The sequence below is a fragment of the Pan paniscus genome, chromosome X, assembly GCF_029289425.2.
Source record: "Pan paniscus chromosome X, NHGRI_mPanPan1-v2.0_pri, whole genome shotgun sequence".
Classification (NCBI taxonomy): Eukaryota; Metazoa; Chordata; class Mammalia; order Primates; family Hominidae; genus Pan; species Pan paniscus.
In genome coordinates, this window is record NC_073272.2 from 73460001 (window position 1) to 73530000 (window position 70000).

At 40.9% G+C, this 70000-nt stretch overlaps 1 long non-coding RNA gene across 2 annotated transcripts; it reads right to left on the minus strand.

The window, feature by feature from the left end:
• Positions 1–28193: 28193 nt before the first annotated feature.
• LOC100976290 (uncharacterized) lies at positions 28194–60261 on the minus strand. Of its 2 annotated transcripts, XR_008622897.2 has the most exons (7): positions 48904–58208; positions 44962–45025; positions 40763–40899; positions 38583–38791; positions 36586–36749; positions 33633–35446; positions 28194–29750 (listed from the first exon to the last, which is right to left on the minus strand). It is a non-coding gene; the product is annotated as an uncharacterized LOC100976290 (long non-coding RNA). The 2 variants fall into 2 exon arrangements; XR_008955234.1 differs by having other exon boundaries at positions 28194–35502; positions 48904–60261.
• Between the last annotated feature and the right edge of the window lie 9739 nt (positions 60262–70000).

Genomic DNA, 70000 nt, shown 5'->3' on the forward strand with positions numbered 1-70000 from the left:
CACCTCCTGGGTTCACACCATTCTCCTGCCTCAGCCTCCCGAATAGCTGGAACTACAGGTGCATGCCACCACGCTTGGCTAATTTTTTATATTTTTAGTAGAGACGGGGTTTCACTGTGTTAGTTAGCCAGGATGGTCTCGATCTCCTGACCTCATGATCTGCCCATCTCGGCCTCCCAAAGTGCTGGGATTACAGGTGTGAGCCACCGTGCCCGGCTGGCTGGCTTCTTTTTACCCTTCACATCTGGCTTTAAATACTACCTTTTCACAGATTTCTTCTCTAATCACTCTTTCTAAAGTAAATATGCCGTTTTTCATTATTAGTCATTGCATCCTATTTCTTTCCCTTTAATTTTCTTATCACAATGTATAATTATATGTTTTTTGTTTTTTTTTTTTGGTTATTGCCTGTCTCCCTCAATAGATCATAAGTTCCATTTGATAAGGTACAATGTCTGTTGGTTTATTAGCCAGTGCCTAACACTACCATTTAATATGTATTCAATGAATCTTTGTTAAATGTCTTGATTGAATTTAAAGTGACTACTCAGCCTACTTCTGCCCCTTGGAGCTTGGATTGTTTCTTCAAAGGTATTGATCCTTTTGACTATTTTAATTATGAATTCACTAAAGACATCTGGAAGGCTTATTGTGTCAAGCAGTGCCAAATCCATGGCTTGATGAACCTAGATCCATCCCCTTCCCCTTTCCATATCACAGATGACAACTTGATGGTTGGCCTATGACTTGTAAAAGTTGTCATATTTGAATTCCGAAATTTCTCTAATTTTCTTGGGAAGCAGAAAGGAAAAATTAGTAGTTGGCCTCAAAGGGACAGTTGAATTTCACATATAATGAACAAAGTAGTTCGAGGAAGAGAGGAGGGCCTTTTCTTTTGAGGTCATAACTAAAAGTTAGGTGAGCAAATGCCATAAGCATGAAAATAGCAAACCAAGCTTCTTGGTTTCTATCCAAAGGCTTTGTTGGGAAAAGTATCAAAGTGTGTTCATTTGTTATGTAAGATATAAGGTAGAGAACCCAATTTGAAGGAGGTGGAATAACTTTCCAAAATACTTATGGCTAAATTCTCAGTTGATCTTGGAATAAGATTCAAGAATCCAAATGCACCCTTCTTTGTTATCTTGCTAGAAAACAGGCTGGGCATGGTGGCTCATGCCTGTAATCCCAACACGTTGAGAGGCCGAGGTGGGCAGATCACGAGATCAGGAGTTGGAGACCAGCCTGATCAACATGGTGAAGCCCCGTCTCTACTAAAAATACAAAAATTAGCCAGACATAGTGGCACGCACCTATAATCCCAGCTACTCAGGAGGTAGGCAGGAGAATTGCTGGAACCCGGGAGGTGGAGTTTGCAGTGAGCCAAGATCACGCCACTGCAATCCAGCCTGGGTGACAGAGCGAGACTCTGTCTCAAAAAAAAAGAAAAGAAAAAAGAAAAGAAAGAAAAAAGGGAAGGGAAGGGAAGGAAAGGGGGGAGGGGAGGGAAGGGAAGGGAAGGGAAGGGAAGGGAAGGGAAGGGAAGGGAAGGGAAGGGAAGGGAAGGGAAAAGGGAAAACAATGTGCTTTTACCCACAGCTGATAAGCTTTTCTAATTGTCTACCTTTGGGTTAAACTTTATCATTGAGTGTTTTTATCCCATTATGAAAGAATTAAGGTTTGAAGGACTGAGGTAAGGGTGGATATTTACTCTTAATTGAGTAGCTTAACCAAGTCAAGCCACAGATTAGCTGAAGCCAAAAAGCACTGGCAGCATTTGAAATAACTGAGAACATATTATACTTAACACTTTATTATCTAAGAGAGGCACTTGAAGTTGAGACCTAGAAATTTGATTCTGGGTTCTTTGTTTCTAAGGGGCAGGGTGAACCCAGCTATAGCATTCACAGATGCTATAGAATTATATATATTCTATATATAATTATATATATTACATTCATATTAATATATGTTAATATATTCTATATTATTCATATAGAATTCACAGATAATCCAAGTGCTTTTTTAATTCATTGATACCAAATCTCTCCTGCTCTCAAAAAAAAAGCCCAAGGCAAAAATTTTTGATTAGCCTGTATCTGCAAATTCATAGTGCATGGCATGATGGGTACTCTACATTCCTCCTCCTATTGCACTCACTGTGCCCAGATGAACCTAAAGTCACCAGTAATAGTGCTAATGTAGTAATGGGCCCAAGCTTCAAAAGAAGGAAAATTAGTATTCAGTATTTAAATGTGGGAAAGAGGAAGAATATGGAAATTATCAATTTTATAATACCTATACACATTCTTACCTGCATTAATGTGAATAGACATCAATGATAAACAGAATAATGCCCCATAAAGATGTCTACACTGTAATCTCCAAAACTTATAACTATACTATATCACATGGCAAGAGGGAATTAAGGTTACTAATCAGCTGACCTTGAGATGGGAGATTCTCCTGGATTGTATGGGTGGGCCCAATGTAATCACAGGGTCCTTATAAATGGAAAAGGCAGACAGGAGATTCAGTGTCAGACTGATACAATGAGGGAAAGACTACCAGCAGTTGATGGCTTTGAAGATAGAAGAAGTGGGCCATGAGCCAAGAAATGTGAGTAGCCTCTAGAAGCTGAAAAAGGCAAGAAAACGGATTCTTCCCTAGAATCTCCAGAAATGCAGCCCTGCCAACATTGTGATTTTAACTCAATGAGATGCATTTTAGACTTCTGACATCTAGAATTGTGTTATTTTCAGCCCTCAAGTTTGTGGTAATTTGTTACAGCAGCATTAAGAAAATGTACAATGACCATGGGCAGTGCCTCATGCTTGTAATCCCAGCACTTTGGGAGGCCAAGGTGGGTGGATCGCTTGAGTCCAAGAGTTCGAGACCAGCCTGGGAAACATGGTGAAACCTTGTCTCTACAAAAACACAAAAATTAGCCTGGTGTGGTTGTGTGGACCTGTAGTCCCAGCTACTCTGGAGGCTGTGGTGGGAGGATGGCTTAAACCCATAAGGTGGAGATTACAATGAGCCAAGATCATGCCACTGCACTCCAGCCTGGACAGTAGAGCCAGAACTTCTCTCAAAAAAAAAAAAAAAGGAAAAAAACTATACAATGCTCCTGTGATTCTAGTGCTATGTACATATATCCTTTATAGGGAATTAAGGAGGTTATAGACACAACCAGAAGAGGAGGCATGGAATAGACTAATGTATAATGGATAGGAAAGTGTATCTTTTACAACTTCTCTGTAAAAACACCTTCACCTACTTTATGAGTTTGCCTCAGCTGCCATAACAAAATATCAGACCAAGTGGCTTAAATAACAATTTATTTTCTCACAGTTCTGGAGGCTAGAAGTCTAAGATGAAAGTGCCAGCAAGTTTGATTTCTGGTGAAGTCTCTCTTCCTTGCTTGCCAATGGCCGCTTTCTCACTGTGTCTTCAAATGTCCTTCCTCCGAGTATGTGAGGAGAGAGAAGCTTGATGCCTCTTCACCTTCTTGTAAGGACACCAGTCCTACTGGATTAGGGCTCCACCCTTATGACCTCATTTAACCTTAATTACCTCCTTAAAGGTTCTATCTCCAAATACAGTCACATTTGGAGTCAGACCTACAACATATGAATTTTGAGAGGACACAATTCAGTCTATAACACCTAGATGGAAGGCAATTTCATATAAAGATGATATGCAGTCTATGACAGCAAAGTAGCTAGTGGAAATCACAACCCCTAATTCTATTTTTATGTCATTCCCTAAGTCCAGGTCCCATGTGGATATAGCATTGTTCAGGGCTATCTCTTTGCTGTTCTTTTTTTTTTTTAGACTCACACAAGCAATGTGGAGAAGGAACATGAAAACATCTTTGAGATAGAGCTTAATACAGATGTCAATCTCTTTGTAAATAAGCAATTAAAAGTGGAACCACTGTCCAACATGTGAGAAGAGTGACTGGCTATGGCTGGATATTTTTAAATACACATAAAATGTGGTATAAATGGTAGAATGCCAGGGATAGAAGGAGTATCTTATAAGTTACCTAGTCAAGGTTCTGGCTTCTGGGCGGAAAACTATCTAAACTCAGCCAGATAATCAGTTTCAACTAAATCAGGAAAACATGGAATCATCTTTATCTAGGTAGTGTTATAGTTGCATTGCCTCATTTATCTACACATCAGGAAATTCTTTCTCATTGCTAATATTTATCATTCTTATCATAGTATAAGCAGATGTTTTAATTCTATTATGGTAAAGATAAAGCTTCTGTAATTAAAACACTTTAATCTGGGAAGACAGCAGTAAACCCTTCAAGCAAAAGCCCAAGTAGTTTCAAAAATAATAGCCAGAGAGGTTAAAGGTAAACCAATAGAGTGATATGTTACAGCAACTAAGGGAGAGAGGCAGGAGTTTTTTAAAAGAGAGAAGAGGAATTATAACAACAGAAACAGGTTAGCCAGCTGCCAGTTTAGATGAGCATAATGAGTCCCTTAGATAGATCATTGGTGATTTTTATCAAAACACTATCGGTGGAGTTGTGGGAGTGGTAGGCTGACTATAGTGGATTGGGGAATTAAATAGTGATGAACCCAAAACAGAAAGTCTGAAGAAATTCCCTTTGAGCCAAAAAAAAAAAAAAAAGGCCGGGTGCAGTGGCTCACACCCATAATCCCAGCACTTTGGGAGGCCGAGGTGGGAGGATCACCTGAGGTCAGGAGTTCAAGACAAGCCTGGCCAACATGGTGACTCTACTAAACATTGTCTCTACTAAAAGATACAAAAATTAGCCGGGAGTGGTGGCAGGCAACTTAATCCCAGCTACTTGGGAGGCAGAGGCAGGAGAATTGTTTGAACCCGGGAGGTGGAGGTTGCACTGAGCTGAGATCGAGCCATTGCACTCAAACCTGGGGGACAAGAGGGAGACTTCTCTAAAAAAAAAAAAATTCCCTTTGAGCATCTCTACTGTAGAGATGAAATAAGAGAGAAGTGGATTCTTTAGTATAGAGATGGAAAGGTATGGAGCTAGAACATGTAGGTTGTGAACAGTGGCTAACTAAACCAGGACCAGTAACCTAGATATCACATTGGGCTTAATTGCTTGGTTATTCATTCATTCAGGCAACATGTATTTGTTGAGAGCCTGAATGTGCCAGGTAATAGAGACACAAAGGTGGTTAAAATAGACCTTGGCCTCTGTCTTCAGGAAGCTTCCAGTCTGAAGAGGGATGAAGACACATATTAATCAAACAATCCCACAAATGCAGGTATAATCTGCATAAACTGACAAATATATCTACTTTGGAGTCAAGAAATTAAGAGAAATCACTGATGTGATCAGTGAACAAGTAAGATTTATTAGGAAGATGGAAGGATGACGTTACTTCAAATATATTACAGGAAACCCCAACCATGGTAACAACATCAGGCCTATCTTTACATATGTTTAATAATGCTTAACTTCACTTTTGCTCCTATCCTCCCCAAAGCAATCTTCAAGTTCTTCTGTATCTTTGTTTTATTTTCTTTGTTCTTTTTTGTCTCATTTCCTATACTGTTTTTATTCCATACTTTGACAGTTCAGTGAAGTCCTTTGATAGATCCCAAGTCCTCCTTTTTCAATATTTACACTTATAATCATTTTTGATCACTCCAAAACTGAGAACTTTGAGTGTAGATTTTCTAGGCTTCTTATTTTATTTTTAGACATTATATAGAAAAATTAGAGGGAAGGGAAAAGAAGGATGGCAACATGGTAACTGGGACAGTGTTCAAAAGGTCTAAGTCCTACTTCTCACTCCATACAAATTATCTGCAATTTTTTTATTTTTGAGACAGGCTCTTAACTCTCACCTGGGCTAGAGTGCAGTGGCACAATCATAGCTCACTATAACCTTGAACTCCAGGGCTCAAGGGATCCTTCCATTTCGGCCTCCTGAGTAGTTAGGACTACAGGTGTGTGCCACTACACACAGCTAGTTTTTAATTTTTTTTTATTTTCATAGACACAGGGTCTCACTATGTTGCTCAAACTGGTCTTGAACTCCTGGCCCCAAGCAATCCTCCTGCCTTGGCCTCCCAAAGTTCTAGAATTGTTACAGGAAAGAGGTCCCAATCCAGGCCCAAAGAGATTTTATTTATGTACTAGTGTGGAGCCTAGCCTAGGACACATCAAGCAGAAGTGCAGATAAGGTCTGACTCTTTCCAGTACAGCTAGGGTGCCTGGCTCTCCACATGTCCCCAGGCCTTATCTAGAATCTAATGTCTCCAAGGTAGGTACATTGAACAATTTTCAAAAGTCAAGGAAGCAGTTTATGACCTTAAAGTAGTTAGCAAACTTAATATCTGACCTGCCTAATTTAGACCAAATGTTTACATTTTTGAAGATATTTTTATTTTATCAGTAATCTTTAAAACTATTTTTTATTTTCCAAAGATTACTTAAGTCAAATGAACTAAAAGGCATTATACATTTTACTTTTCTGATGAAATATCTGATTTAAGCACTTATTATTTTTGAACCAATTAAAGCTTTTTTATATCACACACACAACACATATAAATACACAGACAGGCTGGGTGCAGTGGCTCACACTTGTAATCCCAGCACTTTGGGTGGCCAAGGCAGGCGGATCACGTGAGGTCAGGAGTTTGAGAGCAGCCTGGTCAATGTGGTAAAACCCCATCTCTACTAAAAATACAAAAATTAGCTGGGCATGGTGGAGGATGCCTATAATCCCAGCTACTCAGGAGGCTGAGGCGGGAGGATAGCTTGAACCCAGGAGGTAGAGGTTGCAGTGAGCCAAGATTGTGCCACTGCACTCCAGGCTGGGTGACAGAGGGAGACCCTGTCTCAAAAAATTAATAAATAAATACACAGAAGAAGATAAAGGACTTATCCCCTAAGGCAGGAATCAAACCCTGAACACAGGCCACCGTTGTGAAAAGAAAAAGCACAGCCACATGGTTACAAGGTCAAGCTCCCAAGGACATACAAAACAAGAAGGAAACCTCATCCAGTTTTTTCAGGGACCTGCAGCAAAGTTTGTACCTGATAAATTTACTGGGCCATCTTGAACAGCAGGTTTACAGGTGTCCTAAGCTCATGTTCTATCCTAAGATACCCCTCTTTATGACAGAACAATACAGAAAGACACACAACAGATTTGCTACAACTTAAGACTAGCCTCATAAATCCATTTTTTCACTAATCAAAACTTTACAGAGGAAATGAACAGTGATTTTTGCCATCCATTCAACCAGTTTTATAGAGAGAGAGAGAGGAAAGCATTGCCTGAGGCAGGGTGGGGAAGGCCCGGCACTCCGAGTGCCAGAGAAAGCCCCACCCATTGCAGCAACACTGAAAAGTTCATGCAGCTGCTTGTCAGTCATGAACGGATTTTTTCCAGCAGTCCCATCAGCTCTCGTTTCCCTTTTTAGGAGGGAAAAGCTCCCCATGTTCTACAATCCTGTACATGCCTAATTCTGTCAACCATAGCCATCAGCAAAGAGTGCAAGGCAGATCAATCCAAAGAGAATAGCGGTTAACATCCTATAATGCCAAACCTGTTCTTAGCCGAAAGGGACTTTAAGGAGAGGGACTTTACTGAGAGGGGCCTCTAACCCCCTAAATCTTAAAAGGGACTCTAATCCTCCTAAGTTGGGCCTCTAACCCAGTGTCAGTCAAGCATCCTTGCCTTTTATTGAGAGGAAGCTTTAACCCTCTCTTACGAGAGACTCTAACTCCCCTAAGTTGAGCTATAACCAATCCCATCCTTTGCCTGAGTACCCCACCACTTACCCAAAGTTGTCCAATTAGTAATGCTGCAGTCTATTTCCTTTGTGCTGGGGGGTCTCCTCAGTATCATCCCTTCGAGTTTCACCAGAAAGATGTTATCAGGCCCCACCACTTACCCAAAGTTAGCCTTTGGATCGGGGGTTTCTGCATTATAGTCACTTCAGTGGTTGCCAAAAAGATGTTATAGGACCCCCAACACTTACCCAAAATTAACCTTTGGGTCAGGTATTTCTGCACTATAGTCCCTTCTGTGATAATCAGAAAGATGTTATAGGAAAAGGATCCTGATCCAGGCCCCCAGGAGAGGGTTCTTGGATCTTGTGCAAGAAAGAATTCAGGGCGAGTCCGCAGTGCAAAGCAAAACCAAGTTTATTAGGAAAGTAAAGGAGTAACAGAATGGCTACTCCATAGACAGAGTAACCCCAAAGGCTGCTGGTTGCCCATTTTTGTGTTTTTTTCTTGATGATATACTAAACAAGGGGTGGATTGTTCATGCCTTCCCATTTTAGACCATATAGGGTAACTTCCTGACATTGCCATGGCATTTGTAAACTGTCATGGTGCTGATGGGAATGTAGCAGTGAGGATGGCCACACTAATGTGTTTTAAGCCTTTTCCTCAGCCAAACTACATAAAAGCAAAAATTACTTTGTTTCAATATTACTCCTACTGGCTAACACACTAGCAGGTCATCAGAATATTTGCCATTCCTACAAAATTCCAAGATTCTGTGATGATCCTTTGAGTATAAGAATCACAGAGATACACACAATTGTTACATGCTCTATTTAAGTTTTCTATGTTATATTTTCTCTTTATACCCCCCACCCCATTTCCTGACTCTTTCTTTTTAAAGGGTCTTTGGGATCATGAAAGCAAAATGCAGCATCCTCAGTGTCACACGCATCCATGTGAAGAGACCACCAAACAGGCTTTGTGTGAGCAATAAAGCTTTTTAATAACCTGGGTGTGGGCAGGCTGAGTCTGAAAAGAGAGTCAGCAAAGGGAGATAGGGGTGGGGCAGTTTTATAGGATTTGGGTAGGTAGTGGAAAATTACTGTCAAAGGGGGTTGTTCTCTGGCGGGCAGGGGTGGAGGACACAAGGTGCTCAGTGGGGGAGCTTCTGAGCCAGGAGAATGAATTTCACAAATGTCATCAGCTAAGGCAGGAACCAGCCATTTTCACTTATTTTGTGATTCTTCAGTTGCTTCAGGCCATCTGGATGTATACATGCAGGCTTGGGCTCAGAGGCCTGACATTCCTGTCTTTTTATATTAATAAGAAAAATAAAACAAAATAGTGTTGGGGCGGTGAAAAATTTTTTGGGGAGTGGTATGGAGAGTTACTGGGTGATGTTTCTTAGGGTTGCTTTGAGTGGGATTAGGGGTGGCGTGGGAACCTAGAGTGGGAGAGATAAAGCTGAAGGAAGATTTTGTGGTAAGGGGTGATATTGTGGATTTGATAGAAGGAATATTTGTCACATAGAATGATTGGTGATGGCCTGGATACAGTTTTGTATGAATTGAGAAACTAAACAGAAGACACAAGGTCCCAATAACAGAAGGAGAAAAACAGGTATTAAAGCACTAAGAATTGGGAGGACTCAGGACATCCAATCAGAGTGCCTAAGGGGGTTCAGCGTGATTATTTTCTTGGTTGATGAGTTTTTGGGCTCTATCCTTGAGTTTTTTTATGTTGTCATATACCAAGCCAGATTGATTTAGGTAAAAACAACACTCTTCATTTAAAAATATACACAGTCCCCTTTTTTTGAGCAGTAAGTCGAGGCCTCAGCGATTTTGGAGGAAAGAGAAATGCAAAGCCAGCAATCATTTTTTAAAGAAGGATTAGAAACAGCTAGGAGAGAGTGAATGAGATTGATAGTGTGGTGGAGATAGCTGGGGAGAGGTAGAGGGTCACATAAGAACAGGAATGAGAATAAGAGTGAATATAAAGGTAAAGAATAGGACTTTATTAGGGTGAAAGTATTGGAGTGTACCTTGTCACTGAAGATCTTCTATCCACTTCAAGAGAGACTTAAGGAAGGTGGTTTGAGGTAAAACCAGGAGATATGAGTTATGATGGTTTGGAGGAAAAGTGTAAACTGGCAGTGTAAACAAGGGCAGGGCATTTACGAGTAGTTGAGAATGGTGAATAGGAGTATGACTAGACAGAAGATAGTAGGGATGACAAGTTTTGGGGGTGCAGTCCAAGTAGTGGGGGTGACTGCATAAAGCCTTGTTGCAAAAAGTAGGGTAATAATAGAATGAAAGGATGTTTTAGGCTCATAAGGGTTACTACTGTTCTTCAGAAATGTGAGTGAGTTTAAGGGAAGTAGGGTTGAGTACTTGCAACTTCTAGGAGGAAGAGGAGAGATTAGGCTGGCTGTCCAATGGACACAGCTTTATTCTGGAATGGTGAGCCTAATAGGGAGGGTCTTACAGGCGGATGGCAGTTGGGGTATTATAGATGACTAAGTAGGGTCCGGTCTATCAAGGTTATAGAGTTTGAGGGGTCAGATTCTTAACAAGAACTGATCGTCCATCTAGGGTGTCTTTATATGGCTGGGAATATGGAGTAGGCAAGAGAAGATTAGCAGATTGGCAAATTTCCTGTCTTGCCTGCTGGAGGACCAGCAGATAGATTCCTAGAGGGCTGGTGTCTGAGACGAGGTTGGGGCCAAGCAAGAAAGTGTGTCTATATAAAAGTTTAAATGGACTGTACCCTCTAGCATCTCAAGGACAGGCTCTAATTCTGAGAAAGGCAAGAGGTAAAAGTACTGTCCAATCTTTTTTAAGTTGGAGGCTGAGCTTGGTGAGATGTGTCTTTAAAAGACCATTAGTCCATTCTACCTCTCCTGAAGATTGAGAACGGTAAGGGGTATGAAGGTTCCACTGAATACCAAGAGCCTGAGAAACTGCTTGGGTGATTTGACTAATAAAGGCCGGTCCATTATCAGACTGTATAGAGGTGGGAAGGCCAAGCCTAGGAATTATGTCTGAAAGAAGGGAAGAAATGACTATGGTGGCCTTCTCAGACCCTGTGGGAAAGGCCTCTACCCATCCAATGAAAGTGTCTACCCAGACCAAGAGGTATTTTAGTTTCCTGACTCGGGGCATGTGAGTAAAGTCAATTTGCCAGTCCTGGGCAGGGCAAATTCTCGAGCTTGATGTGTAGGGAAGGGAGGGGGCCTGAGGAATTCCTGAGTAGTAGTAGTATAGCAGATGGGACACTGAGAAGTGATTTTTTTAGGATAGATTTTTACAAAGGAAAGGAAATGAGAGGTTTTAAGAGGCAGGATAGCAGCTTTCAACTTACATGGAAGGGGTTACAAAATGACAACAGAATAGAATAGGCCTGTGTGGCTGGAAGGAGATATTTTCCTTGTTCCAAGAACCACTTGCCTTGTGTGGAAAGAGATTGATAGGTGGAAGTTTCAGTGGGAGAGTAGGTGGGAGTGACAGATGAGAAGGAGAAAAACTGGCCATGAGGGACAGAAGTTGGGATGCTAGCTGATTCTTTAGCTACCTTATCAGCATAAGCACTGCCCTGAGTGATGGGATCTGATGCCTTTTGATGGCCCTTGGAGTGAATGACTCCAGCTTCCTTTGGAAGTAAAGTGGCCTTGAGAAGAGTTTTTATTAAAGAGGCATTAATGATGGAGGACACTTGCATAGTGAGGAAACTTCTTTTAGCCTACATAACAGCATGGTGGTGCAGGATATGGAAGGCATATTTAGAGTCAGTATAAATATTGATGTGTAGTCCCTTTGCAAGAGTGAGAGCCTGAGTTAAGGCAATGAGTTTGGCTTGCTGACAGGTAGTGGAGGTGGACAGAGTGGTAACATCAAGGATAGATGTGGAAGATACTATAGCATAGCCTGCCTTTGCTAATGAGTGACAATTAGGCCTGATGGAACTGCCATCAATAAACCAAGTGTGATCAGGGTGAGGAACAGGAAAGAAGGAAATATGGGTAAATGGAGTGAATGTCAGGTAGATCAGAAAGATACAGTCATGGGGGTCAGGTGTGGTATCAGGAATAATGTGGGAGCCAGCCTAAAACAGTAAGATCAAGTTGCTTGGACAGAAAGGCTACAGGTCATGGTCCTGGCTCTTGTGTAAGAATTCTGACTGCACAGCCCTGCACTTCAGCTGTGTGTAATGAAAAAGGGTTCGGATGAGTTAGGGAGAGCTAGTGTGGGAGCAGCTTCCAGGGCTGTTTTAAGAAATGGAAAAAGGAGTGGGGAAAGGATTTAGGATCTATGGGGTCAGCTAGGTTTTCTTTTGTGAGTTTATATAATGGTTTAGTCAGGACAGTAAAACTAGGTATTTAAAGGCAAAAGTACTGAACCATGCTCAGGAAAGAAAGGAGTTGTTGCTTTGTCAAGGGGGTTGGGGCTTGGGAGATTAGCCAGACACGATCAGCAGGGAGAGCATGTGTGTTTTTATGAAGAATTATGTCAAGATATATAACGGATGAGGAAGAAATTTGGGCTTTGGAGGCAGATGTGCAATGTCCTTTTGAGAATAGATTGTTGGAGCAGCAGGAGGGTGTCCTGTTGGGAAGATTTGTAGGAGGGGCTATAAAGTAGAAGGTCATCAAAATATTTAATAAGGTGAGATGTAGATGGATGGAAAGAGAGTAAATCATGAGAAAGGGCCTGACTGAAGTAATAGGAGCTGTCCCTGAAGCCTTGCAGCAGTACAGCCCAGGTAAGTTGCTGAGATTGATGGGTGTCAGGGTCAGTCCAGGTAAAAGTAAAGAGGGCCTTGGAGGAAGGGTGCAAAGGAATAGTAAAGAAAGCATATTTGAGATCCAGAACATAATAATGGGTTGTGGAGGGGTTGTGAAGGGAGGTATTAAGAATAAGAGAGTATATGGGTTTGGCACCATGGGGTGGATAGGCAAACAATTTGGTTGATAAGGTGCAGATCCTGAACTAACCTGTAAGACTTGTCCGGTTTTTGGACAGGTAAAATGGGAGAATTGTAAGGAGAGTTTATAGGCTTTAGAAGCTCATGCTGTAGCAGGCGAGTGATAACAGGCTTTAACCTTTTTTTTTTTTTTTTTTTGAGACGGAGTCTCGCTCTGTCGCCCAGGCTGGAGTGCAGTGGCACGATCTCGGCTCACTGCAAGCTCCGCCTCCCGGGTTCACGCCATTCTCCTGCCTCAGCCTCCCGAGTAGCTGGGACTACAGGCGCCCGCTACCACGCCCGGCTAATTTTTTGTATTTTTAGTAGAGACGGGGTTTCACCGTGTTAGCCAGGATGGTCTCGATCTCCTGACCTCGTGATCCGCCCGCCTCGGCCTCCCAAAGTGCTGGGATTACAGGCGTGAGCCACCGCGCCCGGCCGGCTTTAACCTTTTTAAAGCATGCTGTGAGATGGGATATTGGCATTGAGCGGGGTAAGGGTGATTGTGTTTTAATGGGATGCTAAGGGGTGCATGATCGGTCCCCAAGGAGGGAGTAGAGGTGTCCTATACTTGTGGATTAAGGTGGGGAGATACAAGGGGAGGATGCGAAGGAGGCTTTGAACTGGGGAAAAGGCGGCAATGAGGTGTGGCTGTAGTCCAGGAATAGCCAGGGAAGTAGATAATTTGGTTAAAATGTCTTGGCCTAATAAGAGAACTGGGCAGGTGGGAATAACTGAAAAAGAGTGCATAAAAGAATGTTGTCCAAGTTGGCACCAGAGTGGGGGAGTTTTAAGGGGTTTTGAAGCTTGGCCGTCAATACCCACAACCGTTATGGGGGCAAGGGAAACAGGCCCTTAAAAGGAAGGTAATGTGGAGTGGGTAGCCTCCATATTGATTAAGAAGGGGACGGACTTACCTTCCACTGTAAGAGTTACCTAAAGTGTCTGTGATGGTCCAGGAGGCTTCTGAGGTGATCAGGCAGCGTCAGTCTCCAGCTGCTAAGCCAAGCAGATCTGGGAAGGTGTCAGTCAGAGAGCCTTGGACCAGAGCTTTAGGGGCTGTAGGAGTAGCTGCCAGGTGAGTTGGACAATCCTATTTCCAGTGGGGTCCTGCATAGATGGGACATGGCTTACGAAGAATCCCAGGCTGCAGGCATTCCTTGGCCCAGTGGCCAGATTTCCAGCGTGTGAAGCAAGATCCTGGGGAAGGAGGTCTGGAAGGAATGCCTGACTGCTGTGGCTTAGGTGCTATGAAGTTCTTGTGTGCTGGAGATGTGGCTGGGGTTTCTCTCACAGTGGAGGCAAGTAATTGCAACTCTTCTCTATTATTGTACACCTTGCAGGTGAGGTTGATTAATTCCTGTTGTGGGGTTTGAGGGCTGGAGTCTAATTTTTGGAGCTTTTTCTAATGTCAGGAGCTGACTGGGTGATAAAATGCATATTGAGAATGAGACGGCCTTCTGACCCTTCTGGGTCTAGCTAGGGTGGTAAAGTGTCTAACGGTTGTTGCCAAATGGGCCATGAACTGGGCTGGGTTTTTATATATGATGAAAAAGAGCCTAAACACTAACTGATTTGGGAGAGGTCAGCTAAAGAAAAAGGAGCATTAACCTTGAATATGCCTTCAGCTTCAGCCACCTCTGTAAGAGGAAACTGTTGGGTAGATGGGGGAGGGCTAGCCACAGAACGCAACTGTAAGCTGGACCAGGTGTGAGGAGGGGAGGAGATAGAAGGATTTTAGGGTGGGAGAGCAGAGGCTGAGGAAAAATTGGGACCTGGCTCAGCCTGGTGAGGAGCAGCCTGGGGAGGAGGGGAGAGGTCAGATGGGTCTGTAGAAAAGGAGGATTCAAAGGACTCAGAGCTTGGGGTGGAGACTGAAGGAAGAGACAGGAGAGAAAGAAGAAAGATTTGGGACGAGTCACATTGGGAGCAGAGATTAGGAAAGGACTTGTTGCAGGAAGTCAGGGACCCCAAACGGAGGGACCGGCTGAAGCCATGGCAGAAGAATGTGGATTGTGAAGATTTTATGGACATTTGTTAGTTCCTCAAATTAATACTTTTGTAATTTCTTATGCCTGTCTTTATTGCAATCTCTAAACATAAATTGTAAAGATTTCATGGACACTTATCACTTCCCCAATCAATACCCTTGTGATTTCCTATGCCTGTCTTTAATTTAATCTCAATCTTGTCAGTTGAGGAGGATGTATATTGTCTCAGGACCCTGTAATAATTGCATTAACTACACAAATTGTACAGCATGTGTGTTTGAGCAATATGAAATGTGGGCACCCTGAAAAATGAACAGGATAACAGCAATTGTTCAGGGAATAAGAGAGATAACCTTAAACTCTGACCGCCGGTGAGCTGGGCAGAACAGAGCCATATTTCTCTTCTTTCAAAAGCAAATGGGAGAAATATCGCTGAATTCTTTTTCTCAGCATGGGATATCCCTGAGAAAGAGAATGCGCACCTAGGGGTAGGTCTCTGAACTGGCCCCCCTGGGGCGTACCTGTCTCTTATGGTTGAGACTGCAGGGGTGAAATAAACTCCAGTCTCCCATAGCGCTCCCAGGCTTATTAGAAAAAGGAAATTCCCACCTAATAAATTTTGGTCAGACCGGTTGATCTCAAAACCCTGTCTCCTGATAAGATATTATCAATGACAGTGGTGCCCTAAACTTCGTTAGCAATTTTAATTTCACCTCGGTCCTGTGGTCCTGTGATCTCACCCTGCCTCCACTTGCCTTGTGATATTCTATTACCCTGTTAAGTACTTGATGTCTGTCACCCACACCCATTCGCACACTCCCTCCCCTTCTGAAAATCCCTAATAAAAACTTGCTGGTTTTTGTGGCTTGTGGGGCATCACGGATCCTACCGATGTGTGATGTCTCCCCCAGATGCCCAGCTTTAAAATTTATCTCTTTTGTACTCTGTCCTTTTATTTCTCAAGCCAGTCAATGCTTAGGGAAATAGAAAAGAACCTACGTGATTATCAGGGCAGGTCCCCCGATAGGGACTGATGTGCAAAAGAATTCCTGGATATCAGGCACCTCAGACCATTTGCCCATTTTACGACAAGAATTATCTAGATCTTGTAGGATGGAGAAATTGAAAGTGCTGTTTTCTGGCTATTTGGAACCATTGTCAAGTTTGTATTGGGGTCAAGTGGTATTGCAGAAGAAAATAAGATGTTTAGGTTTTAGGTCAGGTGTGAGTTGAAGAGGTTTTAAGTTATTGAGAACACAGTCTAAGGGTGAAGATGGAGGAATGGAGGGTGGAAGTTTGCCTATAGTGAAGGAGGCAAGCCCTGAGAAAAGAGAGGGTAGAGACACGGAGAGAAGGGGTGGGGGGTACTTGCCTCCCGGGGAGGTGGTGCTTGCCACCAAGGTGAAGGATCAAGGCAGGCATCCCCATGGTGATCAGACACCTCTGAAATGTGGGTGAATAATCAGGCAGGCATCCCCGCAGTGATTAAACACTGAGGGAAGACTGTCTTCCCAAGACCATGACCATCGCCAGAGTTTTGGGTTCACACATAAAACATGTCTCCTCTGTCTCTACCAGAAAAGGAAAGGCACTGAAATTAAGGGAAGGGAGAGATTGAAGGGTAGCACAGAAATTGAAAGGAGAAAGAGGTTGAGGGATAGTGAAAGAAGTTGGAGAAGAGAGCAAAAAGAGGCCGCTTACCAGATTTAAAATTGGTGAGATATTCCTTGGGCTGGTTGGTCTAAGGACCAGAGGTCGTAGGTGGATCTTTCTCATGGAGCAAAGAACAGGAGGACAGGGGATTGATCTCCCAAGGGAAGTCCCCTGATCTGAGTTATGGCACCAAATGTCACGTGCATCCGTGTGAAGAGACCACCAAACAGGCTTTGTGTGAGCAATAAAGCTTTTTAATCACCTGGGTGCAGGCGGGCTGAGTCTGAAAAGAAAGTCAGCAAAGGGAGATAGGGGTGGGGCAGTTTTATAGGATTTGGGTAGGTAGTGGAAAATTACAATCAAAGGGAGTTGTTCTCTGGCAGGCAGGGGTGGTGGTCACAAGGTGCTCAGTGGGGGAGCTTCTGAGCCAGGAGAAGGAATTTCACAAGGTAATGTCATCAGTTAAGGCAGGAATCGGCCATTTTCACTTCTTTTGTGATTCTTCAGTTGCTTTAGGCCATCTGGATGTATATGTGCAGGCTTGGGCTCAGAGGCCTGACACTCAGCAGCTACTACCACCATTGGCACCACTGGCACCACTGCCACCACCCCACTGCACCCCAGTTGCTTCACTCTCCATCACAGAAGCCTTTTCAGCAACAGCCAACATTTGTACCCTCACCAAGCCCTCTGATTTTCCCAATCACAAGGCCTTCACTACAATATTTTCTTCATTCACAAGTGTCACCTATTCTCCATCCCCAAGGTAAGTCAATTCTAATTTTTTTGCAAGGGTTGACAGAGGTAAAACCTGTCCAGATACCCCAAAGGTGTTTCATCTTGGCAATTCTTGACTCTTTCAAGGAAATAAGAATAGTCAAATATAACTAAGTAAAATAAATAAGAATATATAAGGTCTGTAAACCAAAAATGAAATTCTAAGCCCCCCAACCAACTGAATGGACCCCTCCTCTCAGCCAAGGGCATTCTAAAGTTAACCTGAAAGACTAGTTCAGGCCATGATGGAAATGGGTGGTCAGGCATGCCTCATTATATCCTCCTCCCTTTGGAATTTAGACACAAATGACCAACATTAACATTAAAACAGAGACCTTAAGATTGACAAAGCAGACTCTTTGTAGCAATAAGATATGAACACAACAGATAGCAGGCCCCAAAATATATTTATTCAACATATTTTTAAATGGCCCTGCAAAGCTGTCTCTTGTGGGGAAACCTACATTCTGTAGAGAATGCCCTTCCCTTTCCAGATCTTTTCGCTTATCCAGGAGAGAATTAACTAAGAGTCTGGTACCTTTTTAAGTCTGATAAGAAACATTTACAATCTATTCTCTCTGAAGCCTCCTACATGGAGGCTTCATCTGCATAAGAGCCTTAGTCTCAGAGGCCCCTTATGTTAATGCAGATACTCCCTTCTATTGATTTCAAGACTTTAATCAGAAAACCTCTGAGTCTTCCTATGACCTGGAAGCCCCCACTTAGAGTTGTCCCACATTTTCAGACCCAACCAATGTACATCTTACATGCATTGATTGATGTCTTATGTTTCCCTAAAATGTATAAAACCAAGCTGTAGCCTGACTACTTTGGGTACATGTTCTCAGGTCTCTTGGAGCTGTGTCATGAGCTATTGGTCACTCATATTTACTTGGCTCAGAATAAATCTCTTCAAATATTTTATAGAGTTTGACTCTCTGTTGACAAGTCCTAGTTTTAAAACAGTTTTTATTTCATTTATTTATTTTGAGATGGGGTCTTCCCTCTGTCACCCATGTTGGAGTGCAGTGGCACAATCTCAGCTCACTGTAACCTCTGCCTCCCAGGCTCAGGTCATCCTGCCACCTCAGTCTCCCAAGTAGTTAGAACCACATACGTGTGCCACCATGCCCAGCTAATTTTTTGTATTTTTGATAGAGATGGGGTTTCTCCATTTTGCCCAGGCTGGTCTCAAACTCTCTAAGCTCAGGCAATCCACCTGCCTCAGCCTCCCAAAATGCTGGGACTACAGGCATGACCCACAGCGCCCAACCAAAATGACTTGTTTTTAGACAAGAGGTTAGAAATTTTTTTTCCTCAAAGGGCCAGACAATAAGTAGATTAGGCCAGGGTTTCTCAACCTCAACAGTATTCACATTTTGGGCCAGATAATTCTTTGTTGTGGAGTGCTTTCCTTTTCACTGTAGGGTATTTAACAGCATCCCTGACTTCTACTCCCTAGGTGCCAATAACATCTTATTCTCAGTTGTGACAATAAAAACATTTTCCAGACATTTCTAGATGTCCCATAGGAGGTAAAATTGCCCCGAGGTGAGAATAACTGGTATAGACTTTGCATTCCATATGCTATCTGTCACAACTACTCAGCAGTGCCATTATAGCACAAAAGCAGCCATAGACAATATGAAAATGAATGGACATGGTACTTTCCCAATAAGTACTATAGAAACTGAAATTTAAATTTCATATAATTTTCACATGTAATAAAATATTCCTTTAAAAATTTAAGCATTTAGAGATGGAAAACCCATTGTTAGCTTGTGGGACAAACAAAAACAGGTGGTAAGCCATAGCTTTCCAACTCCTATTTGTTTTATTTTTGAAAGTTTAATAATATATGTAATTTAAACTACTGTATCCAAATAATATTATTTTAACATGTGGTAATTATAAAAATCAATTCATAAATTCAGTATGTATTTTACATTTATAATACATCTCAATTTGGACTAACCACATTTTAAGTACTCAATAGTCATATATGGCTAGTAGCTACCATATTGGGCCATGATGCCCTAGAGTATTTGCTTTTAATTATTAGGCATACTTCCTCTCAAGAGGCCCTAGTCATTGGGAACATGAGGTCACTTTCTCTTTGAAGGTAAAAGCCTCTAAGTCCTGTTATTGATCTAAACTCACAAAAAAAAAAACAAAAAACTGGAAGTAAGGTTTAAAAGACCACCATGACAATATTTATCCAATTTGTGACTGTATTTCTGATTGGCAATTCAAAATTTTGTTTGGCTTAGTAATTTTTCTTGCTATCTTGAATAGAATTAATCCCAGAAGGTCTGGTAGACAATGAGTGTTTTGGTGTAACTGGGTTTCTTTATGTACAAAGCTACAGAATTCCCCTTGAAGACACTGGCCTTGACATCCCTGAAATAGCAAAATAGACTTTTTTGTTTACTCCACGTGTAGTATATGACAGTGAGTGCATTGTAGATAGGGCCATCTATTGAAATCTACATGTGATTATACTCTATCGAACATCTACTTTAAAACAGCAAACATGAGAGCCTACAATTGACATCTCACTGTTTAAAAAAAACAATTTCACATATATATTCACAAACATACTAAAGTGGTCAATATTCAAAGTAAAGACTCAGATATTCCTCACTTTGCACCATGGTTTAGTTAAATAATACAAGTACCCCAACAACACAGTTTAAATTTCAGTTACCATGGTATATTGACTGTGATATTAAATAAAGTACAAATTTCACTGCTAGGTTTTCAGTATGTAAATTACTATATAACTAACAGATGTGCATCATGATCAATTATGAATCACATCACTTCTTTCACAGTCGTTGGTGACTGGTCACTTATCAGCTATTCAGCACATGTGCAGAGAACAAACCATGTGTTTGTGTTGCCTCTTTGTCTGCCAGTGATAAACCCAAGTGACATTTAACAAAAACATATAATGAAAGAGGGAATTGGCCAATAAAAATGAAAGCTCAAGAAAGAAACTAAAGTCACAATGCTGGAAATGAAATTCAAATCAAAGGTAAATGAAGTTATAGAGGAAACAGCTGACTGTGGGAATGTTGACACTTTCACTGGTTGGAAAGGCTATATAGATATGAAGCCAGAGGAACTTAGTTAAAGCAGACATTGACATAAATGAGGAATTTGGTTGTGACAAGCAATGCCTATTTTAGACTGATGGCTTGTATCCTCATTAGGGACTGTCAGTATACCAAAAGAATGGGTGTTAAGTCTAGGAAAATTATAATCATCATTAAGTTGACTTTTAGTTCCCAAGATTTCCTATAATTACTGTTTTCAGTATTTAGATATAACTGCTAATGGTAAAATGGCCTATGAGTAGAAAATATGAAATTTACATTTCTCTTTATCCAAATTTCCTAGTGGATCCCTGCCCCTAACAATGTTTACCACTTCTTACTGTCCATTTTCACAGATATGGGAGACATGATTACATGCCCTCAACTCATATGTTTTCTAGGTAAGTCTACCACAGAATAAAGCGGTACTCAAATTACTCTCAGCTTGCTTAATATCCACTTTAGGACACTGAAAAACAAACACAAAGGGACTAAACAAGATGAACAGTACGTATCCCATTTCTTTTAAGTCCACTATCTTGATATCATGAGGCCCCCTCACTGGTTTTATGTAGATGGGCTACTGGAATGCATAAGCTAGTGCCAATTCTTATTTTCCAAAGATGTGAAAAGATTAACATAGGATGGGAGGAGAGTGAGGATCAAAAAATCTACCTATCAGGTTCTATGCTCACTACCAGTGTAATGAAATCATTTGTACATCAAAGCCCATGACACACAATTTACCCATGGAAATTTACCCATTGGCTTTTGCTGCAAAAGTACCCCTTGAACCTAAAATAAAAGTTGGAAGAAAAAAACTTAACATAGCAAATTCTTAGACATCGTTCTGACTTGTTTGCAAGACCTATGCTTTCTTCCTAAGCTGGTGCTGGATAGTTCTTTTGACTTTTTTCATTATCGATCTTCTCTCTCCCTAGCATTGCCACCAAGGGAAACTATTTCATGTAAGACATTCTTTTCCATCCAGCCATCTGGTTGGCCCTAATTTCTCTGAGCACATCTTTCCCACCTGTATTGTGAACCATAGAGCAGGCCTAAGGGAAGGTTATAAAGAAGGTAAGGTTGGTCTGTATTGTCTCAGTCTCTTTTAATATCTATTCCCTTCTGTATGATACTCCTTCTTCTCAGAGACTCCTGTTCTCTAGCTTCTTCATAATCGGCTTTCAAAATAGGATCTGCTGTCAGCGATTTATCCCTTTAGTGCTAGGATGGTAAATAAATTTTATCTTGCATGCCAACTCTAAATTATTAGTAGCAGCCACCTGAAATGCTACGTGAAGGATTCTGGGGATGCATCCAGTTGAATTAGTTATGAGAAGAAAAATTGGCTACTATAGGAAAGAGAATCAACAATTCAATGGATTAAACAAAAAGAGTGTTAATTATTTCTTACATGACAGTATCAATGTAAAAAGTTCAAATCAGAGAGGGAATTCTGTTTCTTAGTCATTCAGGGACTTGATTTCCTTCCAAGTCATTGTACTTTCATCTCATAGGGAATCACTCCCATCTGTATACTGAAACTGGGTAGCCATTACATCTGAGTTGCAGCTGGTGGGAGAAAGTATGGAAAGGAGAGCATACCCTATGTCTTAGGACCCAGGCATGGAAATGGCACACATCACTTCTACTCACATTTTATTGATCATAACAATCATTTGGCTACACAGAACTGCAAAAGAAGCTGAGAAATGTAGTCTAGCTGGGCAGCCACACATCAAGCAAGAATGGGAGAATGTATTTTGGTGGGCAACGAGCATTTTTGTTCCTTACTAGGCTTAACAGGAATCAATGCTGTGATTAATTAATGAAATTTTCCACGAGTTGGAAAAAAACTGTGGCATCCACCCATATTATGGTATTAGCTGATCTTGCCTTAAGTGTGAAATAGAAGTCTTGTTTTCTTTCCTAGAGGGTTCTGAAGTTTAAATATAATTCCAAAAAATTTGACAGGCATTTTCCACTATGAGAAAGGTACTTTTGTTAGGTACAAAAATAAACTTGTCCCTGCTTTATCACTTAATGTAGAATCAAAGATTCGTCTCCAGATAACAGAATTTCAGACATCAGCTACCAAGGAGGGAAAATATAGGCTTGGGAAAGAAGGCCTTCTTGTATGAAATCACACCACACAGGCACTAGACAGCTCTACTTATATAAAGTTTAGCTCTATAAAAATGAGATTGGGGTGTTTCAGAGATTTTATTAGGAAATGTACAGAGAAAACAGTTGATGGGGCAAAAGCTATAAACACTAAGGTGAGAAGGAATCAGAATATAGGCAAGAGTTATAGAAGCATCTAAATGGCATTTGTATCTGTTTAATCAGCCTATCAGGTAAATCTGCCCACTTTTCTCCCTACCAGTGAACATCTGTTTTGAACCTCTAGGATATGGGACCTCTTGCTTGATACCAGTCTTTCTGTGCCTACCTATTCTAAAGCCTGATGTCATCTTCTGTGCCTTCCCTTATAGGCTTACTTCCTTCAACGCTGACCATTCCTCCAGCATTTTTTATTCTAAAGATGAACAGGTAAGAAACTTCGTTGGAGGGAAAATTAAGCAGGGATTAGCATTAGAGAGGGAGCTGTGCACAGTCCCTGTCTCAACAAAAATAGCTTAAGATGAGACAAGTACTTTACTTAGCATAATCTTGCTACTGAAGGGGCTATTCTAAATGTCCCCCCGCCCAACACCATTATGTAAACATTCTCTAATATTCGGTACTTAATTTAGATAATCCACCCTTCCTTCTGGCCATTGCATTCCTTATCTAGCAATGCAGGAAAAGGGCAAGAAATCAAAGGGAAGGAATAAAGGGACTTCTGATTCCAGACTGTATTTTGAAGGGAAGTCATGGTTGGTTAGCGATTTTCTTTAGCTTTTGCTTTGCGTTTGCAGAATAGCTAATATTATTGTTTTACCTATGGGAACTGGTATCCAATCTAGTGCCTAATGGGGCTGTTGTTACTAGAGCTATTTTCTGTGAACCTCATAGCAGACTCTCTTCTGCTGAAAATGAGATTTACTATTCATTCTGGGTTCTCTCAAAAGCCAGCCTGCCATCTACAATTAGCGGTCACATCCATTTGGCTATAGTTCAGGTAAGTCCAATTCTTCATGTCCTGCTTCTCAGCTCTCTGCTGCTCAGAGCCAAAAACCTTATCTTAGAACCCCAAAATACATGTCTAGTTGCTGTATCAAAGACCAGGTAGCAGCCTTTACAGAAAGTCCCTTTTCTCAGAATCTAGTTGAGCCAATACTATGCAGTGTCCACTATATTCTTCTTGGTTCATTCTCTTTCTTTTGGAGGCAACAGCTTACTACGGTGAGGACAACTGGAATCCATCTCTACCTATTCACCACTTTTTAAGTAGTAAAAGTGGTAGCTCAAAAGTAACTTTATTCCCTGCTAAGTCTCGCTCTTTCCAATTATTATTCAAACATGAGAGGTGACAGTGAGAAGATTGGTTTGGCATTATAGGATGGTACCATGCAAGGTACTCTAACAACCGGCCTTCTCTCTCATGGTCTATCTCCCTGCAGATTCAGGTTGCATCAGCTGTCCTCCTATGTCCACAATCCAAATGCTATGGGATACTATGGCAGACAAGTTTTCCAGTTCTTCAGGAAGTAGCAACTGTGAGTATTCTAGCTCACAATGGGAGGAGCACAATGACTGGACTCCAGCCATGAGCAAATACAAGTAAAGATTTAACTGAGACTGTCTGCTCCCCAGTTCTCCAACCCCTGCCTACCCCAAGCCCCTTTTTGTCTTGATTTATAGTAGAAAAGTAATAGTCGGTCGGGTGCGGGGGCTCACACCTGTAATCCCACCACTTTGGAAGGCCGAGGCAGGTGGATCACCCGAGGTCAGGAATTCTAGACCAGCCTGGCCAACATGGTGAAACCCCATCTCTACTAAAAATACAAGAAAAAAATTAGCTGGGTGTGGTGGCAGGCTCCTGTATTCCCAGCTACTCAGGGGGCCAAGGCAGGAGAATCATTTGAACCCAGGAGGCAGAGGTTGCAGTGAGCTGAGATTGCGCCATCACACTCCAGCCTGGGCAACAAGGGCGAGACGTCATTTCAAAAAAAAAAGAAAAAGAAAAGTAATAGTCACAAAATGGATATAAAAAGAGAGGTAACAATGGGAAACTACAGGGGGGCAAATTAATACTTTTATAGTTTCAGCAGACCTGTAGTAATAGAAGAAAAACTGATTTTCACTTGGTTCAGACTATCTCCCTGGGCTAGAAAGTATAGGGCCAAGGTAGAGGAATCGGAGGTAGATGAATTATCTTCCTGTGTCTTCCTTTAAGTAGTTCACATTGCTCCCATTTAGGTACCAGTTAATAGTCATAATTACTATAATCCCTCTCTTTGGATATTCTCTAAGACTTTATTTCCTCGTGAGCATAAAGACATAAAATAGTACACTGGAGGTTAGCTATGATTAGGAAGAACCATTCTAACTGTAAATTACTCATAATCCAAGCTCTTTCCTGATGAGCATGTATCCGTTATAAAAGAGGCTATGATAATATACAGTGAGAAAAGAATTTGTTTAGAAATTAAGTTAATTTGGATCTAGGGTCACCTCAGCTATTTTGCACTGCGACATTGATCAAGTTATTTTCTCTGGGTTTCAGATGCCTCATCTTTATTTTGTGCATTTAGATACACAATTCTAATTGGCCCAATGGGAATTACACAGCTAACACCATCATGCAGCAAAACAAAATAAAATACAGTGGAACTGAAGTGAGGGAGTAAAACCACCACACTATGCAGATGAGACTATCTGCCTAGTAACAAGACATTTCTTGGACTCTGGTACTTCAGCCAAATGTTCTCTGGGAGTGGAGAGGCGGGGAGACAATATAGTCCACTGCCAGAAAGAACCCACATCTGTTCCACCACTCTCATTGTCATTGCGTTTCCTGGGATACTTTCAGAATAATTCATTAGTAACAACAACAACAACAACAACAAAAAAAAAAAACAGCAAGGAAAAGGCTACAAGGGGAAGGGTTTTTCTAGGTCTTTGGGATATATCTAATCATTTCTTCATGGAATATTATAAAGTAGGGTCCACTCAAAGCTCATCCCTCACAAGCCACTCAACCTTTGACATTCTTCTTCTATTTAATATGAGTCAGAATTCCTAAGATTTTTTGAAATCCTGCCTGCAAAGTCTGCTTATGAATTTTTTTCCTTACCACGGAGTTCCCATAAAGTGACAGGTTCTGCCTAAGTAGTTAGCTACCTGCAAGGCTGCTCGAATCCAACTTTCTTTCCCACTCTACTTTGCATTCTGCTCTCCCTTTGCTCTCCTCTCCTTAGGCCCTCAAGTGATGCCAGCTTTTGTTCTAGCACTCTAGAAAGGAGTTACTATTTTGATCCAGAGTACACAGAGAAGAGAAACTGGAGTGGGTAAAAGGAAGCTCGTCACTGAGAATGCTGGTACTGGGAGCAAGACTGTGGCAAACCCAGGAAATACTAACAATAAGAACCCCTCAAAAGTTCACCTTTACCAAGCCAATGGAAACAATATAGCTGAGTGGGGTTTGAATTTTGAGACCTAATGACTCCTCAGCTACCATGTAATTGCCTTGGTGCTCCATTTGCTATAATTCATGGGAAAGGTACTAAGGTCCTTCAACTGGTTTTCCTTGCTACCTCCACCTTTTTCAGAAGTTGGACCTATGATTAGCACACTTCCTGCCTATCCATTCACAGTGAATAGAATGGCTGGCTAAATTTTAGACCCCATTTAAATTATTCCACTTCGAAATTTGAATGATAGATGCTTGCCTAAGTCTACTAGCCTCAGTAACAGTATTTCTCATGACCAAGGGTAAAAGAGTAAACTGATAGGAGGCACAAGTTTTTGTGGATGTGGGTTGGGCTGGCACCAAATCCAACTACAAGCATACAGTGACCACTTCATACACACCACATAAAAAATACAAAAACTGAAAAATACTATCAAATGCTGTGACATTTTCTAAATATTTCTGCTGCCCCTATAAAATTGCCTTGTCTGACCTTTCCTCACTAACCAGGAGAAACGGTGTTTTTCATTTCCTCTCCCTTCAAATTTTACAAGAGAATCAAGGAATTTGAGGACCAAAGCACCACAAACACAAGAGTAAGCACAGCAAATATGACAAGGGGACTGAAGTAAGCCCCTATGGGAATAGGATCTGCTGAAGGAATCAAGAGGGATGGACAGAGGAACAGAAGACACTCAAGAATAACTTCAGGAAGTCTCCTTACCGCCTCACCTGCTTTCCCTCTGTCCTACACATCCAGCCTTGCAAAGAAATAAGAGTAAAGAGAAAAGTCCATGTAGCACCATCCCAGTTCAGAAGCAACCCCCAGGATATGGATCAACTTTATCACCTCAAACTCTACTCATTTATAATGACAAAATTCAACTGTTAACACATAGATAAGAGTTCTTCAGGCATCGGTTTTAAAGGTCCATGTACTGGGACGGGTGCGGCGGCTCACACCTGTAATCCTACCACCTTGGGAGGCCAAGGTTGGTGGATCACCTGAGGTCAGGAGTTCAAGACTAGCCTGGCCAACATGGTGAAACCCAGTCTCTACTAAAATACAAAAGTTAGCCGGGCATGATGGCGGGTGCCTGTAATGCCAGCTGTTCTGGAGGCTGGGACGGGAGAATCACTTGAACCTGGGAGACAGTGGCTGCAGTGAGCCGAGATCACACCACTGCACTCCAGCCTGGGTGGCTGAGCAAGACACTGTCTAAAAAAAAAAAAAAAAAAAAGTTCATATACTGAATAACCATCTGGGCCCATAACAGCTTAAGACTTTCCGGAGAAAAAAAAAAAAAGTTTCCAGTTTAATTTCCAACAAAGCAGTAGGAACTCTTGCCTATAGAATACTGTGCTGGGGGCTGGGCACGGTGGCTTATGCCCATAATCCCAGCACTTTGGGAGGCCGAGGCGGGTGGATCATTTGAGGTCAGGAGTTAAGAGACTAGCCTGGCCAAAATGGTGAAACCCTCTCTCTACTAAATTAAATACAAAAATTAGCCTGCTGTCGTACTACACGCCTTTAATCCCAGCTATTCGGGAGGCTGAGGCACAATTGCTTGAACCTGGGTGGCAGAGGTTGCAGTGAGCCGATCACACCACTGCACTCCAGCCTGGAGACAAAGCGAGACTCCGTCTCAAAAAAAAAAAAAAAAATACTGTGCTGGTTCATTTGCCTATAAAGTCACCAATCTAATGTTTGGGTATTTGATCATTCAGAATTCTAGAAACACTGAAGATCCCTTCATCTACTCAGGGTCTGGGCCTCTTTCATGAATGCTTAATTCCCACAGCCTTACAGTTTATACCCTTCTCCTCTCCCACTTTTGATCCTCAACTTTTTTGCTTCTCACATTTTTTACTGGGTTTGTGCTTCTCAGTATCCTTGACCAAAGCAACTGATGCTGTAAGAAATGAGACTTCAAACCATTTACCCACACTGAGTGATTAAGGTAGTTTAAAAAAAGAAATGAGGCCAGGTGCGGTGGCTCCCGCCTGTAATCCCAGAACTTTGGGAGGCCGAGGCAGGTGGATCACTTTAAGTCAGGAGTTCGTGACCAGCCTGGCCAACATGGCAAAACCCCGTCTCTACTAAAAATACAACCATTAGCCAGGCGTGGTGGCTCGTGACTGTAATCCCAGCTACTGGTGAGGCTGAGGTAGGAGAATTGCTTGAACCCAGGAGGCAGAGGTTACAGTGAGCCAAGATGGCACCACTGCACTCCAGCCTGGGCAACAAAGCGAGACTCCATCTCCAAAAAATAAATTAATTTATTAATTTAAAAAGAAAAAGAAAAAAGAAATGAAGAACTTACGGTAATTAGTGTGGTTAGGGACAGTGAATTAGAAATTGTCACATCAAAATACAAAGTTTTCAAAACAGTATATTTTATTTTACAATAGCAACCAACTCCCCAGTTTGTTTCAATTGTGACATCTAGATGGCTTAAGATTACTTTCTGGTGGTCACCCATGCCGAACAATATTTTCAATCTTCCAAACAGCAAAGACTCAAAAGAGATTCTGCATTTCACATCAGTTCACAAGTTCAAGAGTCTTCCATTTATCTTAGCTTTTGGAATAAATTATCTTTGATGTAGAAGGACAATGACGAAGCCACTTAATTCCTTGTGTCTGCATAAAAGCAGATTTATTCATCACAACTTCATTTATGTGAATAAAGCAGATGATGATAAAATGTTCTCTTATTCTTGTTTAATCAGTAGTGGTAGTGATGCCAGAAACTGTGAAAGGAAGGCTTTTAGTTACTTACTTCTTTCCATTTTCCAATAATCCATTCCCCATCCCCAGCTGAAGAAAGGGGTGTTACTGAGTCCAGCTGATACCACACATTGAAAGGTAAACATTAATATTTCAAATCTGATGTCTAACTAAAAATGTACAGAATGAAAACCAGAAAATTTCAACCCCAGATTATCTTCAATCTTGCTCCCTCCACCAATCATACTTTGACATTTATCTATTTCCTTCTCCACTTATGGATGTAATTGGCTTGCTATAGAAACTACAGTTTAGATGCTTTGAATGTATGAACTACAATAAACAATAAAGTCCTCTTCTTTTGAAGCATATTTTGGCTTCAGCTTTAAGATAATCTTATGACAAGAAGGGTCACACTGATTCACTTAATAAATTCCATTCTTACCTAACACAAAGTTTAGTTGATAAGCACTTGGACAAAAATAATACTTTTCAAAAATGTAAAGCAAACTAGTGAGGACAAAGGATTTTGTCCTCATCTCAACAATGATCAGCTATTGGAACTGCATGAAACTGAACAATTTAAACCTGGAGCTGGTAATGTTCTTAAGACCAATTCAGAACAAAGGCCTTAAAACAGGTTTGACCTTTTCCTTCACTCTTCCTCCTGTCCCACCCTCTGTGAGTGATTTAAAAATGGAAAAGGTCAAAGCCCAGCCAGGCCTACATTTAGAGAAATTTTAAAAAAATTTTTCCTTTCAATTTTGGCCAATTATTTCCAATTTTTATTTTATTCTTAAAACTTAAGCATGGTAAAATGTTAAGCTGTTTTCATCCACTGATATTATTCTACTATAAAAAGCCCTTCTTGAGCAGATTTGATGATAAAAAGGAGAACATTTCTAAGGTATAATTAGAGAAGCTGTTGCATGAGAAATCATGTCTCCATCTCCATTTTGCTATGCGTTATCTGAGGATTGTTTCTGAAAGAGATCTATTTAGGCAGTGTATGTATGTGTCAGCATGTAAAAAGTAAAGAACTGAAAATAGACAAACCTTGTAAATGCACTTCAAAACCAATTGTGGCTCAAGTGTGGGTGGTTTCCCAAGGCTGGTACCAATGAGACTGGGGTTTGGGAATTAGTTGGTCATCATCCCTCCTGCTGCCCAGCAGTGGTCAGTCATTTTTCATGAGGGATGGACTAGGAAAATGAAGTGTCTATTATAAGGAGAGTTCCTGTAACTTAAGGAGCAAGCTCACTACAAAACCCAGCTACCTGCTTATCGTAGTGGCCAGAGTGGTAGAAGAGATACGGAGTAGGAATTAAACCACACAATGTTATTTAGGGACTAAGCCATGCCCCTAACAAGAAAACAAGCCAAAAGGAAAGTATTAGGCATTCTCTGGGAAGGCATGCATTTGTTTCCCATGTCTCTGGGGCCAAAAACCTTATACCAAGTACCTATTGGCACCCGAATATATTTGTAGAATGAATGAATACATGAAAAAAATAAACAGTAACCTTTCTCCTATATTCTACTTTCCAAGCCAATTAATAAGCAAGTGTCTTTTCGTCATGATTTTTTTTGTTTTCTGTTTAGGATTTAACAAAATGGTTGACATAACAGTCACTTCTGTTTGATGAAGAGTATCACTTCATTCCATTTTTGTGTTTTTGTTGCATCTCCAAGTCAGAATAAATGCCTTTTGGAGCAGATATATTTCATTTAGCATTTAGTATCATCTTCATCAATATTCGTATGAACGAAAAAATAAAAAGCCCTCTCTTATTCCCACTCTACAACGCATGTCAAAGGTGATCTGTTCAGTTTTCCCTTAGTATCGAACATATCACAGCTACTCAATGAAGTTTCTTCTCAACTAAAGAAACACAGTCTCTTAGAGAATTTGTTCCTGTGTCTCCACCATAAGATAAATGAGATAAAGTGCACTTTGGTTTACGTCTTTCAAGCACTTAAGAACAGCACTTTATTCAGTTTTAATAAATTTTTACTAAATTGGTAAATGCAAAAGAATCTTTTTTTTATTGCTCAAATGTCTTCCTGTCTCTAAGCCAGACCAATGAGCAAATACCTTTAAAGCTAGTTGTTACATCTTGAACCATTTAACTGTAATAAAAGCAGAATGTTTAGTTAATGAATTAAAGAACAAACCCTGAGCCCTTTGATCAGTCTCCTGGCTTTAAACTAAGCCAATGAGGAAGTGATTTGGGGGATTCCTGAAACTAGGAAAAATGTCTCTTTATTTTGAAAGAAACTTGCATTTTTCTTTTTTTTTTTAAATCTCAAAGGCAATTGAGTGGGTCTTCTGGGCCAGACCTATTTAATTTACGAAACATAGTACCTTGCAGAGAATAGGCATTGAAATATTATTTAAACAATCAACCAAAGATGTTCTTCTATCTTCAGCTGTCAGTGATCTAATGCCCTCATCTCTCATCCTCAGGACCCAGAATGGTATATTCCACATAAAAGATGCTTTGTTTATCAAATGAATCAAAAAGCACGCCTGAGGCATTTATTTTTACTCCTTTACTTCTGTAGGCCAGGTCAAGGTGGGTCTAATTCACTTCTATCATCAGCACTTAAGAAACTGGATGGAAGACCACAACACCTTGTTTTTTGCAAAAATTTTCCATCTCCTCAATCAGGCCAGGAAGCATGTATCTTCTGGACAGGACTTTATCTCTCTACTCAGCTTAGTACACTGCCTTATATTAGTCCATTTGTCCCATGTTTTCATCACTGAATAAACTTGTTAAATGACTTTTGGTCTGGATCTCACACCTATATTACTTCATTTCCTTCTGTGAGCACTCTATAATAACATCATTTTTATATCCTAGGGCATGTAGTTCCGAGTCCCACAGAAAGTAATCACCATTCAGTAAGCCAATAGTTCATTCCTATCTGTATAGAACTGTAGGCTTTGTAAATCTACACATAGATCTCTGTTGTAGGTTCAATAATGATAATAAATGTTTGTGCCCCCAGTTGTTATCTCTAAGGATAAGAGTAATCAATGATCATTCAGCAGATATAGCTTATATATGGGTGGCAGTTTACAAATTACAAATTGATTTTACACATATTTTCTAATGCTACCCAAGACACAATAAAGATGGTTTATCTTTGCATCCCCAATGCCTAGCAATGAGATTGGCACACAATAGATAACTACTATAGTGGCATTCTTCAGACAACCAATCCCTTGCATATGTGTATTCAAAAGATAATCATTGTTATTCAAATTTTCCTACTTTATTTGCACAATATAATAACTATCATACAATTTTATAAACCTAGTACCCAGCACCAAGTGAGAAAATCAACAGTTACATTTATATGGTGCCTTAGAGTTCACAAAATGCTAACATAGGTATTGCCTTATTTTTGGCTGTGGCTAAATGAAATATGATAAATTTTCAGTGCCTTTAACAGTGAGTTCACATAGTAGGCAATCAAAATTGATCTATTTAACAGGTATTTAAACCCTTGGTTTGTATAACTACTTATAGAACCCTTCTCACTGTGGTTTAACTATACAATGAGAATTTTGTAGAGACAACACCTAGCTTACAGAAAGTTTTATTCATACAGAAAGCATCGAATTTTTCATTTACAAGTGCTTTATAATTTAGAAAGCACATTCGCAAGCTGAATTAAGTGACTTTCGGTCTGGATCTCACATCTATTACTTCATTTCCTCATACTAGCTCTTTCCTGGTTACCTGGAAAAATGTATCAGTAATAATTTAACTTAACCTCACCAGTAAAGTCTTGATTGTTTAAAATTAAGCAATATATCATTCCTTACATCTGAATAGTATAGAGGATAAACTTTCCTCTTATTACATAGGAGAATTAATCTTGTATTTTACAGTACCCAAAATAGCTGGTATGTAAGAGGCACTTAATATTCATTCATCCATTCATTCATTCATAAATATGTAGCCCATTGACATTTGTATCATGCTTTAGTTTACAAAGCACTTTAATACGCACCTTTCTGAAATTTTTTGTTCTATGAGAATACTTTTCCCCCTTTGGTAGCTCTAGCACCCAGCATGGTATCTGGCACATTATAGGTGACCACAACAAGCTTAGTCCCTTATGTTTTCAGTATATTTTAAAGTTTAAAGGCAGTTTCCATGTGTTTTCATTTCTGATACCTGGAATACTGCATTTTTACTCAAAATTACCAGAGCAGCAAACACAAATTGGCCTCAAATATACATATAATTTATTCATTTATCAAACAATTCCTTGTGTCTGCATAGTACTATATCCTTTTGAAAGAGCACTTTTTTATGCTTGCTCCTTTCTTTGTATCCACAACGCTTATCACAGTAGAATACAAGTGCTTTACAGTTTACAAAGCACATTCACTATTTTTTTTCAGGTCACCTAGATATCAATAATCATTGCATTTTTAGTGCCTAGCACAGGGACAGGCACAGAAAAGGAAACTAGTAGTATTCAGAAATTTTCTCTGAATAACAAATAATACATCAGGGGGTGGTAAGCTATGAACAGCAGGCCAAATCCAATCGGCTCAAAAACTAAGAATGATTTTGACCTTATAAAAACGTTGTTTAAAAAACAAATATGTAACAGAAACCATATGGCCCACAGTCTAAAGTATTTATGATTTGACCCCTTACAGAAAAACTGTGGACCCCTGATTTACATAATGCTTCACAATTTACACTGCACTTTCAAATGTTAACTGCATGATTGCCAATACACTAATTGGTTTTTCTCTTATGTTTTACAGTGCTTTCATACACATTATCAGTCATTTAAATCAACTTCCCACATAAACAGGAAGAAAAAAATCAAGGAAAGTATTAAACATGCTCAACAGTCCCAGGTTCTCTCATCTTTAAGCCTAGAGATGGGTATTAAACCCAGGAGTAGGGTTGGCACAGTCCACCAAATTATTTGGCCACTACTATGAGCAGGGAGTTCAGGCTGTCCCCTTGGGACCTCGCTTTGTCCCAGGCACAGTCACCCTTTCCATAACCATCACTAGAAATCCCAAACCCCAGAATCCTGCTCACCTAAGCTCAAAGAAGGAAGCTGTTGCTGGCAGGTGCTTCTCAGAAGTCTGGCACATCTGTGTATTTCTTGTCTAATTCTTCTCATTGGCCTGGAGCATCTCTTCACATTTTTCTCTAGAGAGCCTGGCACTTTTTTTCCCCCAACAACCTGACCATTTTATCTTCTCAGTCTAGGGCTTCTGGGGTCAAAAGAAAGGACTGAAATACAGTATCACCTATATGAATGCCTGCTCCTGAGGGAAGTTAACAAAAGCCAGATTAGATACTGACTGGATTTTGGTGTCTCTCTCAAGTGGAGAAGATGTGAATAGAAACAGAAGTTTACAAAACACTATAGCCTAACAAATAGGTAAAAGCTGTGATTTAAAGCTGGCTCAAGACTGGCCCAGGCATAATACTGTCAATCTAAAGGTAACCGGCAACATCAAAAAGTACATCTCAAAAGAATCAGGCTTAAAGATAAACAGGAGAACTGGAAATATCTAAGAGTAAGAAGTGTAAACAATAGAAAAGAGGTAGGGTTTAGGGTTCTCATCTTGGGATTTCCCCAGGTCTTCAAGCTTCTATCCTTCCTGGGTTCTGGGTCATGGGCCTCCAGATTCCGGCCTTTAGTCTTGAGATACCTTTTTCGCTTGGGTCCTCTATCCATCTAGGTAGGCTTTGTGACAGGGGCCTTCCATCCTTGGGTTGTAGGTCTTCCAGCTACAACCCTGGGCTAATCTTAGGTCGTTGGCCTTGTGTCACAAGTCTCAGTTCTTAGGCCTTCCATGTGTCCTGTCCCAGGTCTTAAGACTTCTAACTCAAGCCTTGAGACTTCCATCCAACTCAGGCCTTCGGTCCAATTCAGGCCACCCTCTGTTTTCTTGGCTCTTGAGGCTTTTGTTGGTTTCAGGCCTGAGGCTTCTATCTATCTTGGAACATGGGCTTTCCATCTTAGTCCTCGGGTCTCAAGTCTCAAACCATCTGTCTTATACTTTGGGCCTTCTATCCATATGAGCCTTCCACCTTCTGCCCTACTTGAGTTTTGGGTTTTACTGCAGCCTAGGGCCTTGTTTTGGTCTTGGATCATCTCACATGGCAGCCTGGCATAAGGAACCGCTCCACAATGCTTGCTCTGATAGCCGACGTTCTGCACCTATCAGGCAGGGGTTAGGAAGCCCCTCTGCCACACATGACACACACACACGTACACTTGCCCACATATGCAAAGAAATATTTAAGGAGAGATTACATGAAATCAAAGAGAGGGAGATAGATTCATGAAGAGGCTGAAATACTCAAAGGTGAGTAGAAAGGGAAGAAGCAGAGAACAAATACAAGCCAACAGAGATTAATACTGAAATAGAAAATCACAAACAGCAAGAGATGCTGAGGCACGCAGGGGAGGAGAGAGAGAATAGCCCAAGAGAGGCAGAAAGGAAATGCAGAAATGAGAAATGTGAGATAAAAAGTAGAAACAGCAGAAAGGAGGCCAGACTCAGAAAAAAGGTGAAATTTAAAACGAACGAGAAGGGGAAGGGGTAACAAATAATCACAGTTCACAAAGAGAAAAGAGAGGTAGGCAGAGAAAGGAGAGGTAGACAGAACAAGAAAAGGACAAAAAGCACACAGCATGTGACCCAAAAAGGAGACATGAAATAAAGCGTGAAAGAAGAGCCACATCTAGGAGAGCAAAGAGAAATAGCAACAAAATGAAAAATGAGAGATATGTCTAAGACAAGACACAGACCACTCTTGTGAACAAAAAGAGAAAATGAGGCAAAGGCACACACGAAAGAAATTAGCAAGAGAAACATGGAAATGGGTAAGACACACTTTAGATAGAGAACAAAGAGCAAAGACAAGAAAGAAAGAGACAAAGAAATACACACTTGAGTGCAAGAGATAAGCAAAGGCAGACATTCAGAGGAAGTAAGTAGCAGAAGAGGCAAGATAGAGTGAGGGGCACAAGAGGCATGAAAAGCATCACAGAAAGATAAAAAAAATCAAAAAGTGTCATTAGTAATTATAATAAACTATTGTTACTACGAATACTACTTATAGTACTACAATAATAACAACCACCAACACCAACACAGATGCTCTTCTATTTATAAACTTTTACCTTAGGGATTTCTTACATAGAACCAAAGCATGCCAACTCTGCCTGCTACCTGATAGTGCTAGTGGTCACTTATATTGTGGGAAATTAACTTACGAGTCTTCTTGGGTTACCTTTTACTTGACATGTGCCAGGCACTGCAATAGGTGAGCACTTTACATACATGATTTCATTTAACCCTCACAAACAGACAAGTCTAGAGACTTTAAGTTGTCAAAGGTCATATACCTAATGAGTAGCAGAGGATTTAAAACACACAATGTATGCCTCTTAACATCCTGTTACAACTATTTACTAGGATTTCTGGAAGAGCCAAATGGGATGTCACAGATGACTAAGTATTTTCATAAAAGGCTCTTTGATAGGACTTGCTCAATCCCCTCCTTTAGCATCACCTTTCCCCAACTCTTTAGAAAACTGACTTCATTCTCACACTTTTATAATGGCTACTTCAGAGTTTAGTTTTCTTTTTACACTAATCTTAACTGATGACAGAGTCTCTCACAAATGGAGAAGAGAAAGGGTTACCCTTTCAGCAGAAAGCAGAAATGGTGTTTTAAGCTTCTCAACGTTTAGGGCTCTAAGAATGACAGAGGGCCTATACAGCGAAGACATAGAACACACAAGCAAAGGCTAAATTCTTCTGTGATACAACTGGTAAGAAGACCATAATGTCTTTGAGTTGCTTCAGTGAACCCAGTCAGTAATATGGAAGACTGGTCATCTTTCCATCTCACATTTAGCCCCACTTCACATTAGACCAACACACCCCATCCAACACCAGCTCCCAAAAAACAGCTGTTATAACAGTTCTGAAGTGATCCTCACAGGACTGCAACATCAACAACTTACTTCATTCAGCTATCCTCAAGTGCTAGAGTGCCAGGCATGTTGATCTTCAGGTGGGAAGGCTGACTTCCTTCAGTGTGTTCAAATTTCTTGGACCTGCTGAAGACTCAGCTCTCTGCACTGCTTGTAGGAAGTATAATGATTTGGCAGATAGGAACAATGAAGAGCTATAAAAAAACATGAGATAAACCATGTAAATGCCATAAATATTGAGTACTGTGCTAGAGTTACATAAGATTCAAATTAATAAGCAATAGAAAATGTTTCCACAGAACTTTGAAACCTATAAAGTCAAAACTTTTAGGTCTTTAGAGAGAAAATTTCCTCATTCAACAGAATAGGAAACTGGCATAAATGGGAAAATGTCTTGCCAAATATCACTTGATGAGTCACTAGAGACACCACTACCAGTCATAGCCTTATACCTTAGTTAAAGACCAGAACTGCCGGGCGCGGTGGCTCACACCCATAATCCCAGCATTTTGGGAGGTTGAGGTGGGCGGATCACCTGAGGTCAGGAGTTTGAGACCAGCCTGACCAACATGGAGAAACACCGTCTCTATTAAAAATACAAAATTAGCCGGGCGTGCTGGTGCATGACTGTAATCCCAGCTACTTGGGAGGCTGAGGCAGGAGAATCGCTTGAACCCGGGAGGCAGAGGTTGCAGTGAGCTGAGATTGCACCATTGCACTCCAGCCTGGGCAACAAGAGCAAAACTCCATCTCAAAAATAAAAAAAAAAGACTTCCATCCTGTTTTAAGTGCCAATCAGCTAGGAAAGAGTCCCTTTAAATGATTAATAACTGAGATCACAAAAATAATAGATATGAGAGGAAAAAACATAAGGTCTTCCCAATGTTTAAGGCTCACTTCGATGTTTTAAGACCACCTCAAGTTTGCTTTATTTAAGTCTCCTGGCTCAGGACTAACAAAACACAGCCATAGAGCAGCATTTCCAAAACTCACAATATTGCTCTTTGAGATAAAGGTGAGTCACTCTGGAAGGCAAATATTCTCACAATAAGAAAATTCACATAGGTTGTTTAACATTGCAGCTAAAATACAAAAAAAAAAAGAAGAAGAAGAAGAAAAAGAAAATTCACATAGACTACTGGCCCTAGGAGAATTTATCTAAAGATTATGAGTACAATAGATAGATCTTCCTAGATAACTCTCAACTTAGCTTTCTAGTTCCTAGACTTTCTAACAATTTGTTAGTAACTCTGTATTTCTAAATCTACAGAGCTTTCTAGTCAATTATAACATTTCAAGAGTTCTTACCGATGAAAATATTTCATGAAATTTATAGCTACCCACTATTTACGAAGAATGCTGGGCAAAGCCTATACGTTCAGGATTTATTGCACCGAATGGTCACCTTTATCTGCCAATTCTCACTCGCTAATCAGCCTCTCCCAACACTGACCTAGAGAATGTAGGGTCCTGGTTCTTTAGCTCCTGCCTGATGACAGATAACTTTGTGCCATTTTTAGTCAGGTTTCCATTTGTATTTATGCGGCTTCCATCAATCAGCAACCATAGCATAAAAAGACACACCTCTCACTTGTTGTATTATACACCATGGCATCCCAAGCCATCCTGAAGTATGTAAATGATTGGCAAAGTTCTTCTGTAAGGCTTTAAGAGAGACTTTGGGGACCACATGGAACAGAATGATTTGCCCATGTGATCAATGTCACTGATGTGACAGTTGTCCATGTTCTCCTGAAAGAACAATTTAGCTGTAAGCCTCTGCCACGTGCTATAGTCCCACTCTAAACACCCGAACACATGCAACCCGCTACCCTCTTTACATCATCACTTTAACCAGTTAATCTCACACCCAGTTGCTTCCCAGGTTAGTTAGGAAGCTGTTTTTACCAAATCATATGCAGAATAATGATGAATACGACCTCAGTGAAACACTAAGTGCAATGTATACTGGAAAACAAAATCAAAATTAAGACTACTTATTATGCTTTTAGGGACAGCTTACGCACCTTGACGTGTGGTGGTTGTTTTTGAGACTTTATCTTCCTATCTGGGACCAGGAAAGTATCTTGACAGAACCTCCTGACCTAGGGTTGTTGCCCAGTGGTAGTGAGCTTTTCCCCTGGAGGATCCTCATGCCCCATCTCCACCTAGGGATCGTCAAAGGGAATGGATCACTAACACTGTAAAGCAACAAGCCTATTCTTCTGAGGAAGATCTGAAAAGAGATAAAAGAAAAAGTATTGAAATGCAGTACACTGGGAAAGTCTGTTCTAATGGGCAACTAGTGGTTGAGTTCAACCATATTTACCCTTTTCTTCATGTGGATTGAAGAGTGGACATTTACAGTTGTGCGGAGCTGTTATATTCTGGCTACCAACCTAGCAAAAAAAAAAAATTATCCTATTCATCCCAGCTCTATTCTGTATGCTTTCCCTCATTTCCAAGAGAAATTTAGAACTGAGTAATTGCCAATATTCCCATGCTGCATTTTATTCTCCAGTCTTTATTACTGAGCGATCCTCTACAATGTGGGTTGTTAATGCCCTTGTGTTCTCAGCACAAAATATAGTAGGGGGGTCAAGAAATCAAGAGGTTGAAACTAATGGAAGGAGAAGCTAATGCTTTCTCAACCAAGACAGCCATGAAGCCACACAGAAAAGGTCCGATGTGGTCTAACCCTATGAGTTCTGTAAGAATTCTCCTCCACAATGCCTCTGGCTTCCTCTATAAAGCGCTATTTTAAGAACTGAGCAATCCACCTCTATCAAAGTGCCTGTCAGCTAGTTCTGTAGCATCCCCCTCTTTTAATTTGTACTTTAAGTAGTGCCATGCCATAATATTGCCAAGATAAAGAGAATTGTTTCCTACTCAATCCACATGGTAACATTTCTTCAACAACCTGTATAATAGGGCGCCACCAAAGTTCTAGGATATTCGGAGAAACCAAGAATGGTCACAAGCATATAGAACTCCAGTTATAACAACAGCTGGCCAGGCGCGGTGGCTCACGCCTGTAATCCCAGCAGTTTGGGAGGTCGAGGCGGGTGAATCACCTGAGGTCAGGAGTTTGAGACCAGCCTGACCAACATGGAGAAACCCCGTCTCTACTAAAAGTACAAAATTAGCCTGGCGTGGTCGCGCATGCCTGTAATCTCAGCTACTCGAGAGGCTGAGGCAGGAGAATAACTTGAACCCAGGAGACAGAGGTTGCAGTGAGCTGAGATTGCGCCATTGCACTCCAGCCTGGGCAACAAGAGCGAAACTGCGAAAAAAAAAAAAAAAAAACATACACGCCACAAAAACAGTTAAGCAAATCTATGCAGAAGGAAAAACAAGGTACAGAAAACTAGGGATTCAGTAAATTCCTTATACAGGCCCCCGGGGCTCTCCTATTCCACTTTTTAACAATTTCAATTGTTTTTCAAGCTAAGAAATTTTGATTTCTTAAAACAAGGAAATGGCAGTGATAATGGAATTAGGCCTACCAAAACTGAGCTAATACAGATGAAGTTAGTCTTATTTGTAAACAAATCCTGAGAACTTAATACCCATCTGCCAAAGGAAAGTGGGAATAATTTAAAAGCCCACTAATCAAAAGGTGTTAAGTTCATTAAATCTATCTTGCTAACTGTGTGGTGAGAAAAGAAATAATTTAGTGCTTTGCATCTCTCATTCTTCATTGGGGATCAAGTATGCTTGCCCTTACAGACCTCACTGGAGCCCAGCTCTGAGGGATAAATGAAACAGGCCGAACTCATTATGTAAAGTTAAAATGTATGTGTACTTGCAAAAGAAAAAGTATAGGAATTGATGAAAACTGGCTCACGTTCTACTTTTCTTTCTTTTTAAGAGACTGGGTCCCGCTCTGCCACCTAGGCTGGAGTGCAGTGGCTAATGATGGCTCACTGCAGCCTTGAACTCCTGGGCTCAAGCAATCCTGCTGCCTCAGCCTCCAGAGTAGGTAGGACTACAGGCACGTACCACCATGCCCAACTAATTTTATTTTATTGTAGAGACATGGGTCTTCAACTCCTGGCCTCAAGTGATCCCCCCACCTCAACCTCCCAAAGCCCTGGAATTACAAGCAGGAGCCACCATGCCCAGCTGTGTTCTGCTTTAAAAAGGAGAGTTGTGGGAAGCTCAATCCAAAGACAGAAGCACTACAACAATAAATTCCCCAAACTACCTTTTTCTCCAGATAGCTGGCAACCCATCCAAGTAGATTAGCTGGAGCTTGGCCAGATTCTCAAAGGGAAAGATATGATGAATTTGGAGCCTCTTATAGCTGTTTGCAGTCCTCAGGTCTCACATGCTCAGAATGTCCTTAAGAAGAAAGACAGGGTTCAGTAGGCTACCAAAGCACCGGTAGGATACCAAAAGAGTTACAAAAACCCCAATGAAAAAAACCTAGGAAGTATAAACTGAAGCATTAGACATAGGTATCTCCTGTCTCTACTTTCTAGCCTGCTTGGTCTCCCTAAAGTCCTCTAATGACAAGCCCTGGCAGTACACGGGAAGATTAGACAAGTGAAGAAAAAGAACTACATGAAAATATGGGTCAAACCAATACCGACCTTAAGGGCTGACACTAAATTTGTGGCTAATGGTCATCCTGTTGCTGAAAATACTTCAAGATTCAAGGTGGTGTGGCAACTGCTACTACTGCTTAGAGGTGCAATTGTCTTGATTGTTTTTAATAATTGGCTATCTACCTTTACTATAGCATAGGAGCTCACTAAAGCGGATCTAAGCCAAATTTGCAGTCTTGAAAGCACTTTGCATGGTATTGTATAGTATGGTGTGAAAAGCACCCAGTATGTTAAACCTGAGTACCTTAAAGGAATACAGGCTTCCAGATCCCTGATCAGGGATTACTGTATCATGAGGAAACCTTTATGTCAATGTCAAACAGGAATATATGGAACATCACTTATTCAACACTATTCTCTAGCTTTAAAAAGGCCAAACTGTTCTATGATGTTCTCAATATAAGCAGAACAAGCTTCAAAATCTCTTGCCAACATCCTTCCCCATCCTAATTTAATCTAAGATTAGATACTTCACTTCCAAATGCAGGCTTCCAGTTAAACATGGCGGTTCATACATGTTTATGCATTTACTCTACTGCTTCCTGAAACTCCATTAATGAGAGTAAATGTGTACTCCATATGCAAGCAAATTCACCTAAAGAAATTTTAAATAAACGGATCCTAGCTCAAATTCATTTATACACTGGCATCTAAAAGGAAACAACTATTCCAGTCTCCCCAAGTCTTCTTAAGCATATTTATGGAGTATCTTGCTTTAGCATCAAAGCCCTCTAGTTTTGCCTGTTACTATGGTGATGACATACTCAAAGAGCATTCCCTTTCCCTTAACAGGAATCTAAGGCTAGAGAAAATGGTTACATTTTGGAACTGGGAATCTAAGGCTAGAGAAAGTGGTTACATTTTGGAACTGATACAGAACCATACATTTCACTAGGGTTCAATATTCACTGACAAGAATTTTGAGAATCTGTCATCTTGCAGACCAACAAAATATCAAAGTCTTATGGAGAGAATAACTGAGTGGCACAGCCAGCCATCTGGTTCAAATACTCCAGCATCAGACAGAATTGTCACAGCTAGACGTGATATTAATAATCACATAGGCCAGGCGCAGTGGCTCATGCCTGTAATCCTAGCACTTTGGAAGGCCAAGGCGAGTGGATCACCTGAGGTCAGAAGTTCGAGACCAGCCTGGCCAACACGGCAAAACTGCGTCTGTACTAAAAATACAAACATTAGCCGGTGGGGGTGGGGGGCGGGTGCCTGTAATCCCAGCTACTTGGGAGGCTGAGGCAGGAGAATTGCTTGATCATGGGGGAAGGAGGTTGCAGTGAGTCGAGATCGTGCTACTTCACTCCAGCCTGGGCGAAAGAGCAAAACTCCGTCTCAAAAAAAAAAAAAAAATCACATAATTCAACATTTTCATTCTCTAAGGAAACTGGGAACCCAGAAGATGAAACTACCTCAATGTTACACAAATAGTAGGTGACCAAGTGATACTTAAACCCATGTCTTCCCACAATTCAAAGGTCTTTTAACTGTGGGGTCTGTGCATAGATTCTCAGGACATATGGGGAGCTTTCTACAAAACTTTCACAATACTCTCATTTCACTGTAAGGATAGTTTAGATCAGCTATATGACTACTTCATAATATAGGACCACGTTGCCAGATTAGTGGCAAATGTTCTAGTTTTGTTGCCTGGGGATTACAGAAAAGAAGAGAAGCAAACAATATATAAATGTGTTTTGTGCCAAATGAAAGTGAAATAGCATTGCTATGTGCTATAACAGCAGGATTTAAAGCAGTTTGAAAACAGCAGTTTGGTGAAGTGCATCAACACAGCATGTGATATTACAGACACGCCACTCAAAAGAAACTATAATACTATAATAGTAGTGCCATATTTGCATTTTAGTTATCTATTAACTACTAATTTGTACATCTGCTATGTTTTATAGTTGTATTATAGATATAGGCAAACAGATTTCATTCCAGGTTTGTTCATACACTTTAATTTAACAATTATTCCCATAAACCTAAATAGTACATAATAATATTTTTCTTTTACAGAAAACGTTTAATCAAATATAGCAAAATATTAATTGTAGAATCTAAGCAGTGATTATGTAGGTGCACACTGAATAATTCTTTTCTTGAGAGAAAACCTCCCTACTATCAAACTTATTATACAGACTTGAGAAACACTGTCTCAAACTAATATCTAATATAAAATATTAAAATTATACTCAACATAATTTCATGTTATTTTAAATTGCTGATTAATATGCAATGCACATGACAATGCTGTTAATCAGGGCACTTTTTGTAACAGCACACCAACTTTCTTGACTAAAATTGAAAGGTTAAAAATTATATTTGGGTTACAATTGCCAAGGAAGACATCTACTCCTTGGGTCTTAAATAGGCACTTTGGAAGGCTAGCTGGAGGTCAGTAAATGAACCTTTCCTGTCCCACGTGTGAACATGCCTTTCCCTTCCTTTCCCACCTCCAGTGTTCTCAGGGTCCTTTAGCTCTTAGAAAAAAACTGAAAGAAGAAATGCATACCCAAGGAACAGCTTACCTGGCGATATCAGAATAATTTAATCTGAAAATCAATGTCAAAATGTGGATTGAAGTAAATTCTGGTTCTTAAGATAAAGTTTGTTTCTGCAACCTATTTTACGTTTCAAAACTGGCAGACACATTTAGGGCAGAAGGGTCATTTCTAGTTTCAAGAATACCCTACAGCTAAACTCTCCCTAAACTTAACCATAGAAGCAAATGTCAAACACTCACTACCGTAATATTAACAGAAAAATTTCCCAACCAAGCCAGGTTTCTCACTGTAGAAATGGGAGGTAACAGATAAGCAAGCAGGTGAGACTATAATGATCCATGTGGCAATGATTAGAGTTGGAGACGTAGGTATAAACACATTTAGTTTAATATAGATACAGATGGTTATATATATTTATAGCTATGTGCATATACACACGTTAGAATGCAAATATATATCTCCTTGCTCTTGTCAACTGAAAAGGTCTTGAAGGAATGACACTCCAGTAGTAATGAGCGCACCTAGCACTCACTTCTTGATTTCTAATATTACTCTCCAATAAAAAGTATCAAGGCTCCTTGCAGAAATACATCATTTTAGGTCCAGGCAGGAGATATGCAAATGAGTCTGAAGCATGTTGTAGTTTCAAAAATAAGAAAGTGCTCAAACAAAAAACCCACATTCATGGGGTTATATCAAAGCCAAATGAAAGACCTCCCAATGGCCAAAGCTGGAACAATTTGAAAAACAGAATAAAGTAATACTGTATTATAACCCAGAGTATAAAATATCCCTGAGATCATACTGATATAAATGACTGAATAAACACAATACACTGTGGAGAAAAGACATCCTGTGCAAAAGAATTCCAAATAATTTATGTAAATACTCTGCCCTCAACGAGGTGGAAGGTAATTTCCCATTCCTTAAGTGCTGGCTGCACATAGTGACTTCCTATGTGAACAGTATAGTAGGGAAATGGAGAAATAAAGACTAATTTTACGCTGGAGAAACCTGACAAATAGTACCTCAGACAGGTGATTAAGGATAACATAAACAGTGATAAGTCATGTTGATAGTATGTACTCTTGATAAGTGATAAGAATGGCACTCTACCTTTGTGGTCTTCCTCCTAAACACTCATAAACCCAATCTAGTCATGAGAAGAACATCAGACAAATTCCAATAGAGAGACATTCTATAGAATACTGGACCATTAGTCCTCAAAACTGTGAAGTTCATCAAAAACAAAGAGTCTGAGAAACTGTCATTACCAAGAGGAGCCTAAGGAGACATGACTACTAAGGACACATGCAGCGTGGTATCTTCAATGGGATCCTGGAACACAAAAAGAACATTAAGGAAAAACTAAGGAAATCTGAATAAAATATGGACTCTAGTTAATAATAATGTATCAATATTGGTTTGTTGTGACAAATGTACCAAACTAATGTAAAATGTTAACACTGGGAAAAACTGGGTGTGAAGTACACAGAAACTCTATCTTCAGAATCATTCTGTAAATCTCTACACTGTTCTAACATTAAAAGGTTATTTTTTCTAAAAATCTCCCAACCAGTTGCTGAAGACTTATAAGACACAGTTTTTAAAAAGCAAGCAAAATGGAACCTAAGAACTGGTAAGTCTATGTTCCAGATTTTGCTACAGTACGTACCATCATTGTTTGCAGATCTGACCTAAAGACTTACTCTCTTTCTTTTCTGTTTATATGGATTTATAATAGGTAATTTTGATGTTAAAATATACAAGGCCCAAATAACCAGGTATCCGTAATATCAAAAAGTTATTTTTTAAAAAACATTAGCAATTAAACTTTGTTTTTGTACATCAACAGATTTCCTGGAAAGACCTAGTCAATCTGCTGTAAAAAATAAGTCATAAGTTAGTAGCTAATTTTCAGTCAAGGGAGATCTATAAGGCTGGAAAACTTTAATAACATATAGATTGTAGAGTGATTATATCCCAGCACTGTTCAATGCCAATCACACTAACAGCATACTATAAAATATACTATGCCACTAGTTTTCAAAGCTATGGGTAAAGTAACATAGATAATTTTATAATGGGACCTGGTAAAGTACAGTGATGTTCCAGTCATATCCCTATTTTTAAATTCTTATACGCACTTGATTATGTAATAAGAGGGTATTGCTTGGGTCTACTGCATAACCTCTCATGTTTCCGGGAACACTAGAAGACTAGCATTCTAATTGGTTAAGGAAAATAATACTTTAAGTCTACCCATAATTTAAGAAGTCTAGCACCGGTCAAATTTACATTTTGTTTCAGTTTCTCATCCTAACATGAAAAAAAAAAACCAAAAGTTATTTCCAATATAAACATCAAAACAGTAAAGGAGAGGCTTCTTTACCAAACTCATTTGTATAAGATGCAGAAGAAGCCCAAGCTCCATGTATCAGTACTCAATTTGGAAAGGTCAAGGAAGAGCTATCAAGTAAAGCCTAAGTCACCAACAAAAACATATCCAACTCGACAGCCTAATACACATATATATAGTGATATATAACTGTACATGGCCACTGAAGTTTAACTTGTTAAATTCAGCAGGCCAGCTATGTCTTAAATACATGAGCTCCAACTTGAGTTGGATTTTTGAAGGAAACCTGTGTAAAATGCTACTTGCCTACAGCCCAAAATATGGTAGTGAGAATATCAATTTTCTCCCAATCCAGTCTTTAAGACAAGGCAGAGGAAGGCATTAGCTCTGTTTAACTAGACATATCATTACTCTTTGCCATCCAAACTGATAAGGTTTGGGGGAAGAGAAGAGGCATTAGCTCAGTTCAGATATAATCATTAGTTTCTTTCTCTTTAAGCTGGTAACGTATTTTTCCAGGATGCTTTCACATATAAGAATATTTTAGCAGTCAACAAAGGTCAACTCTTAATTCATTACTTTAAGACATGAACTCCCTTCAAGCTGTACATTTGATAATCAGGGCACAAACACCCTGAAAAGAAATTATGAATGCCTAATCACAGCAGCCCTGGGTCTCACAGTCTTCTGTAATTTAGGGAGGTGGCTAGAGAAATGGAAGTTACAGAAAGATAAAGCTGAAAGAGGATATGAGAAAATGGTCAGAAAACTTCCTCCAATCCTACATGTTAAGGTTTTATAAAGGGAAAAGTCAGAAAAGAAATGACAATAATCATTTAGAGAAATGCCAAAAAAGTTTCCTTCATTAGACTTTTGAAAATTTTCCAAATCACAAAATGTCATTTTCAGGGATTTAGGTATTTGATATAAGCCCCTATCTTATTTCACTAGCAGTCTCGAGATGGTCAGATTGATGGTGATTTGAACCAAAGTCAGAGCCAGGACTAAAGTCTAAGCATTTCTGCCCAACACCATAATGATTTCCTTCTGCATCCTCCATAAGAAAGCAAATTCCTTGATATAAATCCTGTCTTTGGTTTTGCTATTTATTCCAGCACCTGGTACAATAATATTTGTTGAATTAACACAAGAATTATCTCTATTTTGAAGATGCCCACATTTCCAGAGCATCCCTTTTTACAATTGCTAGAGATTTTTCTTAAGGGTGGAAATTATTTCAAGCAATGAATTTAAATACAGCTTCAAGATTCACCTTTGGATGCTATCTAGTATAATCAATCCACCTAAAATCAAGCCATCCTTCCTCTTGAGTTAAGGTACAGAATCACCTCCAAATTCATTCATTTAAAACAAATTCCAATAATAATTATAATTGTATGTTGACAATGAATGACAATTTAATTAGCAATAGAAGATTTCATAAGCATAGACCAGTGTTTCTCAAATTGGGGTGACAACCCTGGGGATTTGTGAATATATTCTAATGGATCCCCAAGTTCTACATAAGTTATATAAAACACATCTTTGACAAAGACAACGTGAAATTGGAAAACATATTTACATTTCAAATATCTTTGTTAAGTCAGTGTTCCTCAAAACACATTTTTTTAGGATCTCAGAAAATTTTGTTCCTTTAGAAGGTGTTTCATCATGAAGCATTACTTGGGTTTGAGAAACAGTGGCACAGACCATGTTTCCAAGAAGGCTCAAGACCATGATGTATATAACCTCCAGTCAGCCAGACAATGTTGTTAAGCATATGGAGTGGGGGTGGGAGGCATGGAAACAAGCCATGAGGAAATATGGATATGAATTAAAACGGGCTATAAGTGAAGCCAGTTCATTTATATGGTTCTTGTTGCTCCTGCTGTGATGCATGAATGTGCACCAGAAAAAAAGTTTCGAATGTTATGTTAAACAATATTTTTTCAGCTGGAAAACATTAAGGAGGCTAAGCTTCTTTTAGCTTTACGAAAGGTGGGAGGAAAGAAGGTATATAAACTACAGCATAAAGTAGGCAAGGAAGGTCAAGGTTTTGACTTCACTTCTCCACTACCCTCTTGGCAAAAAGATTCCAAACTTAAAAAGTATCTACGATATGCATTATCCATGGTCATCTGTTCTTGGGCAGAAATGTAGTAAAATTGTGGAAGGAGCCGAAGTATTAGATTTATGCCCTCAATCTCTGAACTTTAAAATACTCAAGCTTATGAGATTTAGCAATCACTAATTTGCCAACCTTCGCAAATAGCCAAACACAATGGCTATGCTCTATCCCTTTCATCTCTTTCCATGGCTCCAAAAGAGGTAAAAAACAAATGAAATTAAAATAAACCAACTGGACTATCCAGATGGCTGCAATATTAATCCTATCTTGGCTTAAAGAGAAAAAGCAAACCCACTTCCTTAAGTTTATTCTATCAACTTCAAATCCTTGTGGGTTCCCTTCCTAAAACTACTACTTATGATTCACACAAAACAGCACTTATTATTTTCTAAAGTTATTTCAAATGTGCTCACATTAGCTCCTCAACAATAAAATCATCTCAGGAATGAAATTATATAGGATGATATCATTCCTACCCAGGTTATCAGTGTAACCTAGCATAGAGCTGGGTCCACAATATTAATTCTACAGTTCTGCTGGTTAACTCACATATGTGTATTTATGCATGTATGTATGTATCTATTTCTCTCTCTATATATATATATTGCAGATGAGGTGGGAAGAAGGAAAGAAACTTACTGGACCCTCTGACTTTTCTATAGGTGGCATCTAAGAGAAAGAAAATAGAATAGGAAGAAGATTACTTAATAGCTACGAAGTAGTACTTACAGTATTCTAAAGAGCCAGAGACTCTTCTTACAGCTGTCCGAGGAGCTAGTAGGGCAAACTGCTCCCTGAGCTGGGCCGATCTTTTGACATCCTTCTCCGAGAAACAATATTCTTTTTCAGTTATTACAAAGAACTGCTGTTGTGATGACTAGTTATTTGCTTGAGCAGTTCCATATTACATAATCCTGTGCCACAAAACACCCTGTACACTAGTGGCTGGGATATTATTCATTTCCACTAGGCAGCTATCTCACTGTTGAAATTTATATCCAAAAGAATATTTAATTTTGGCTTATTTTTCTTATAAAATAGGGAACTCGTCTTATCATTTTTAAGTCCTCACCTCAGTGTGGTACTTCAAACTACTTCAAATTATTACTATAATTAAATGCTTCATTTTATATAATAGATTAATTAATAAAAAAGGTGGCATGTGCTTTTTAAAAGCACCTCTGCATATGTTCCCTCATTTAATCATTTTACTGCAATCTTCTTGAAATAAGTAGGGGCAGGTGCTCCAGATGAAGAAATTAAAGGATTATAAAATTTAGGTAGTTTTTCTAAAAGTGAATGCTGGTAAAGCCCACACAAAGATACTGGTCTTAAGAGTTCCACTCTAGAACGTCTTTGATATTAAAATAGCAAGAGTCAGTGTTCTATCCACAGACCCACCACCCTCAGTTAAAATGAGAGACACTGGTCACCAGGTACATAGTATAAATGGATATTTTGGCTTCAAAAAAATAATGACCAGGTTATCGAGTCCACCCTACAATCCAGATGTCTTTCTTAAAAAAATTTTTTTAATAATAATATAAGCAATTTTTCTGGCTGTATCCTGGCATTTGGCACTTTACAATAACAATATACAAAGGGGACAACAAGAGATTCTTAACCAGGCAATCTGCTCTGGAAAGAAGAATGCAGAGAAAGTGCCAACCTTCCTTCCTGGGGAGACAATTTGATAGTGTATACTGGAAACACAAAATAAAGGATGGCAATCCAGCTCCCTGGGTCTGACTTGCCTTCAGTATTTTGCACAGTAAAGCAGTAACACAGGTGGGCAAGAATGGTTCTTGTCCCCAGAATCTGACAATAATTGAAACTAGGATCATTAATAAATGAAAGAAAATGAGTGAAGGCTTATCCACCTAGTTCAGGCCTGCTTTTCATAGTCAACACTGCACCAACACACCAAAGTGGTAGGGAGATCTTGGACTGATGGGCTGAAAAATGGGACAATCAGTACTGTGTTTATTAATAACACAGAAGGGGCTTTGGGTAGTCAGCATACTCAGAAGCAATGCGAAAGGAAGTAGAGGGGTTCATGTATAATGGGTGGGACCAAGGAAAGTGCAACTGAGAATTGTTTAAGTCCAAGAGAAAGGGCCTTGTCCGGTCAACATTACCCAGCAAAGAGGCAAAAGGGGCAGGGCAGAGGGAAGGGAAGAGGGAGACAGCACAATCTTACCTAATAGCTGCATATATGGACACCTGAGATTGTGAGCAATAGTCTGTAAAAAGGGGCCAAGGGCACACAAGGGGCAGAGAGAGGGAAGACTTCGTATATAAAGCATGACACCATGGCTACCTGTGATTTTACACACTGGCGCAGTGCAAAAGGGTTGGGAGTATGGACCACTGTTTGATAGAAAAGTGCATGGAATACTCCAATGCTTATACTTTATTATGCCATGGGAAACTAAGGGTGGGGTGGGGCGCTTGCTTAACAAGGTCAGGGAGGGAGAAAACCATTGATAACTGCCATTGTGCCTATTAACAGTCCCAGGAGAAGTTTTGAGTAGTCAGCAGCCCCTGCAGTAATGCAAAGGGGATACTAGGGCATAATATCCCACTCTAACAGAAGGAGACATATATAATTGCAAATATTCACATTAACATTACAAGGGGCCTTAGTGGGTCAGTACCCCCGATGTAAGCAACGAGGAGGCAGGAGTCTTATCTAATGATCAGTGCCCTTGATAATTGTTATTAATGCTATTAATTGTCCAAGAGCTGAGATTATGAGTAGTTAACACTTCTCAGCAGCAATCCAAAGGGTAATGGGAGGAACATAGGGTCTTTTTCTCCTACACAGGTCCACAAATACAATTATGACATTAATATTAAAAGAAAAGGGTTCATTCATAATTAACATGCCCCTGATGCAAGGGGAGTATGTGGAGATCAACTCTTAGTCTAAAAGAAGAGGTGGACAATTGCATTAATGCATATTAAGTCCAAAAGAAGGGGCACTTAGTGAATATCATCCCCCTGCTCTAAAGCAAAGGTGGTACAGGAACATGCTTAGAGAATTGAGTTTGTGCACATGAACATTCCAAGTGACAGTCTTGAGTAGTGGCCACTACCTGCTAAAAACGCTAAGAAAGTAGGTAGGATCCTTATCTAGTGCACAGATCAGGAGCAAATGTAATTGCACATATTAACAGTCCAAAACAACAGGACTTTGGTTGATCAGGACACCCTGCTGTACTACAAAGGAAAGGTGATGGGGTATGACCTTAATCTACTGACAAAGACAAAAGAAAATTTCAATTATATGTTGATAGTCCACCAGAAGGGGCCTTGGAGGGAAACAGTATACCCCACAGTAATGCAAAAGAGGTATAATGGTCCTAGAAGTGATAGGGTTGTAGACAACTGCAATTATTCACATTAACTGTTCAAACGTAAAGATCATAAGGAGTGGGCACCCACTATTGAAAAGAGGTGGGGCATCCTTGTCTAGGGCACAAGAACCCACATAAATGCAATTATGCATGTCAACAAGCCAAGAAAAGGGGACTTAGGGGGTCAGCAACCCTGGTATACTGCAAATGGAGGGTGAGAGGGTAGAACCTTGTTTAATTAGGATGAACCATGTGGTGATTATGTACATTAATGTCCAAGGGACATTGTTGTGGTCAATTAAAACCATGTACTTTGGACAAATATAAGAATCTTAAAAAGTAGTGGGTACTCCTTGTTGAAAAGCAAAGGGAGTCCATGAGAAGGTGCCCTTATCTAGTACACAAGAATATAGACAAGCCAAGCAAAGAGGCCTCAGTGATCAGCACCCCAGCTATACTGCAAAGGGGGTCTGAGAGTAGGACTTTATTCAAATAGGATAAGCCATGTGCAGTTATGCACATAATTTCCAAGATGCATGGTTGTGGTCACTTTACAATTGTGCACCTTGATTGTCCAAATGTAAGGGTCTTATGGAGTGAGCACTCCCTGCTGGGAGGAAAAGAAAGATTATGCGTAGATGGGATGGGGCAGAGGAGGCTTCCTTGTCTAGTACACAGAAACCTGGACAAATATAATCACACACATAACAGGCCAGGAAAATGGGCCTTGGTTATCAGCACCCCTGCTGTACTGCAAAAGGGGTCTGAGAGTAAGGCCTTATTCAGATGAGATAGGCCGTGTGCAGTTACACACATTATTGACCAAGGTGCATGGCTGCGGTCACTTAGAATTGTGCACCTTGACTGTCCAAATGTAAGGTTCTTATGGAGCTGGCACTCCCTGCCAGAAGGGAAAGGAAGATTGAGGGTGGGGTGGGGCAGGGGAGGCTTCCATGTCTTATACACTGGAACCCAGACAAATATAATCACATACGTTAACAGGCCAGGAAGAGGGGCCTTGGTTATCAGCACACCTACTGTACTGCAAAAGGGGTCTGAGAGTAGGACCTTATTCAGATGGGATGGGCCATGTGCAGTTACACACATTTATGTCCAAGGTGTATGGTTGTGGTCACATACAATTGTGCACCTTGATTGTCCAAATGTAAGGGTCTTATGGAGCGGGTATTTCCTGCCAGAAGGGAAAGGAAGATTGGAGGTGGGGTGTGGCAGGGGAGGCTTCCATGTCTATTACACAGGAACTGGAACAAATATAATCATACACATAACAGGCCAGGAAAAGGGGCCTTGGTGATCAGCACCCCTGCTGTACTGCAAAAAGGGTCTGAGAGTAGGACCTTATTCAGATGGGATGGGCCATGTGCAGTTATGCACATTAATGTCCAAGGTGAGTGCCTATGATCACTTACAATTGTGCACCTTGATTGTCCAAATGTAAGGGTATATGGAGTGGACACTCCCTGCTGGAAGGGAAAGGAAGATTGGAGGTGGGGTGTGGCAGGGGAGGCTTTCATGTCTATTACACAGAAACTGGGATAAATATAATCACACACATAACAGGCCAAGAAAAAGGGCCTTGGTGATTCAGTACCCCTGCTGTACTGCAAAGGGCATCTGAGAGTAGGACCTTATTCAGATGGGATGGGCCATGTGCAGTTACGCACATTAATGTCCAATAATGTCCAAGGTGCATGGCTGTGGTCACTTATAATTGTGCACCTTGATTGTCCAAATGTAATGATCTTATGGAGGGGGCACTCCCTGCTGGAAGGGAAAGGAAGACTGGGAGTGGGGGTGGGGGCGGGGGGAAGGCTTCCTTGTCTAATACACAGGAACCCAGACAAATATAATCACGCAAATAAAAGGCCAAGAAAAGGGGCCTTGGTGATCAGCACCCCTGCTGTACTGCAAAAGGGGTCTGAGAGTAGGACCTTATTCAGATGGAATGGGCAAAGTGCAGTTATGCACATTAATGTCCAAGGTGCATGCCTGTGGTCACTTACAACTGTGCACCTTGATTGTCCAAACGTAAGCGTCTTATGGAGAGGGCACTCCCTGCCGGAAGGGAAAGGAAGATTGGGGGTGGAGTGTGGCAGGGGAGGCTTCCATGTCTAATACACAGGAACCGGGACAAACATAATCACACGCATACCAGGCCAGGAAAAGGGGCCTTGGTGATCAGCACCCCTGCTGTACTGCAAAAGGGGTCTGAGACTAGGATTTTATTCAGATAGGTTGAGCTGTGTGTAGTTATGCAAATCCATGTCTAAGGTGCATGGTTGTGTTCACTTAACAATTACGCACCTTGACTGTCCAAATGTGAGAGTCTTATGGAGTGGGCACTCCCTGCTGGAAGGGAAAGGTGAGACTGAGGTATGTGGAGAGGACCCTCCTTTTCTAGTGCATAGGATCCCAGACAATTACAATCACACACAACATGCCAAGAAAAGGGGACTGGGTTATCAGCAACCCTTCTGTATTGCAAAAGGGGTAGGAGAGTAGGACCTTATTCACATGGAATGAGCAGTGTGCGATTACGCACATAAATGTCCAAGATGCATGTTTGTGGTCACTTACAATTGTGCACCTAGACTCTCCAAATAAAAGGGTCTTATGGGGTGGGCACTTCCTGCTGGAAGGGAAAAGTGGGGATGAGGGGAGCACTTTCCTTCTCTAGTGCATAGCAACCTCGACAAATACAATCACACATATTGGGAGGCCAAGAAATGGGGCCTTAGGTGTCACCAACCATGCTGTCCTTCAAAAGGAAGGATACTGATGTAATTGTCATTAGGCACATTAACAGTTTGAGAAAGGGGCCTTAAGTGAATAGTACCCCATGCAATAAAGCAAAGAGGGTGTGATAGGTCAGAAACCCAAGTCTAATTGAAGGACCATTGACAACTGCAATTACATGCCATCTACAGTTCGAAGAGAAGGGCTTAATGTTGATTAGCACTCTCTGCTTTGATAAGTACAGGAGTCCTGATAAAAGGCACAACTGTATGCAACTGAAAATGTGTATATAACAACTAAGATTATGCACGCTAACTTTACTAGTCTAAGGGTCTTAAGTAGTAGGTACTTCCAGCTGGGATGTAAATACAGTGGGTGGGGTCCTTACATGGTAAAAAAGTACAGCAGCAAATATAAGTATGCACATTAACAGTCCAAGAGAGTGAATTCAGGCTAGTTAGAAGCTCCTGCAGTAATGCAAATGGAGCAAGGAAGCGGGATTCTACTCTAACATAGGGGCACATCAACTACTGTTAATTATGCGCATTTAAGCAGTATAAGAAGCACTAGCTAGTTAGCACTCCTGCTGCTTTGCCAAGGAGGTGTGAGGGGGATGGGATTCCAGGGCAACTGTCTTACTTTTTTTTTTTTTTAATGTTGGCCAGGCTGGTCTCAAACTCCTGGCAGTAAGGGATCTTCCCACCTCAGCCTCCCAAAGTGCTGGGATTACAGGTGTGAGCCACCACACCCGGCCTCAGGGCAATTTTGCATAATAGAAGTTCAAGAAAGACTTTAGGAAATCAGTACCCCCTTCTATGATGCTGAGAAGTCAAGATATTAGCTTGATATAAAAGCTAGATATTAGCTTGATATAAAAGACTCAGTTCTAATCAATTAGACATTTGAAATGTCTTAGACAATTGAAAATATGCACATTAAGAGTCATGGACAATTAGAAATACACATTAAGAGTCCCAAGAGAAGGACTCTGGGTTGCCAGCATCCCTTTCTGTAATGTAAAAGGGGTAGAATATAGGTTTAAAGGGAGGGACCATGAACATTGGAATTTTGCACATTCATAGTCCCAGGGAAAGGTAACATAGGTAATTAATATCCCTTGCTGTAAAACAAGGAGGATAAAATGGATCTGATCTGAAAGACATTGTTGTGATCAGTTGCCATGGTTCACATTAACTATCCTAGTGCAAAGGTCTTGACTAGAGGTCATCCACTGCTGAACACTAGGGAAGTGAGTGGGGCCTTTAGTGCACAGGAAGAGGGACAAATGCAAGTAGCACATTAACAGTACAAAAGAAATGTCCTTGTGATTAGCACCCTCTACTGTAATGCTAAGAGGGTGTGAGCAGTTGGGATCTTAATTTAATGGAAAAGACCATAATTGCAATTATGCGCATTAACAGCCCCAAGTACCCCCTGCTGTAAGACAAAAGGAATATGAGGGGATGAGACCCCAGACTAACAGCAGATAGGGAAATTGCATTTTGCACATCAATAATTTCTGGAGGAGGGGCATTAGGTAACCAGCACCCTCTTGATGTAAAGCAAAGATGATGCAGGGACCTTGATATAAAAGACTCAGTTCTAATCAATTAGGATTGTGCACATAAACTGTCCTAGTACAGAGGTCTTCAGTAGTAAGGGTCCCCTGCTGGAATACAAAGGGAGTGGAAGGGTTAGTGCACAAGATCGTGGACAAATACAATTATGAACATCAATGCACAAGAAGAGTCCTTGGGTGATCAGCCCACATTGTAGCGTGCAAATAGGATACAGAGTCCCTTTCTAATGGACAGGACTCTGGACAATTGCAACTGTGCAAATTAACTGTTCAAGAGCTGTTATTGAATAATCTGCACTCGTTAGCAACATCCCACAGAAGGTGGGATGGGGTGAGAATCCATTTTTATTGCACAGAACCATGAATATATGCAATTATGCATATCAACTGTTTAAGAGAAGGAAACTTGGGTAGTCAGAACTCAGCAGCAATGGCAAAGGGGACATCCTAGACTAATGAGTGGGACTATGGGCAATTAGTGTTTTACATATTAATGCAAGGTGGTAGGTAGTTCACACTATCTAGGAGCAATGATAAAGGCATACACATAAGTGGGTCTTCTCTGTTACGCAGAACCATGAATAATTACTATTGTATCCATTAATATTCCAAGGGAAGGGGCTCTAAGAATGAGTCAGTCCCACTGCTGTTATGCAAAGATGTTTGCAAAGGCCATAGTGTAACTAACAGAACTACGGATAATTGGGATTTTACTCAATAATTTAAGAAACTCTTAAATCTCAGGTAGTCAGCGCTGCCTCAAGGCAAATGCAAGGGCGACTGGTAGTCTTCATGATTAATGGGTGAGACAATTAGCAATTACTACTTTGTTCTTTAATTGTCCAAGAACAGCAGGACTCTCCAGAAGCACAGCAAAAAGCGCAGTAGGGTGCCTTTGTTTAATAGGCAAAGCTATGACAATTGGGACTGAGCATTTTAACTGTCCAACAAAAGACGGGTTGTCTGCGACCCCCTGCTGAATGCAAATGGGGTTCAGAGTGCTGTCTAATCCAATGGGAAGGATTATTGGCAATTAGAATTTTACTCAATGCAAAGAGTTTTAGGTGGCCAACACAGTACACAAGAAAAGATCACTACTCAAAATTGGGACTGTGACTACAGAAGCAATGACAGAGAAATGGTTTCTCCTTTAAGGGCAGGGGATCGAGAAAATGATAAGTAACTCAAATTGTGGGCAATAATGCTCTGATAGAAAGCTCTCAATTGACATTCCCTAACTTCAACGTACCGAGTAAGGAAATTCTTTGTTCTGAGATCACAGACAAATGGGATTGTATGCATTAACTGAAAATGGTCAAGGAGTCAGTACTGAAGATCAGCAATGCCAAGGGTAAACGGAATATCCCAGTATAATAGGATAAGCAATGGACAACTTATTTTGAGCACTGAATCAATGAAAATTAGAGTGACTTTCGAGAGAAGCTGGGCGGGACTGAGGAACTAGGACTGGGACTGGGGCTAGGGCTGGGGGGTTAGGGGACTGGGACTGGGGCTGGGGCAGGGCTGGGGCGGGGTGGGAGAAGGGCTGGGGCTAGACTAGGGGTTTGCTGGGAGCAGGGCTGGGGAGGAACTGGATGCTAGGCAGGCAGGATACAACGAAAAATTGAAATACTCCAATATAATAAGTCTGAATAGAGGACACCAGACCACAGCAATTCAAGTTTCCTGTCTGATAAGTAGATGATTAGTCAATTAGTGCAGCATCAAGGATGGGAACAAAGCAAGGCCTGGACCTGTGTAAACCTTCAAACACTCTTTTTTACATTAGGTCATGAAGTTAAATTTTTTACTGTTTCTGTGCTACAGACTCTTCAAAATCCAAAGGAAAATAGTTAAGTCAATTTCAAAGAAAATGACCAGCACATTTTTAAAACATTAGAAATGATTTGACTTTGACTATCTACTGCCAAAAAAAGGTTAAGGAATTTGTAATGAGAAGCTAAAAACTTTAAGGAATTTTAAGGAACTCAAAACAAAAACTCATTAAATGTAATTAAAGTGAATTCTACAAATAAAGCCTCTTAATACATTTCTATAATAGTCACTTAAGACTTAAATTCAAACACTAGCAAACCACAAAATCAGACTGTATGACTGACATCCAAAAGATAAATATAAATCAAAATCCGACCCCAGCATTAGCCAAGGGGTAGGTGTTCCTCTTGAGGAAGGCAGGAATTCCTCTTCTGCCACCTGTTGGCCAACGATCATCTGTGATCCATTCTGGTCCTTGCCACGGCTCACCACCATGTCCACACCAAGCAGGCCTGGAGCACTGCCCATGGCAACAGTGCAGTGCAGGGCAGACCAGAGGGGGGTAGGGGGGTAGGGGGGTGGGGGGTGGGGGGTGGGGGTGGGGAGTTGGGGGGGTTGGGGGGTGGGGGGGGAGGTATACTTAGCCTTAGATGAGGCACCAATACAGAGGAATGGAGGGAGGTTCAGACCACACAGCCAGATATCCAGCACTGCAAGAGGCAGCACTGGACAGGAGGGGACAAATAAGAGGGGACAGAGGTGGAAAGGCCAAATGTCCTTGAAAAGACCTTGAAAACACCTGGTGTACCGCCCACTGGGAGACATACACGTGGCCCCTCCACTTCTTTCTCCTGACTGGCTAAAGACAGCTGTGAAGTGCCATGCTAATTCACCCAAGTCTTCGCTGAGTAGCTGGACAGTGTGTCATCAGTCTAATTCCATCTTCTGCTCTAATTGGCTGTGACCAATTCCACCCCCATTTCTAATTGGTTGGGTTATGCAGCAATCCAGCACTGTCCATCCCACCTTTTCTCCCGCTCTGCGTGGCACTAGGCGGCAAAACCCGCCATCTTTAACAATGCGGCAAGCCCGCCATGATGTCCACGTGACAAAAGCCATGCTATACATATGACAACGCCTGCCATATTGTCCCTGCGGCAAAACCCAACACGAAAAGCACACAGCAAAGACAAAGAGGCCCGCCATGTTTTACACTGCGGCAAGACCTTCAGCCGCCATCTTTTCCTGTGTGACCGCACATGTCCACCACCATGCTAACCACTTAACAAAGCCTCGCCCATCATGATGTGGCCTTCCCGCCACTTGAACACTGCGACAGAACTGGATCCGCCATTTTGGACAACCTAACAAAGCACAGCCCGCCATGCTGAGCAATGCCGCAATGTCAAAATCGCCATTTTAAGCCCTGCACCTTAGTCTTTCCTAACCTTTCATTTTTAACTAGTCCCTTGTACTGATAAAAGATGATTCTTACTGCCTCCCGATACAACAATCACGCAAAGCTCCTAACAAGCCCCAAATCAACTCATTCAGATAGGTTTAGCTCATGCAATGCACATGACTTCCTCTGCCTGACCTGCTATCATCCATCTTGCCTCCCTAGTTTAACTTAGCACAAACGACTAGCCCTAAGCCGAGTTATGCGGCAAGTCTAAAATGGCGGCCACTTTTCCTCCACAATCTGAACACGCCCTTAGCTTAACTGCAGAGTCATTCTCTGCCAAAGCCGTAGGTACACTCACACACCACCAAATGATCAGCAGCAAAAAAAAGTGTAGATATTCCAGAGAGTGCAACAACCCACAAAACCAACATTTTTTCATCCATAAAAAGCACCGATGGGCGATGAAAAAAAAAAATCAAAGCAGGTATCCGCGGCCCCGATGGGCCAGAAAAACAAAAATTAAAGCAGGTATCCGAGGCCCCGATGGGCAAGGAAAAATAAAAAATAAAAAAAGCAGGTATCCGAAGCCCCGATGGGCCAAAAAAAAGAAAATTTTTAAAAAGCAGGTATCCGTCACCCCGATGGGCCAGAGTGTTGGGGGTTCAGAGGGGAAGGGAATCAGCAGGTATCCGATACCCCGATGGGCTAAGGAAAAAAAAAATAAAAAGCAGGTATCCGCGGCCCCGATGGGCGAATAAAAAAGAATTAAAAGGCAGGTATCCACGGCCCCGTTGGGCAAAGAAAAAATAATAAAACCAGGTATCCGCAGCCCCGATGGGCAAAATATAGAAAAGAGAGTGGAAGAGTAAAAAACTGATCCACAAAAAACAGAGATGTCAACCAAAAATGATTCCAAAGAAAAATTCCTTAAATATTAAAAATTGCCTCAAAATATTCCAAATACTTTTTTTAAAAAAATATGGAGGACGTGTCAAGAAGACACTAGGAGAAAGTATAGAATTTAAAAAAATATTTTACGGAATTTAGGTGATTTTTTTAAATAAATACGCCATAAAGGGTGTTGGGGGACTAGAAAATGTTCTAGAAAGAACCCCAAGTGCAGAGAGATCTTCAGTCAGGAAGCTTCCAGCCCCGAGAGGGTAAGAAATATGGCTGCAGCAGCGAATTGCAGCGCTTTAAGAACTGAAGGGGGGGCTGAGGGCGGAGAGAGCATAAGAGGCGTGGCCTAGAAGATTGAAAGCCGGACATCTTTGTGATTTGGTTGGTTCAAAATTTAACCAGTAAGGACAAAAAAGGGAAATTTCAAGAAAGCAAAGACATACCAGAAAGAACATTAACTGGAAGTAGACTTCATTTCTAGACCAGGAGTCACAACTTCAATGGGTTTTCCAGTTCTCATCTATAACATGGGGACATTGAGTAAATCAAGCAATAATTAATGCTAAAATCCTCCATAAACTGCATAATAAATGTAAAGATGTTAATTAAGCTTGGTTTTGAGAATGGGGGAAGGGATAGGTAGAGCTTTGATGTGTTGATAAAGTATCCAAATATATCATTCAAACCAGAATTTGTAACTCCTCCACCAAACTTTTGAACCAAAGAAGCTAGAAAGGAGTAATACATTGAGGTTAGTACCATCTTCAAGGGACTTCCCATTCCATTATCCAATGTAATAGATAATGGAATATGTATTGCATAGATAATAATAAAGGATTATTCCTGTTTTATACATTAAAATAGAGTCCTATAGAGGTTACATCATGTGCCCGAGGTCACACACCATGATTCAGAGTCAATGTAGTTTTTACTCCAACACTCTACCTTGTATGGCTCCCAACCATAAGAGAACGGAAGTGCTTACGAGTCAATTGGTGAGCAAGAGAGAAAAAGGAAAGAAAGACATTTCATAGAATGGTTATTTGGTTCCTAAATAATCAAGAAAGAGTACTGTTTGTGACCTGTTTGTAATTTTTTAACTATGACTCCTTAATCTTTACTATTTTCCTATTTCCTCCATGAATCTGAGGAACCCAACATTGGACCAACCATATGACACAGTAGTGAAGTTGACCCTCTGTCAGTAACTGATAAGTGGTAGGAAAAAAAAGCTCATATAAAAGCCAAAGCTGCCCTCAGAAACCTGGCTATTTCAGTAGGAAGCAATTAATCTCATAAACTCTTCTATGTCATTCGAGAAACAACAGAGAACCAGAAGGGAGACAATGGCAACTTAAGTATTATAGAGCAACTTCTAGAAAGTCAAAGGATACATTACCCTCCCACTGGCTGAACTGGAAAGTGTAACTATCGACCCAAATCTATCAGGTAAGCTTGCTCTTCAGTTTCCAGAAAAATAATAAAGTATGCAAATTTTCTTCCTTAAGAAATACCTTCCATCTTCTAAGTGTCCTTGGATCAAACAAAAAAAGTAATCTGATTTGTCATTCCAAATGAGGGTTATTGTATTGTAAAGTGGTGCAATACAATGGTACCTTTGAGAAAACAATGCTTAACAAAGAGAGAAACTACCTACAGTGACACCTATGAAGCAGCTATCAGAAAGACTGGATTACCAAACCTCTAATACAACTTTATCTACTAGAAGTTTCTACAAGTGTGGAAATGTTCTATACTTTTAAGAAATTTGGTTGGCCGGGCGCGGTGGCTCATGCTTGTAATCCCAGCACTTTGGGAGGCCGAGGTGGCTGGATCACCTGAGGTGAGGAGTTTGAGACCAGCCTGGCCAACATAGCGAAACCCCGTCTCTACTATAAATACAAAAATTAGCCGGGCATGGTGGCAGGCACCTATAATCCCAGCTACTTGGGAGGCTGAGGCAGGAGAATCACTTGAATCCAGGAGGCGGAGGTTGCAGTGAACCGAGATGGTGCCACTGCACTCCAGCCCGGGCGACAGAGCAAGACTCCATCTCAAAAAAAGAAAAAAGAAATTTAGTTGGGGGAAAATTTTCTAAAGACTCAAGTAGCATCAAATATAAAAGATTGATAAATTTGACTCTGAAATTAAAACCTTTTGTTTCACAAAAATACCTTTTCAAATAAAAAGGCAAAAAGACAATTTATAAACTGGTTGTCCTGGGTTTCTGTGACCAGGCCCTGGTTCCAGGTGGGCAGCCACGCTAGCAGATCACTCTCATTGGTTGTCATTGGAGTTTTTTAAATGGTAACTCTTAAGGCTAGGCATGCAAAATGGTGCTGATGTGCCGTTATGGGGTGACACTCACATTGGACACAGGACATGTTCAGAGCTGTGGCCTACCTAAATCCACTGTTGACCCTTAGGCTAAAGAAACTGCAAAAGCAAGAAATTTATAATTTCAATACAAAGAGGTTCCAGAGTGCCATTGCAAAAATGGAAGTAGTACAGTGTTGCTATGTTTTTCTCATAGAGGGAGATGTGAAATTAGCCAGGAATGGTGCATTTGACAATAAACACAAAGAGATGATTTCTGGACCTAAAAAGGAAGATATGGTGCAAGGTCATTATAAAAATTGATATGTGAACTGTTGAATAAACAAATACGTAAGCATCTCTTCTCCACCTGGTATTCTAAATTTTCATTGATAAATCACTACACCTCACATGGGCCCATGTATTTGTAATATATTTTTAATCAAACTGTTTACATTAAAAGGAACTTCTGAAAAATATTTGCCTAGGCCTTTGCCCTAGAGCAGTCCTGCCCTCTTCTGCCATTTATCACCTTCAGGTTTTACTTACTCCCCTGCCCTCACTAGCTTTCAATTCACTTTACTTCCTCCTCTTCCCGACCTGGCCTCACCTTCACTACTGCTTGGCTCCATTTTATAAACCTGTTAGGATCAGAAGTATGGAAACTGAGACACTAGAAGGAAAAGTGACTTGCTCAAAGTCAATTAGCTAGTAAGAGTTGGGCTCTGATGGGGATATTTCAGGCATATTTTCTGTGGCCATGCCATAGCTGTGTTAGCATCCTCTTCTTTGGGCTCCCAATCACATGGCACACAATAGGAAGAAATCAGGTCCCCTTTTTAAAGATTCAGATTATTCCAGTTCTAGGATTGTCACTATGTTCATCTGTACATCCTCTCCTCTGCTAAATTAGGCCCAAAAAAAGCCGGCACTGTCGACTTAGCCACCAGATGGCAGCATAAAATCACCAAAGAAGCACTGAGCCTGTCTGCAGGAAAGGAGCCAAAGTTGTATACAGGGCAGGACCAGAATCTGATATAAAGGGGGGAAAGTCTGATTCATACAAGGTCAGTATCAGAAGAAAGGGTCAAAGAAAAGTGCTCAAACCCCTCTAATTTGAAGAGCCCCTCCCCCCCACTAAACAGGAGTCTGTCCTTGGCTTCAGGGCTATGCCATTTAAAGAGGACTTTGATAAAGCCTTCAGGATCTAATTAGCAGGCTGGTGGGGGCCCTCCAAATCATCACCAGTGAAAAGCAGTTAAAGGGACCAGGACATATTATGGAAAAGAAAATAAAAGACCTGGGGAAGGGCTCTTTACAACTCAAAGGGCTGTCTGCAATGGGGGAAGTTGATGAATAGTCTTGTTGTGTGTAGTTCTAATAAATAAAGACATCTGAATACTCTGAGCTGTCCAAAGATGGAACAGTTAACACCTCCAGAACTGGTGAATGCCAGTCTCTGAAGACCTGCAAGCCAATAGTGGATTTTGTGAGGATGCTACAGAGACAATCAACAGATAGAAAAGTTGTGCTATATGCCTTGTAAGGGTCTTCCAAATAGCCCCAAATCCTATGAACCTCATCACAGTACTCGGGCCATTCCTCTAGCCCTCAAACACACTATTTATGATATCCTTCAAAAGTGTATTAGGATGTTGGGAAAGGTTTTCTAGTTTATCAAAAGAGAACACGGGGTTATACATATTAAAGCTCAGTGAGTATATGCTTAACAATTGTATACATAGTTCACATCAACATTAAAAATACTGTAAATGGGCTGGGTACGTTGGCTCACACCTTTAATCTCAGCACTTTAGGAGGCCAAGGCAGGAGGATCTTTTGAGGCCAGGAGTTCGAGATCAGCCTGGGCAAAATAGAGAGACCTCTGTCTCTACAAAAATAAAAAATATAAAAATTAGCCAGGCGTGGTGGTGCATACCCGTAGTTCTAGCTTCTCAGGAGGATGAAGCAGGAGGATTGATTGAGCCCAGTAGTTCAAGGATACAGTGGGCTGTGATTGCCCCACTGAACTCCAGACTGGGTGAGAAAGCAAACGCTACCTCAAAAAAAATTACAATCTATTAAAAACATCACCAGTGGCCGGGTGCGGTGGCTCATGCCTGTAATCCCAGCACTTTGGGAGGCCGAGGCAGACAGATCATGAGGTCAGGAAATCAAGACCATCCTGGTCAATATGGTGAAACCCCATCTCTACTATAAATACAAAAATTAGCTGCGCATGGTGGCACACGCCTGTAATCCCAGCTACTCGGGAGGCTGAGGCAGGAGAATCGCTTGAACCCGGAAGGCGGAGGTTGCAGTGAGCTGAGATCGCGCCAAGCCTGGCGACAGAGCAAGACTCCATCTCAAAAAAAAAAAAAAAATCACCAGCAAACACTAGGGAGAGGGAGGAATTTTATTTCCCAAGGTATCACATTATAATATTAAAACTGTGCAGTTTTTATTAAAAAATTACAAGGCATACAAAAAACAGGAAATTATAGCTAATATATAGAAAAAAAGGTAATTAACAAAAAATGGTCCCTGAGAAAGTACCAACATTAAACTTACTAGACAAGGATTTTAATTAATTAATTAATTTGCTTATTTATTTTCTCATTTTTAGTTTTTCTAGTAGTTCTTTTTCAAATGTATTTTTAGTTCACAAATAATTGTATATATTCATGGGGTAAAATGTGGTATTTTGATATATGCATGCATTGTAGAATAATTAAATCAAGCTAATTACTATATATCTCAGCTCACATACTTATTTTGTGATGAGAATACTTAAAATTTACTTAGCAGTTTTTGAAATGTACAATACCTTATCACTATTGTCATCATGCTCTGCAATATATCTCAAAAACTTATTCCTTCTCTCTAACTAAAATTTTTATCCTTTGATCAACACATTTTTACCCTCCCTTCAGATTATTAACCACCAGTCTACTCCCTACAAGTTCAAGTTTTGAAAATTACACATATAAGTGAGATAATATAGTATTCATCTTTCTGTGCCTGGCTTAGCATAATGTCCTCCAGGTTCATATATGTTGTTGCAAATGACAGATTTTCCTTCTTTTTAAGGCTGACTAGTGTTCCATTGTGTATGTATATCACATTTTCTTTATACATTCATCTGTTGATGGGGACTTACCTTGATTTCATATCTTGACTATTGTGAATAATGCTATAATAAACATAGGAGGACAAATGTCTCTTCAACACACTGATTTCAATTTCTTTGAACAACACCCACAAGTGGGATTATTGGATCATAAGGTAGTTGTATTTTTAGTGTTTTCAGAAGCCTCCATGATGGTTGAACTAATTTATATTTCCACCAACACTGTATAAATGTTCCCTTTTCTCCACACCCTCACCAATCCTTAACTTTTGTCTTCTTGAAAATAGCCATTCTAACAGGTGTGAGGCAATATTGCATTGTGGTTTTGATATGCATTTTTCTTTTTTTTTTCTTTCTTTCTTTCTTTTTTTTTTTTTAATTTTTATTTTTTTGAGACAGAATCTCTCTCTGTCGCCAAGGCTGGAGTGCAGTGGTGTGATCACGGTTCACTGCAACCTCCACTTCTTGGGTTCAAGCAATTCTCATGCCTCAGCCTCCCAAGTAGCTTGGATTATAGGCATCTGCCACCATGCCCAGCTAATTTGTATATTTTTAATAGAGACGGGGGTTCACCATGTTGACCAGGCTGGTCTCAAACTCCTGAGCTCAGGTGATCTGCCTGCCTTGGCCTCCCACAGTGTGATCTGTAATCACACTGGGATTACAGATGTGAACCACTGCGCCTGGCCTTATTTATTTATGTTTTTAGACACAGTCTCATTCTGTTGCCCAGGCTACAGAAAGTGCAGTGGTGCCATCTCGGCTCATTGCAACCTCTGCCTCCCGGGTTCAAGTGATTCTCCTGCCTCAGCCTCCTGAGCGGGTGGGATTACAGGCACCCACCACCATGCCCAGCTAATTTTTGTACTTTTAGTAGAGAAGATGTTTCACTATATTGGGCAGGCTGGTCTTGAACTCCTGACCTCAAGTGATCCACCCGCTTTGGCCTCCCAAAGTGCTGGGATTATAGGTGTGAGCCACCACACCCGGCCTGATGTGCATTTTTGTGATGATTATTGATATTGAGCACTTTTTCATATATCTGTTTGCTATTTGGTTTTTGTTTGATTGTTTTTTGTTTGAGGCAGAGTCTCGCTCTGTAGCCCAGGCCAGAGTGCAGTGGCACAATCTCGGCTCACTACAACCACTGCCTCCCGGGTTCAAGTGATTCTCCTGCCTCAGCCTCCCGAGTAGCTGGGATTACAGGCGTGTGCCACCATGCCTGGCTAATTTTTGTATTTTTAGCAGAGACGGGGTTTCACCATGTTTGCCAGGCTGGTATCGACCTCCTAACCTCAAGGGATCTGCCCACCTTGGCCTCCCAAAGTGCTGGGATTACAGGTGTGAGCCACCGCACCCAGCCTGTTGGCCATTTCTAAGTCTTATTTTGAAAAATGTCTATGCAGGTCCTGTGCCCATTTTTTAATTGAGCTATTTGTTTTCTTGATATTGAGTTCTTTGAGTTCTTTCTGTATACTGGATATTAACCCCTTACTGGATGTATGGTTTACAAATATATTCTCCTATTCCAAAGGTTGTCTCCCACTCTGTTCATTGTTTCCTTGCCTATGCAGAAGCTTTTTAGTTACATGTAATCCCATTTGTCTATTTTCACTTTTATTTCCTCTGCTTTTGTGTTCATATCTAAAACATTATTGCCCACACCAATATGATAAAACTTTGGAACCATGATTACAGTGTAAGAGTATTCTGAATTTGACCATGTGTTTACTTTTACTGGTAAGTTTTATACTTTCATATCTTTTCATTTCATTCATTAATATCTTGTTCTTTCAGATTGAAAAACTTTGTTTAGCATTTCTTCTAAGGCAGGCCTTGTTTGATGAATTCCCTCAGCTTATGTCTGGGAAAGTTTTTATTTCTCATTCAATTCTGAAAGACAGATTTGCTGATTATAGTAGTCTTAGTTGACAGATTTTTTACTTTAGCACTTAGAATATATCCTCACACTCTTTCCTGGCCCGTAAGGTTTCTGCTGAGAAATCTAATGGTAGCCATATTAAAGCTTCCTTGTATGTGATATATTTCTTCTGCTGCTTTGAGAATTCATTCTTAGTTTTTGAATTTTGATAGTTTGATTATAATGTGTCTTGATGAACTCTTCTTTGGGTTGAATTTAATTGCATATTCATGAGCTTCTTGTAATTCAATATTCTCTTTTCCCAGATGGGAACTTTTTGGCCATTATTTCTTTAAATAAGCTGTCTGCCTCTTTCTTGCACTCTTCACCATCTGTAGTTTTAGTATCCAAATAGTAGTTTTCTTGGTGGTGTCCCATAGACCTGTAGGCTTTCTTAACACCTTTTCATTTTTTTTCTTTTTCTTCTCTGACTGGATGATTTCCAATCATCTATATTTGCATTCAGTTATTTGTTATTCTGCTTGATGTAATCTGCTATTGAAGCATCTTTGGTATTTTTTGCTTCAGTCATCATACTTTTCAGCTTGAAAATTTATCTGGTTCTTTTTTCAAGTTTTGAATCTCTGCTTGCCTTCTTGTTTTGTTCATATTCTGTCTTCCTGATCTTTTAAAAATATTTGTTTTTTGGTAATTTGCTGAGCTTCTTTAGAACAATTATTTTGAATACTTTGTCAGGCAATTCGTGTACCTCCAATTCTTCGTGGTCACACACTGGAAAGCTTCTTGTGTTTTTCTGGCAATATAATGTTTCCCTGATTCTTCCTCATCCTTTTAGTCCTGCAAAGGTGTCTGCACTTTTGAAGCAGCAGTCACCTCTTTCAGACATTATGGCCTGGTTTTGGCAAGGAAAGCCCTTTACCTAAGGAGGAAAAAGGGAGACATACTAGGTGCACTGTGGCACTGGGTCTAGACCATAGGAAACCAAATGCAGGGGCATAGTGTGGCTCTGGGTCTGGTGGTGTGGCGGCAGATAGGGGCCGAGTCTAGTCAGCTCAGGCATGCCTACAACATTGGCAACTGCATGGTCCTTTGTGTCAAGAGCTGTGGGAGGTTCGCAAAGATTATGAGGGCTGTTGGGGTCCTCAGCTATGTATATGTGACAAACAGCTAGGGTCTGGGACTGGCAGCAGTGGAGGCCAGAGCTGAAAGTGTACACATGCTCCACTGTGGAGTCTGGTTGCAGCAGCAGCCTGTTGTAGTCTCACACATGGTAGCAAGAGCTTGGGTCATATGCCGAAGCTGGGCCTGAATGTGAGCATAGATGTGGTGGTAGGTGCTGCAGGTTGCCCATGCCTGATCACAAGGGCCAGATGCATGGTGGCAACAGGGGTCAGGCTGTCTGCATGTGTGTGTTTGTGTGTGTGTGGCAACTGCAGGGCTCAACTGGAGGTGGGTAGGCATGTGCAGCATGGTGATAAATGCAGGACCCATGGGGCAGGACCAGTGGCTTATGCATGCACCACTACAGGAACCAGGGCTGGCAGCATGCAGTAGTCCTGCAGAGATCAGCCTCGAGTGTATGTGGGGTCAATTTCTGAGGTGAGGGGCTTTGGGGCTCTTTGCAGGCACAGGTGCAACAGCTGCACTGGGCCTCTGGGCCAGAGCACCCATGTAAGCAACATCAGGGGTGGCTTTGGAAAGGATGGTTGTCTTAGGCACCTGCAGTATATGAAGGCCACTGCAGTAGTACCCTGGGCTGGGACAACCACAACAGAAGCAGTTCAGGTGGCTTTAGGGAGGAGGGTGGTTGGTTAGGCACCTAAAGACTTCAAGGCTCCTGGGTTGTGTCACCAGGCTGAGGAAACTGCAGCAATAGCAATCCTGCCCTACATGGCTCCTGGGAATGGGGAGGGGAGGTAACGCCAGCACCTAAGACTATGAAGGTGAAGAAAACTGCAAGGCCTTCAGTAGCAAAAGTGGCAGGGGGTTTATTGCTGGTGTGCTGGCATTTGTTTTTCTCAGTAGTAAAAGCTGCTATGTTCCTCTGCAGGACAAGCTGCTGGGCTCCACAATTTCAAACACTGAGGAATCCTCAGCAGTTAAGGCTGTGGGGTCTACACAGCAGCTCCAGGGGCTGTTTGGGTCCTCAGTGGAGAAGTCTGCTGCTTTCCCATGTCAGGTAGGCCACTGGAGGTCACAGTAACTTCCACCTTTTGGCTGATTCTAAAAGAGCTCATCCAGGCCAGGCGCGGTGGCTCACCCCTGTAATCCCAGCACTTTGGGAGGCCGAGGCGGGTGGATCACCTGAGGTCAGGCGTTCGAGACCAGCCTGGCCAACATGGTGAAACCCTGTCTCTACCAAAAATACACAAATTAGCCAGGCATGGTGGTGGGCACCTGTAATCCCAGCTACTCAGGAGGCTGAGGCAGGAGAATCGCTTGAACCTAGGAGGTGGAGGTTGCAGTGAGCCAAGATGACGCCATTGCACTCCAGCCTAGGCGATAGACCAAGACTCCATCTCAAAAACAAAACAAAACAAAACAAAAAAAACCCTCATCCCTTGTCTTTGTTCTCAGCTGTCTCCAGATATCTCAGCTATGCAGGTTACCCCCAGAGATCTGGGTGGGGTGAAACTGAAGCTAGTCATATAGGCAGTGTCCTAAAATACTGGCAAAACTGGTTCTATACCTTGCTCTGCTTTGTCTTGCAAGGCAAACTTAA